This window comes from Leiobunum rupestre, chromosome 5, assembly GCF_980474605.1.
Source record: "Leiobunum rupestre chromosome 5, qqLeiRupe1.1.hap1, whole genome shotgun sequence".
In the NCBI taxonomy this organism is placed as follows: domain Eukaryota; kingdom Metazoa; phylum Arthropoda; class Arachnida; order Opiliones; family Sclerosomatidae; genus Leiobunum; species Leiobunum rupestre.
In genome coordinates, this window is record NC_143388.1 from 51828100 (window position 1) to 51900188 (window position 72089).

Below are 72089 nucleotides of genomic sequence, written 5' to 3' on the forward strand. Positions count from 1 at the left end.
ACTCGAAATTTGTGGATCACTAGTGTAGTACATTGAGAAGATCAATTTCATTGATGTTTATCAATGTTATGCACCAAATACTGTAGACGTTAAAAAACCTTCAGCTTATTACGTTTTTAATGTAAATGGTTTCTCATTTAGTTTACGAATATTTTATTACAATTTCTTCCAGATTTTTACTATTATAATTTGAATATACTTGTATTTTTACCTGGATGAATGCCTGGTTTTGTCCACTGTGATCAAAATAAAAATGAATTGTTGAATTAAAATGTAAGAATTAACCTTTTTCAAACTTCTGGAATAACTTTTACAATTGCTAATTACGCAATAATTTTTTTTTTTCAGTTCAAACTTTGAAAATGACCCTAATAATATTTAGTATTTAGGTATACTTTTCCGATAGAGTTAGGCCTAATAAGCCGACTACCATAACGGCCATTTTATTTCTTACATTTCGTACCTCATAAAAGTTTGTAGCTAAATTTGAACTCTGACTCCTTTTCGATGACCAATAAAAAAAATCAAATTCCAAAGAGTATTAAACTTCCGGGTTACAGAGTTGCTAGTCGTTTTTCTGATTTATCGTTGGTGAAGAAAGGATGTAGTAACAAAAAATGCATGAGCAAGGCTACAAGTGTCATACTTAGCGGTGTTATGTTACTTATGATAGAAGTGATACTTTTGGAATTTTAATAGGCTTTAGATTATTCAGTAATAATTGTAATGGAATAAATAGGAAAGGGTAATGATTTAATTAATTTAAATAGGAAGTTCGCTTTAATGTTTTTGCATATATAGTTTGTGTTAAGGTTTTAAATAGATTATTAATTTAAAAATGCCTAGTCAAAATGGAAATAAAAGTGTAAGCTTTGACGGTAGTGACGACCTAAGAACGCTAGGCCTAACGTCGTCTGCTAATATTGGGCACGTGTTTAGTATTTGGATATAAATATTTCCAATACTTGACACTACAGCGCTACAAGCGGCGCTGTCGTAAACGCACCAAGCGCGCCATTTGGTTTCGGGTCCATCAATTATTCGTTCAAGTTTAAACTAACATTAAATGATCTTAATTCTTAGCGTATTGGGTATAAATATAGCAGTTCTTGTCTTGCCTCTGTTAAAGCAACGTACTTCGCTTCTGCAGTTGAACATGCAATTGATGTGTTTCATTGAGCGCCACGATATGGGAGCTGATCCCAGAGACACGATATACCCGCTATTTGAACGTCTAGTGTCCCTATTCGCCGCCCAGTCACTATCATTGTAGACCACGAGTTGAGGATAGTTAACCTTCCGATAAACCAGTCCATAATTCGAAGTAGAAATAACGTAACGTATTAGCTGTTGCAAGTAGACCTAGTGCGTGTGACCGGGATTACTATTTTATATACTGTGATAACATGATGACCAAATTTCGGCCAATCTGGTTTACGTATGTGGTTTGGTGCATCTTCAGAGTTCCCTCTTGTCGAAAATCTAATTCAACACCCAATAGATTACGAATTGGGCCCAAAAGTTTCAGTTTATATTTCGTAGATCTAATTCTAAAAGCTTCTTGGATCAATTCTTGATTTTTCGCCAATACCACGAGATTATCCACATATACACGGATGAACGATTTATGATATATACAGTTCGTGCCAACAACTTTAGAAAAACCTCATTCTCTAAAACTTCTATCAAGGTTAAGGAACCACTGGCTTCCACCACGGGGGAAAATACGTCTTCATTATCCACGCCTTTAACTTGCCCATAGCCTTGTGCTAATATTCGAGCCTTGTATCTGTTTATCTCGCTATTATGGTCTAGGAACTCCGCCCCCCCCCCCCCCCGCGAAAAACGACTCGGGGCCCTTTCAAAAAGTACCGATTTTAATCATAAACGTTTGGGGGCCCATTAGTTCTCGGGCCCCCCGCGCCGCGCGGTCTGCGGGGGCGCTATTTACGCCACTGTGACTTTAAGGCATATACCCATCTGCAGCCCATAACTTTTCCGGTGGTTTCTTCGTTTAAGTAACAACTTATCGTTCTTCTAAAATGCCAATTTCTACGTCCAGGGCTTACTTCCATTCCTCGTGTTTTGGCGATGTGATAGCATCGTTTTTCATTTATATAGGAAAATACCAGTTGGCCCGGCGAACCTTAGAATATCGAAGTACAGTTATAAAATATAAAGTTCACTAACTGCTAGAAAATTTACAATTTATATACATGGCATACAGCCGCTTAAAATATCGTCGACCCAACTAGAGCATAGCGCCGAACCAATTTTCAACGGCGGCGGCGGGAACGATAATTAGTTCGGCGGCGGCGTGGCGCACCGATTTTCAGAAAATAATCGGCGGCGTTGAAAAAAATTGGCGGCGGCGGCGCATAAGGGGAAAAACTGCGCAACCCCCTCAGAAATAGCGCCAGTCTTTTAATAGACCGCTAGAACATAAATTGTTAAACACATTTAAAAAAATACATGTTTAATAGAATGTATTTTATTAAAAATGAACCACTTGTTTCCAAAACAAAGAAGAGGTAACTTTGGTTACATACTATCAGATGTAACTTATTTAATCATAAGTGTGCCTGAAAGAATTTTTTCATAATGATACCTTGTTGCAAGGATATGACGTTATTGACGTCACTTCGCAGTCAATGACGGTTTTATCGTCATCAAAACTAGTTCTCGCGTAGGGGGAAGGAAGTTAAAACCAGTTTTAGGCGACGTTAGTGCTGTATTTTCTTTGGTGGCTGTCAAAGACTATATAAAGTTACGCGTAGCTTTATATAGTCTTTGGTGGCTGTGAAACAAGGTCTTATTTAAATTTTTAATACAGATATGTTAAACAGAGGCACATTTATGAGTAACTATGTCACATATGATACTATTAAACTAAAACATTTACGCTAGTAATAACAATACTGTACTTATTTACTACCATTTCACTAGTATTATTATCTATACACTCTTTTTAGAAACTTTTGCCCGCCGTCAGCGTTTTCTAGTGAACGAATTATCCCGCTGCTGGAGGACGTGGCGCTTCAAATTGAGCAGGCTAGCGTGTCGATCAACCGATTTCGCTCAACGCACCGTGAAAGATCAGTGCTGAGAGAATTTCACGGTGCTCGGCCTGAGCTTTTTCAGTTTATGAGAGAGAAAATAGTATTGAGCACTAGCTTACTTGATCACTCAAATTAAAAAGGTCTGAGCGTTCATTTCAGAATTCGCTCAAAATTTTTGCCCACCTCTGCATAGAATAGTTATTGCTGAATGCAGCCAATGCAGCTGATACGTTTCTGTACTTATTACAAAATACGAGGCGAGGCAACTCCAAAGCCGTTTTCATTTCTCTCTCTCCTATCCCAGCTATCTGCTACAGAAAATCTTGGTTCACGCGGTGCAGTGGTGCCAGATCTTTTGGAAATTATTAATTATTTTTAATTTTATAACGCTAGTACGGTGCACCCAACAGCCTAGGAATCGTAGCACTACCAAAAGAAAAATCTATGTAGTTTAGATCTCAAAACGTAATTATTATACTTTAATAATGGAAATTAATTCGGCGGCGAAATGAAAATGTTTCGGCGTTATCGGCGGCGTTTGATCGGCGGCGCTATCCTCTAGACCCAACTGCCGCGGAAAATTGAAACAACGCACAAGTGAGCATTGAGTCGGCGTGGCGCGCAAAATCCGTTTAACGGTAATAGTGAGTGTAGGGAGCTGTTGGCTCGTGTGACATGCAGAGCTTGCCACCACCCTCCTACGCGTTGTAACCCGACCACCTGAATTAATGGCTTTTAAAGTCACTTGATGACTCAGGCCTAAGGTGGTGCCTTGGGTATTAGCCTAGCTGATTATTATATTTATTTCTATTATTTCTTTATCTGACTTCGACTCTTATCCGACATGTGCGACCCTTATCCGACCGAAAATCGGATTGCTGGTGCTACTGGGGCGTACTATTTCCAACGAAGATAACAGGCGTCGTAGCTTGGTGAGTATGTCAAATAATCCATGTCGAAAAAACGTTTGGTCATGAAATTCACATTAAAACCATACGAAGTTTCATACTTATTGCTATTATGTTACTTAGGCTGTCACTTATATCTTCAATGTTTAATTATTTATAACTAATTTTCGTGGCCAGTTAAAACAGATCCTAGGAGTTGCGGCGCCTTTAGCAGAGATCCTACAGTAAAAGAGATGAGAAAGTTTGTTATTCCGTAATGCTTGAAACCCGTTTCGCCAAATAATGTTTTAACCCCCTACAGTTATATCAACTCTAGTAACGGCGGGTGATGAAATTACCGCTGCGTAAAGCCACAGCCAACTTAAATTTTTAATTTTTTCCTTTTTGAAAAGCATTTTTGCGCGGTTATTTAGAATTTCGAAACTTGGATATCCTTTGATCATGGAGGAAGACCCTACATCTGAAGAGGTAAATACGATACCTCTAGCACGGCCTGATTGTTTGTAGTGCGCAGGGGCGGCTTAAGGGCCGGGCAACCCGGGCAACTGCCCGGGGCGCCGTTTTGAGAGGGGCGCCAAAATTGAGTTGTGCGCCTTTTTAGTTTACCAAGAATTGGATTTCTTTATAAAAATTTTAATGAAAGCATAACATAATTTGAAAAATCCTTAGCTAATAAGAAATACAAACCGTTTTCCCAACCAAAATGTCCAACATCGTCGATGATTGTTTTTTTGCGACTATTTATTTTAAAATAGTAAATAAACCATAAAACTACGGTGCTTAGTTCTGACGGATAAAGCATTTCCCTGGTATTTTAATTATAAACCAGGGTATATAATATGAAGAAGAAAAAGTGGTTGGGCGATACTACAAGAATAGAAGTGTGTCAGAATTTTTAGCCCGGTGTACCTAGCAACAGGGGCCATACCACCGGAGGCCTATCATCATAGTGCCCTACGCCAGCGTCCCCAAGCCCGGACAGGTGACAAATCCAGCATGGGTAGTAGCGTGGGTCTAGCCATTAAGAATTTGCCTGTACACCGATTACGTAATCATTAATGAGTTCAGATGATTACGATGAGTACAGAATGATTATGATGAGAACATAAGGATTACGATGAGTACACAGGCAACCCAAAACTTTAAAATTGTTACAGATGAGTAATTGAGTACGGGATAATTCCAATGAATAAGCGTGATTACAGATTATTACGCACTTTACAAATGATTACAAGTGATTACAGATGAGTACGCGTTATTTCATAAAGATTACGGTGATTACAGATGAGTACGAAGATTACAAATGAGTACAAAGGATTGCAGAAGAATACGTAATCATTACAGTTAGGGTGTACACCGATTACGGGAAGTCGATAGCCCCTCGGGTAGTAGTACCCTACTACTGATGGTCGGACCTTTGACGCAAGCCACTCAACCCAGCAGAAGGTGCAGCAATGAGCGGACCAATTCTTACTACAGCCGTGCGAGTAAGAGTGGATGCTATAGCAACTCCTTCCGAAACCCTACCTACGTAGGTAAAGAGTCATACCCTTTGTAGAGAGCTCCTAAAGGGGAACGACGGGACACAGCAGTCCACATAACCCGGCACAGCTGACCACGGAGATCGCGGTGTGACTCCAAAAGGCCGGGAAACAGGACCAACGTGCCCTCACACGGAGACCCGCCGCCCCACAGCAGGCTACCCAATCCGCCGAGGCGGCTAGTTTAAACGGACCCTCTCCGTTAGCCTCAGTCGAAGCTCAGTTTCCAGCCAAACCTGGCCAAAGTCGGAGGTGGAGATGGGACCATTTGATCAGAGCTAACATCTCCCAGTGCGCCACCGCCCTTATGGGTTACAAGAGCCGGACCCCGACTCCCCGGTAAAGCCACCAGTTATTGCACACTCCGACCCCTTGAGGGCCTTAATGTTTTTACAGGGGGGGGGGGGGTAGTTTAATTTAGTTACAAAATAACAGGGGCGCCAAAAATCCCCCTTGCCCGGGTGAAAAATATTTCTTGAGCCGGCCCTGGTAGTGCGGCACGGAAATCCGCTAGAGGTGCCAGACGTTACGCCGGGTTCGTATACTTTTAGCGACTCCTTTTTTAGGACAGCCATTACGGAATTTTTATAAAGTTATAGTTATTCTGTTCATCCATAGGTGGCGACACTCTCCTACGCACAAAGGTCAATTGCGCCTCTGTTGCGCGCCTTCTTTTCTAAATAGACATAAACATACAGTCTCGCATTGGAGGCAAAGTTCGCGCCATGTAATCTGAGGAATTACTTTATCTCCTTCGCGGATCGTTACAAATTTAGGGCATTGCACGAGGTACATGCGAGAACTGGTTTTAAAAACGTCGCTCTCCGCGAAAAAGCTAGCAGCTGCTAGGTTCGAAGCTTGGTTTAATTAGACACAGGGATATCCCACTGAAGAAAAAACACGGAAACGATTGGTGGAATCGGCGCCCAAACGGAAATGACTAAGGCGCATGCGCGATAAGTGGATCAAGGGGAGATCTCGTGGGAGATAAAGACAGGGCCGTCTTTAGCTTTCAGGCGCCCCTGGGCTAACTATATTAGGCGCCCTTTTATATATTTTTTATAGTATGTGTAAAAAATTAAGGGCCAGACGGCGCCCCTCCGGGGAGACGCCGCGCCCCTAACGGGTGCGGTGCCCTAGGGCTTAGCCCTACCTAGCCCAATGGTAGAGAGGGGCCTGGATAAAGATATAAACGTAGGCATGGCGATTAGCGATCAAACATTTGAGCTGCTAGGTATTACACAATCAGAACCAAGCAAGATAAGCAAACGAGTTAATGCCAAGAACTTTATTACTAAAATTTGTAGTCTGAGAGTATATTAATTAAGATTTTACCAAATTGCTTAGGTGAAAAAAAGGGGTGTCCTAAGCCTTGGCTCAATATAGGAAGATGATAACGTGGAACCCTGGATTAATAATAGGACTATTATTAATCCAAGGTGGAGATACTCCATTTCGTGCATGCGCAATGGGGACTTCCGTTTATTCGTAGGATTCCTCTGATAGAGGGGTTATAACAATCGTTTCTGCTACATAATGGAGTTTTAAGGTGGAGCGGTATATCCCTGTGTTTAATTAATCCAAGTTCGAAGCCTCCACGCGCACTTATGTACCAAATCTTAATATTTTTGTTGTGGTATAATAATGTAAAATTCTAGGAGACAATTTTTTTCACAATGAACTTTTTGAAGATATGGTTTCTCAATTTACATTGTTGAAAGAAAAATATGAGGAGGATAACAACAGATTCAGCCACTAAGCCTAGGTCTTACTTAGCTAAAAATTCTATATCTTTTAACGCTTTCCACATTATATATATATATATATATATATATATATATATATATATATATATATATCGAGTCGAGCTATTGTTTTCGATGGAAAGTTGTGTGGACAGTGTGGTGTTGTAGTTGTTGTTGTTGGCGTCCACATTTGCAACACCTTCCATATCTTTTAAAGGAGTGGAATGAGAGCAACGACTTTTTCTACAGGCATAATGAATAGGATTTTCTCTATCTGCACAACCAAGTTCAGCGGGTAATCAGTAGTTAGCGATGATTTGTCAACTCCTTTCATACGGCCCCCACTTAAATACTTTTTTTTTAAAATACGCAGTCTTATAATTTTGGATCCGTTTGACTTTTAAAGTTTCAGCTCTGTCAGGTAAACAGGGGGTGCAACAGCCCCGCATTTAAAAACAATTATACGGAAACCGATTCGATCTTGGTACCAGGAGCTACTGTTATCGTTTAACATTCTTATAAGTGATATTTTCCACTTTCTTTAACGGTTTTAGGTGTAAGTACAAAGCGAGAGAAGGGTGCAAGTATCCAGAATGTGGTTTTCGGATTCTTATTTTTCGTAAGGTAAATACAGCATTTCCTAGTTATTTTACGAGATGATAGATTATCTTTTGAATAATTGTTGTAACTTATCTTTATTATTAAAAAAATAGTTTAATGTATTTAGGGCTAGATATTAAGGTTTAGGCTTAGCCTTTGCTATCTGATTCTGTCATACAGTTTTTTTATATCGACTTCAGTGCAAAAACTATTCTAAAAATAATATTCCGCTAGGGACGCTCAACTCATACAGATATCTTTTGCTCGTACGTTAACATATAAACTTCAACGTATGTGTTTGCCGCTATAGCGCGAGATCAAAGTTGGCCGTGCTTAAATACACTAAAGTAACGGGGATTATATGAAGGTTGGCAGTAAAGAAGGAAACGTGAAGACTAATAAGTAAATGGATGAAAGGTAGTTAAAATCCATATTGTTAATAAACAAAATATTTATACTATCTAGTACGCAGGTCGCAGTGCCAATGATATACGAAATAGAAGCAAGGCGCGGCCTAGCAAGTTGGAAAAAAAGAGGCAGGGCGCGCCCGGGCTTTTGAAAAAAGCACCTAGGCGACGCCCTGGCCCGACTACACCACTGCTCATAACATATATATTATAATCATTTGATAATACAGGTATTGAATTGACTTTAGAAGGGGTAATGATTTTCCCATTAAGATAAGGTCGACGTGACGTATGCATTTTTATTGATTTTTACTGTCCATTAACTAGAGTGGGGTTTTTCAGATAAGAAAGTATACTTATCCCATTGAATTAATAACGTTATAATTCCCTTCTATAATAATCAAGCTACCGTCGAACACCTTTATAAAGTAGAGCGAAATAAATAAAATTTATAGCAGATTACCAGATATAGTTACCAGGATCTTTAAACTAATTTAAAGTTAATTGTTTATTTTAAACTATTGCTATTAAATTAACATTAAATCGTAACTGTGAAAAATATTTCAGTAGGTCAGACGAATCACAGTCAAATTCAAAAGGTACGCAGCTTTTTAGATTCCTTTATTTTGAAATTAACGTGATTCTGTTAAATTTCCACTGTGCCAGTAGCGTTGTCTCAATTTCGGTTGGGGGCCCAGTGGGGAGGCGGCACACTTATTGAAAATTTAATAAAAATCAACTGTACATAAAATCATACGTTCCCTGTAACAGGCGTAGGGTGGAAATTGTTCATTTTCAATTTGTTAAAAAATAAAAATATTTTGAAAATACCGTTGCTTACTTAAAATATAATTTTAAATTATGAAGATATTTATTTTTACCTAGGGAAAACGACTAGTTTAATAGCGTTTTCGAAAGGGAGGCAGGTCTTCCATTGACTTTGTTACCCTCTCGCGGAGTGTTCCGAGCTGCCCCAGCTCGAGGGACGAAAATGTGCCCTATATAGGAACTTTAAAAATGTCCGCTAATGAAATGAGAGCCACGTATCTAATAAAATGCGCTCCTTAAAAGTGTTGTGTTCCATTGGGAGGTTCGGTGTCAGATCCTCCGAGGAACGCCGAGCGAGAGTGATGACGTAAGAAGCCAAATCAGAGGATGTTCCGGGCAAGCTCCGAGCGATCCCAGTGGAAAACGTTATAATACGATTTTAAGCTTAACTCCCAATCCCCCCAAGCTCTAGCAGTGAGCTCCTCCCCCATAACAAAATTATATCTCATTGGTGGTTTAAAGGTCACGTGACGAGGGAGAATTCGACTGTGATATAATCATCCACGGTTCATGCCCTTTAAGTATATTTATTTCACCTTTACCGGGAACTCGGGCCCCTTTTAATTGTTTCCGTGAGAGCGTGCACACGCCACCGAGTGTGGATAAAAATAATTTCAACTTTAGTTTTAAACTTGTATTATTTTATGTCGAAATTATTTCTTATTCTAGTTAAATGTTTCATTTCTTGGCAACACTCTTAAATTGGGTTTCATAATTATTATCGCTATATTAAATTCCCATTGACAACTTTTTATTTTAACCACCGCTTACTCCGAAAAAAAGATGTTTGAACCCTTTTTCGACACTGGGGGATGAAATAATCTGAAACTAGGATTTAATACCATTGAAAATCGTATGAGAAAACACGTATGCTCTGACGTCAAAATGATGGAAAAAAAACGGTCCCCTAGATATAGACGGAAATCGGGCGAGATAACCATTCCAAGTTCGATGTATGAATTCCTGGTGGTAACTAGTGTAACATTTAGGAAAATTTGTTTAATCATGAGGCTAATTTTTACTTAAATAAATTAAAATACTTCGGTGTAATATGCTATCTGAGAGCGTGCACACGCCACCGAGTGTGGATAAAAATAATTTCAACTTTAGTTTTAAACTTGTATTATTTTATGTCGAAATTATTTCTTATTCTAGTTAAATGTTTCATTTCTTGGCAACACTCTTAAATTGGGTTTCATAATTATTATCGCTATATTAAATTCCCATTGACAACTTTTTATTTTAACCACCGCTTACTCCGAAAAGTTAAGTGCGACAACCCGGATATTTATTTGGCATGTGGAGGTAAAATTTCTAAAATAAGCTTATGGGGCCCTAGTGTCCTCTTTTACAAAAAAAGTACTTTAAAGAACACTCCGTTTTATTATATAAATAAATATATTCTGGGTTTTATCAATCTCCACTGTTCTATCTGGCTATCATCTCAGTGACTTGTTAAAATTGTTTATACCACCACTCCTAACCTTGAGCTTGAGCTTAATTAGGGCTCTTGACCCTACTCTATCCTCGTCTCGGGGCCCCCTTTTGACAATTAGCAACGGCGTTTCGTACTAGTGGTACAGGAATTCATACAGTAGCCCCGCCAGGATTTTTTCGCGAGTAGGCACTGCGTGATTAAGAGGCCCCCATAAAAAACTCTTTTGTAATTTTCGTTGTTCTTTAACTAGCCAAATTGTATATAATTATTTAAAATTTTTATTATTATTATTAAATCAATAAAATTTTTATTATTATTAAATTAATAAAATTTTTATTATTATTAAATTAATAAAAATGTTATCATTATTAAATTAATAAAAATGTTATTATTATTAAATTAATAAAAATTTTATCATTATTAAATTAATAAAAATGTTATTATTATTAAATTAATAAAAATTTTATCATTATTAAATTAATAAAAATGTTATTATTATTAAATTAATAAAAGTTTTATTATTATTAAATTAATAATTTTTTTATTATTAGTATATTATTTACAAATAAATATTACCAACTTTACTTTTAATCGAAGAATTCCACCCTACGATTACCTCTTTACCCAAATTCATCAACTACTTATTTAGGCTTGTCTCCCCCATTGTTAAGGGGGAAAACTACAGTGGCCATTGTCTAGTTTCGCGCTATTTCAAGCTGACCTGTTTTATTGTTGTGTTTTAACTTATTAAATTAATATTGATGTGTAAACAGCCTCTTGTTTAGTGCTTAAAATAATTTTGACAATTTTAAATTTCAAAGTAATCTAATTATTACGTTTTAATCAGTACCCCCGCCAGGAATTTTTAACACACAGGCCCGGTCTGATTTAAAGACCCCCCTCCCCCTATCTATATATTTTAATTTTGAAATGTCCGATTTTAAATAATTTTCTTTACTATAGTAAAAATTTTAAAATTATGACACTAATATGTTAATTTAAACGTTTTCTTAGGAAAGATAAAATTTTATGCCCTCGCAATTTAATCAAAGAATGATACTATTCGATTAGAGCTTTTAACTCGGAAGAGACTTTGAAAAAATTTGACTGGGAGAGAATCGAAATTGAGAACTACCTGTTTGTTAAGGAGCAGAAAACGAAATGAAGAAACGCGCGTTATCTGGGACAAGTCCGACCACCGAAGGTCTAGGTCCTTTCTCTACAATCAGTGGTCACTGATATCACGTGATTTCGCAAAAGGGACAAAGTGTAAAAAAGAAAAAAACCCTAAGCCCCGGGACGCTCTCTATTCAAAGTAGTGACTGGTACGATGCTTTACGCTTCGACTTCAGCTCCGCGGGGATTTCCGTTGCAACGGCTTAAGTCGTATTAAAGAAATCCAGTTTCTCACTTTATGCCCCCTTTTGTAGAATTCCTAGAAACTAAGCTTATGTTTATTGTGTTGGTTGGAGCTAAGTTATCACTGAGGCGAACAGGTGGTTTTTTTTGCTGCTTTCCTTGCACGACGGACTTCCCCGTCCCGGGCCAGTCTTTTGTCATATACTCTATATCAATGTTAACAGAGTACACTACCAAAAGCAGAAACCACAGAGTTCGCTGCCTTTGGTTGTGTACTCAAGTAATATTGATTTCGAGTATAGGTGGTTCAAAAGAGAACGTTTTGTTAGGGCCATTTAGGACTCTTGGAAATTGGAATTGAATGGGAGTTCTTTTTTTAGGGGACTAGATGACCAATTTTAAAAATAAATAAAATTTAAAAATCACATTTGGAAGCCCCAGAGGCAATTTTTTTAAACTTTTAGAGGCCCCTAAAATAGGCCTACTACTGGCGGGGGCACTGAATTCATACCTCAAACTTGGAATGGTTATCCGGCCGTATTGCCTATAGTAAGATCTCGGGGACCGTTTTCAGTGACGTGTATGGGAAAAAAATCGCCCCCTCCCACGCGTCTCCCCTCTTTAGGAGTTTTTACCCCGCGCAACCTCCCGTTTTTACAACTGTAGTTTTTTGTTGTTCGACTCCCCGGCCATTTCGAAATTTAGGGTTTGAAACCCCACCGTTGATAGCGACGGGTCAGCTCGCTCTCCCGACCTCTCCATGTGGAAGGATTAAGTCCGGCATTGTTATGGCTGTCAAAATTATCAGCAGTTGCAATGCCCTTGAGAACCGCGAAGTCCGAATTACGAGGTGACCGTCGCTATCAATACGGGGATAGCGAAGGGAAAAGCAAAAAGATGTTTGAACCCTTTTTCGACACTGGGGGATGAAATAATCTGAAACTAGGATTTAATACCATTGAAAATCGTATGAGAAAACACGTATGCTCTGACGTCAAAATGATGGAAAAAAACGGTCCCCTAGATATAGACGGAAATCGGGCGAGATAACCATTCCAAGTTCGATGTATGAATTCCTGGTGGTAACTAGTGTAACATTTAGGAAAATTAGTTTAATCATGAGGCTAATTTTTACTTAAATAAATTAAAATACTTCGGTGTAATATGCTATCTTTATAGTAACCATCAAAATCTATTTATTATTTGAAAATGAAAGATATTGGTATAACTTTTGATATTGAATATTGCTATTTGCAGTTCACCAGGAAACCGAAAATCGAAATGGGCACTTCTTATTTCAAATCATTAAAAATAAACTCATTAAGAAATGACAGTTTCTTTTTTGAACAACTTTCAAACAAGCGGAGAGTTCAGTTGTTTTTAATCTTCTTGACTCAATTCTTTCTGTTGTTTTGCATTTTATTTCAAAATCTTTACTTGATTTTAATAATAATCCGATTCGTGAAAAACGGAGGTATTGTTTGGGAAATGCTCTCCAGATTTTTGACGTGCCTCAGTCTGGCTTTGTCCTTCGACTATTCCACTCTCAAGTTCAAGACCATAGTGAAGATTAACGACGAAACCAGAAGAATTTACGACAGCCTGAAACTGGAAAATATAGCCACGAAGAGGTTTCCTAGCGCTACTTTATTATTTACTGTCGGTACCTTGTTTATCGCAATATCCGTAGCCACGGTGGGCCTCTCTTTCTTGACATGGTCGGGTGAAGGTAAACCAATGGAAGACAGGGACATATGGGTGGAGACCATCTGTAAAGTTGGAATATGCGACTTTGATACTTTGAGCGAAGCGGATAGGAATATGTATTTTTACATAGATTTGTTACTCTACACTCTGGCCACGGTCGCATCGGGAGTGTTCCTGAACATGATTTTCAGTTATAATGTCCTGCTTATTATTTGTTTCTCCGAATCGACCTTGGCGAATTTAAACGAGCAGTGCAAAGCGCAAGTGGAAGAGCCGTTGACTCGGGAATGCATACTCAAATATCGAGAGCATTGCCAGGACATTAAACACTTCCTCCGACTTTGCAACCACATATTCTCGGGTATGTTCGTGATCTGGTATGGCGTGTCCTTGATCTGTACTTGCGATTACTTGTCGCGAAGCTTAAAACATCCCGGGAACTATAACGCTTTTCAAGTCGTCAGCTGTTTCTTCATTTACGGACAGTCTTTCTTCAGCGTTATTCTCGTGTCCTACGTGTCCTCCAAACTCCCCAATATTACCAACAAGTCTTTAGTGAAGTTACAGAGTCTGACGCTGAGTAAAAAGAAAGTGTCTCTCGACGTATTCGCCGAATTGAACATTCTGGTTTCACAAATACAGTCGCATCCGACCGGAATCGAGATCGGGGGCTGTTTCCTTATCACGAAAGCCTTTTTCGTTTCTTATCTAGGATCTATTATTACCTTCCTCATGATAACGGTCCAGTTTCAAAAAAATTAAAAGGAATTTAAATCGATTGTACGTTTTATAGTACGCGTTTCGGAAATTATATATTATAAAAACTTATGATCAGTTTCGACACCTATAATTCACTTCCAAAAGTTCTAGTAGTTCGATTGCACGTTTACAAAAAATGCCAACTGTTTCCCGTTTATGAAAAGTCTCTGAAATATTTGGTATAGACTCGCTTGTATGAAAACTTGGTTTTGCTTAACAATATGGGCACCACTATACCATCGCTGAGATAGTGATTTGATAAATATTATCTCTACAGTTGTTCTGTAATTAGGTTTATATTCTTTTCCATTTATATGGTATTAAACGACGGAACTATATTCCAAAGTGTAACATACAATTTAAATGGCCCCTGAGATTTTGATATTTAATTATAATACTTTGGTTGTTTAAAAAATCCGATAAAAATTAAGAAAAAAGTGCAAACATTATTCTTTTGCCATAACTAGATGCAAAACCACCAACATATTTAAATATAATATAGATCATTAATTTCAAAATCAATACAATAATTAATAATATTTTAAACTATTTCAAAGCAAATTAAGGATTTTTTTTATGTAATAAGGTGCAAAAGGGGTTCTCATAAACTGGATGAAATGTAACATACCATATTAATACCGGAACCTAAATTATCAATTTATGTTACAGTCGCAATTCCAATTCTGGTTTTACTCGTTCTGTATTAATAGATGTCTAGAGGAACATGCAAAACAATAAATATGATTAATATGGAGTGCAATTTTATGATTTTAATTGTTTATGGTGCTATTACAATTGAAGGTGCTATTTTGCATAATTTAGGTGGTGGGGGTCTCTCAATTGTAACTTTCAGTACCGAGAGCGTGCACTTCAAACATTTGATTTACCAGAAACCAAACATATTCGTTGGGTATTCGTATTAAACAAACATTTACCTCCAAATACTAGTAATAGCTCGCGGAGAGTTCTCAGTTCTTAGTCTCATAATGATTTATATGGTCATTGTCGTTAGAAACTATCATTAACAAAATTCTCGTTGGGATTCAAGCACAAGTAAATGAACTGAAGTTATCGAAATAGCGGCCAGAATCGGAGGGCGTTTTCCTTTTGACAATTATGAGAAAATCGAGTCAAATAAAAGCTAATTTCCAACCGCGTCTTAAAACAATAACTTTTTTCGGCCTAGAAGCGCGCAAAATTTCAAATTCGAGGTGAAAATGTAAATTCATAAGGAAAACGCCTCCAACATTGAGGGTATAGCAGTCTGATAACTTCAGTTCATTTACTTTTGATTATAGGAAATGTTACTTATGATTATTATGTTACTTATGATATTGATGTCTTAAGAATCATATAATTGCTACTAAAGTAAAATTTAAGTTTATATGTGTATAATCACACTGTCGCAATACAGATTTTACGTTGTTTAAATTGTTAAAAAACACCGTGAAAGCGCAAAAATATTTTAAAAATATCTATGATATGAAACTAAAGTTCGAGGTGAATGTGCAGCCAGAACTTTTAATAACTTCTCGAGACGCGTGGATTCCGCATTTCACGCACATTTCCAACGGCTTCCCCAAAACAAACTGAGAAAGAAACCCTGTAAAGAAATAAGTCTTTTAATTTCATCTTTAATATCTAAATATGCGATTAAATCGTCATATTTACAGCTAACTAGAGAATATGTGATCAGGAATAAATACTAATCGCAAAGATTAATTAAAAATATCAGGAGTTGTTAACTGTAAAAGTGACGGAACGTTATGTGCCGGTATTGCCCTATTTTACAGCCCGCCTTAGTAATCCGTATTGCTTTTGTCTATTCAGTAACTGATAATTTGTATATATATATAGTTATAGCTATGTGTGAAGTAATGTATAATTAACGTCATGCCTAAAAAGATATAACCGGAGAAAACGTTGTTATGCGCCCCTACATTCTTATTGAACGATTTTTGCGACGAAATGCCCTCAATTGTTCCGTCCCTTATAGAAGGTTGGCCCGTTGCCATAAGAGTTTCTCTAAACTGACCTAGGAATATGAATGACCCGTATCCTGAAATGGAAAACTGTATTCCCCCAATACGGGCTCCCCGTCGCACCTACGGCAACTTATCTCGTTGTCAAACTTTCACCTAATCCTATAGCGCCATCTTACGGCAGGCAGTGTTACAAGAATAATTTCGTCTGCTAGACGTTCGAATTAAGAAGAAGTAACGGGGATGAGTTACTTGAAATTAGGCCGAAATGTTTCAAACGATTATCTTTCTCCTTAAGTAAGTTTTTTTGTTATTTATATTATAATTTTTGATATTTTTATTATTGCAATTTATTTTTGAGGTTCTTCGAGACTACGAGACCCTGTTCGCGTATTGGCTATTACTCTATTGCTTTTACCTCCAGTAAATGCATCTCCGGCACCATTTGTATCGACTACTTCATTTTCTGGAAGGAGCTCCACTTCATATTCAAACACTTCGCTTCCTTTAATTAGACAAAAGCAGCTTCATTAGAAATAAAATAATACATTCCATAAGGAAAGTAAATTATATTATATAAACTTGGAAAGTCCAAGTATCCATTGGCCGAGAAAGCTGCTCGAGAAAAGGCTGTATTTAAATACGTCGAATGTAAGTCGAAGCGCGGTTATTAAAATTGATTGACTGACAGCTGTCACTTAGAAAATTTATTTAAGAAATCGCAATTATTTATCACACTGGAGCTCTAGGGGAATTTTTCCTGTTATTCGTGAAACAGGTCTATTTCCTCAAGAAATAGGTCTATAGTTCTTGGTGATCAGGCCTATAATTCTTGGGTAAAACAGGCCTATAGTTCTTTGTGAAACGGGTCTTGAGTTACTTAAAAACAACAACATCCACTTCTTGTACAATAAAAGTTTTTATTTTTAAAAACGACAACTAGTTTCGTTACCCCTTCGGGAACATCATCAGGTCTAGAGTTCTTGGTGAAACAGGTCTATAGTTCTTGGTGAAACAGGTCTATAGTTCTTGGTGAAACAGGTCTATAGTTCTTGGTGAAACAGTCTATAGTTCTCGGTGAAACAGGTCTAGAGTTATCGGTGAAACTGGTCTAGAGTTATCGGTGAAACAGGTCTAGAGTTCTTGGTGAAACAGGTCTATAGTTCTTGGTGAAACAGGTCTAGAGTTCTTGGTGAAACAGGTCTATAGTTCTTGGTGAAACAGGTCTATAGTTCTTGGTGAAACAGGTCTAGAGTTCTTGGTGAAACAGGTCTACAGTTCTTGGTGAAACAGGTCTAGAGTTCGTGGTGAAACAGGTCTATAGTTCTCGGTGAAACAGGTCTAGAGTTCTTGGTGAAACAGGTCTATAGTTCTCGGTGAAACAGGTCTATAGTTCTCGGTGAAACAGGTGTATAATTCTCGGTGAAACAGGTCTATAGTTCTCGGTGAAACAGGTCTAGAGTTCTCGGTGAAACAGGTCTAGAGTTCTCGGTGAAACAGGTCTAGAGTTCTCGGTGAAACAGGTCTATAGTTCTCGGTGAAACAGGTCTATAGTTCTCGGCGAAACAGGTCTATAGTTCTCGGTGAAACAGGTCTATAGTTCTCGGTGAAACAGGTCTATAGTTCTCGGTGAAACAGGTCTATAGTTCTCGGTGAAACAGGTCTATATTTCTTGGTGAAACAGGTCTATAGTTCTTGGTGAAACAGGTCTATAGTTCTCGGTGAAACAAGTCTAGTTCTTCGTGAAACATTTCTAATTCCTCGAATTCAAAAGGTTCAATTAGAGCAAAGACTTAATGTCGACTAGTCTTGTCTAGCACGTCGCGAGCGAAACCTCCGCTCTCCGCTGTAATCCTCTCCCAGAATCATCAGAGCCACAATATTCTTTCTTAGAGTTCCAGGTGTATAGATAATTAGATATATAGTCAACCGCTTTCATACTATAACCCGAATAGGAGATTCGATAAAAAGCGGGAGGTCATTGGTTTATGTTAGTTTTATTGTACCGATTAAGATAAGGGTGCGTCCTATGCTTTTATTTAAGAGACCGTGGGCGAAATCGTGCGAGTCAATTTAATATAAAAGAATTGAACAGGGCGTACAACAAAAATGCCACTTTTATACATTGTATATATTATTACATGTTTGATTATAGAAAGAGCGTGAGTAGTTCTTACCATTGGCTACAATGACTGGATTCTTTCCTTGCGTGATAACTGTGATCCTCGGTCTTTGAGTGTTCTTTTTCCGAAGTGCGTTAATATCCAGGGCAATACTCTTCAGACTTTTCATCTTAATAGTATTTATACAATTACAAATGACTACCATTAATTTTGGTATTAACAAATGTTGATAATATATATTTTACGAAAGAAATATTAAAACAAAAAGTTACTATGTAATGTTTCAAGCGAATAACATTAGCAATATGAGGAAATGAATACTATTCTCACAAGAGATATAATATATAATACTGGTCTTAGTTAGAATTATCTGCACCATTACTCACGAAACCAGTAAAAAGAAATAACATCTATATAACGAGCTAGCGTATGCGAAATGCCTTACGTCAATACAGGATTTGATGAAGAGATACTTAAAACATTCTAAGTAATGAAAGTCATCACAAATAACCTCCACAAATGAAATATTACTCAGTTTTCGCTTTAATTTTGTAGATTATTAATGACATTTTTCGGTGATTTCAGCCAGCGAGTTAAGGCTTAAAATCGTCTCATCGTATACCGAAGTATAGATAAATACATTCAGGGTAGAGATAAGGGAGTGCGTCTACCGATAAGGGGCCCCTGCGGGCGGGGGAAACGGGCCCCTGTAGGGGCCCCCATTTTGCGTACATTTTCGGCGGGTCAAAAGGTTTGATCAAAAGGTTAGATGATTTACGATGTTATACCAACTCATAAAACCTAACCCCCCATTGTAGGTTAGGTTATCTGCCCCTATTCGACAGGAGGTGTGGACAACGATGTTATGCAAACAGCTATAAACCGTTAAATAGTGTGAAACGGGCCCCTGTAGGGGCCCCCATTTTGCGGCAATATTCGGCGGGTCAATAGGTTAGGTCAATAGGTTAGGTCAATAGGTTAGATGATTTACGAGGTTGATTTACGATGTTATAACCCATAAAACCCAGGTGTTAACCCATTATAGGTCAATAGGTTATCTGCCCCTATGGCGGTGACACGATGTTATGCAAACAGCCTACCCGTCATAGTGAATGTCTGGCCCCCCTGTCTTTCGAGTTGGTAATAAATAGTGTTTTCGCCAACAAACACTTTCGGGCCCCTAATGGTACCGTAAAATAGCGGGCGGTCATCGGTAAAAGTGTTTTGGAAAAAAAAGAGCAGAATGTATACAAATTATAAGGTTTTATTTATACATTCAAAGTTACAGTACATTAAGCGGATGAAAACGTTTAAAGATAAAACAATTTAGTTTTAATATATTTATGGTGTGTAGATACCATAGTAAACAAATTGTAAAAGTTAAATACACAAAACATATTTTGGTTGGCCACTGTTTCTTTAAAATCTTCAATAATTTTAAATGCTGTTACGTAATTGGACGCGTAACGGACAACGGTACCATACCTTTCATGTTCATCCGATAGAAATAAATTGTTGGGTGCACATGGTTCTTTATACAATATTTCGTAAATTTTACGATAATTATCGGTTATAACGTAACCCATTAATTCAAAGAGTTTTTGGTTCACTTTAAGGAGTTGAATGTGCGAATTAATGAAATATTTGAGTCTGTCCAATTCTCGAGTTTCCGGCGCTTTGATTACGACCGACGCTTCGGATATCGTACTTTGCAATGTTAATTCTTTTTGGTCAGACATGGCGGCGGTCACTAGCGCGTCTGATAACGGGAACGGTGATCGCAAAGGCAGCCTTTGGGGATCATTTATTTGTTCCCAGTGCCCGTATAAATCGTCCCAGGCGCGCGAAGACATTTCAAAGGCCTGGTGTGTGATTTTATTGCATAGAGCTACAGATATATCTAGTTCAGACGTAAACCCCGTAGTAACGAAAAGCTCGGATGAAAGTGAATACCGAGGGTTAACTTTCCGCTGAGTCGGGTCAAATTTAGACATTTTAGTAGGCGCTGGAACGTTATCTACACAGCTTCGTTTAGACATGATGCTCGAGAAACGGGTTGTAGTGTACTGCCGATGGATGACGGGGATGAATCCCTTATATAGCGATAATAATTTGATGACGTAATCAGGATGACGTAATGGGTTGACTCAATGACTCACGCGATTAGTCAAATTTTGCGGTGTTATGTGTATAGCGACGGCCATATTGGTAAACCAAAGAGATAGAAATTCTACAAGTCCCATTAAAAGTAAAATCAACGCGATTAGTAATGCGTTTTTAGGATTGTTCGCGATAAGGCGAGTAACGGGAGAGGCGGGATCGTCCCTATTCGGTAGGGCTGGTGGAATCATCTGACATGATGCTATGCAAACAGACAGTAGCTATAAACCCGAGTAATTGTCACCCCCTACGGCATCTGTCAAACACTTTTCTCCACGTGCGAGTGGTGTTATGAAATAAATCCAAATAGTTCAATGGGTCGAGCCTTTTGTGTATCTATTCATAACTATTTTCACCGACAAACACTTTCCCCGTGTAGCATTATTTTCAAACACTTTTACGATGCGCAAAGCTATCCGTCTTACGGAATATCGGCCCTAAGGGGTAAAGGGTAGATAGAGGATCTCCCTTGCCCCCCGCGCGTAAAATAGACACAGCGGGTGTCCCCTCTCGCTAACTAAAAGTGTCGTTTTGGTACAAAAGAGCCGAGTGTATTATAAAAACGGTTTATTTTTCTACGACATTCTATGATTTGTAGAGACCATGGCGAATAAATTGAAAAAGTGGCCCCCAACTTTTTACATCAGGCGTGGATTCTTAGCGCTAAAATGGTTATAACAAACGAGTGTTCCCACCAAAAATTTTTTTTTTTGCGCGTAGAATTTTATGGAGGCCCATAAACTAGTAGCGGGAATAGAACCTCTTAACTATTTCAGTTTAAACTACGAGGGATTCTAATAGATTTTTGTTTTTACATCCCAAATTGCCCTACGTATGGGGGGGGGGGGGCAAAGTGTGCACTGGTCCTTTTGGGTTTAAAAACCCAGGGATTTGGTCCCTAAGATATCACAACTCTGTTCTTTTTTTGTATCCAACCAAGTCCACTAGAAATCCATCTCCGCTGTTCTCGGATGAGGACGTACCCCTGTAAGTTTTTATCAATTTTTATATTTTTAGCTTGGTGATCTATTCCAAAATTAACAGATATAAATATTTCTGGGTTCAGTTAATGTGATGATTCGAGTGAAACATTTGCATATGTTAAAGTTATTGGATTGAAGGAAACTTCAGTGTTTTCAGAGTGATAATTAAGGGAAGTTGCCTTACAATATAGTTGAAAATTATCTTTTTAAGTCTGTGTCACCCATTGATTATGTTAGGAAGTGAAAAAATTTCATTTAGCAAGCTTTTCTTAAATTTTGGTATCCACCCTGTATCATTTAAAAGCTCAACCATTGTTTTTATCAAGTTAATTTTAAACATATCTTAAAACAAGCTTCTCTAAGTCTGACTAGCTTTGTAGGGTAATAATAAAACAGCTAAATATTTTTTGGGTTTAATAATTGTGCTTCTTAGTGAAAATTTTGCATATATTACAGTATTAGGTTGGCTAATTATTTTTTTCACCTGCTACCATTCTCAACGGGTGAACATAGAATAACAAAGATAATTTTCCACTATATTTAAAGCCAACTTTCCTTACATTTCACTATGAAAACACTGAAGCTTCTTTCAATGCGATAACTTTATTACACGCAATTTGTTCCACCCCAGAATTACATTTATTGAATCGAAAATAATATGTAACCCCCCTTAGAATTAACCCACACAGGTATTCAGAAGAGATGGTGTTCAATTTAAAAAAATTACGTTTTTTTTTGGATCCACCCCTATATCAGTTATATAAAACCTGAAATTTTTTTTTTTTAATTCTAATTTAAACATCACTTTAAAAACCTTATGCAAGTCAGAATAGTTGTGTAGAGTACTAATAACGTAGATAAATATTTATTGGTTCAGTTATTTGTGGGGAAGCTTGTTTGAAGATAAGTTTAAAATTAATTTGGAAAAAAAACTTGAGCTTTTTAAATATATGATACAGGGTGGATACCAAAATTTAAAAATAAAATTTAATAAAAAGCTTGCTAAATGAAATTTTTTCACTTCCTAACAAATTCAATAGGTGAACACAGACTTAAAAAGATAATTTTCAACTATAGTTAACGGTAACTTCCCTTAAATTTCACCTTGAAAACACTAAAGTTTCATGCAATCCAATAACTTTGACTTTTGAAGATTTTTCACTCAGAACCATCACATTAAATGTGATCCACTCTGTATCATAAATTTAAAAGCTCAAGCAATTTTTTTTTCCAAATTCATTTTTAACTTAGCTTAAAACAAGCTTCCCTAAGTCTGACTAGCTCTGTAGGTTAATAATAAAATAGCTAAATATTTTTTGGATTCAATAATTTTGATTCTGAGTGAAATATTTGCATATATTACAGTATTAGTTGAAAAAATTTCATTTATGTCCATTTTAAATTTTTTTGTTGTATCGCATTATAATATTTTTTGGCTCGTAAAAGAAAAATAATTTTTGTAATATATCATCTTATAAAATTTTTTGTTAAAAAATAAATATTTTTATTATCCTATAGATCAGACTCGTTATTTCTCCTTGCTCGCGTCATCTTTGTTTTTGGATTACGTAATTAATAGTTCATGGGGTCCATAATAACGTAGAAAATGTTTTTGGGTTCAATTGACCTGATGAAAAATTTCCATAGGGCAAAGTTACTGGACTGATGGAAGCTTCAGTGCGAAGTCTTAATTACATGTTCTAAGTTTTTTTTTAAACAAGTTTATTTCTAGAAATGAAAAGGACATGTTTTATCGAGGCAAACTTTTTCCGTGTGAATGGAGAAATGATAATTAAAGAGTTAGCTATTTACGATGCGGAAACGGAGAAGCATAACGTCTGGACCTTTAAACCACCATATCCATATTCCAGTCTTACGGAAGAAGATAAATGGCAGTGTAGATGGTTGTATTGGAACATTTGCGATCTCCGTTGGGACGACGGACGGGAAGACTACAACAGCCTAGGAGCCATCGCAAATTATATAAAAGAACAAGGGTTCACGTTTTTTTTGTAAAGGTTTAGTAAAGGCCAAAGTTTTATCGTATTTCATAGGAGTTAACGTCAAGAACGTCGAGGATTTAGACTGTCCTAAATTATCTACCATTCTTTGTATAAGTGCGCCTAAACATTGTCATTTTCACCGTGACCCTAATAATTGCGCCGTTGTGAAATCTCACAAAATCGCTGTGTGGTACCGAAAAATCGTGTGCAAGAAAATATAAGTCGTTTTAATATTATTTTTGTTTCATCACATTGTTTTTACGTTATGTCTGTTTTCTAAAATTACGTTTCTTAAATAGCGTAACGTATTAAAGTTCAATAAAGAGTTTTTCATTTAATTTTAATTTTAGTGTTTTTATAATATCTTTCTGACTATAGGTGTATTGTTTAACTTCTTTCATTTTTAAAAATGTAATTGCTTGACTTAAATAAAGCGTGAAAATTATTAGTTTCGAAATGATATTTACAAATCTTATCCACTCTAAAGTCTATCTTTCGGGTATTAGTAAGTATTTCATACAAACTAACTTAAGTAAGTATTTTTAGAAGTGAAGAGAAACACATTGTGAAAAACCAAATTAAAAGAGACTTTAAACGGTTTTATTTAACCATCACTTTAAAAACGGTAACTTCCCTTAAATTTCAAACTGAAAACACTAAAGTTTCATGCAATCCAATAACTTTGACTTTTGAAATTTTTCACTCAGAACCATCACATTAAATGTGATCCACTCTGTATCGTAAATTTAAAAGCTCAAGCAAATTTTTTTTTCAAATTCATTTTTAACTTAGCTTAAAACAAGCTTCCCTAAGTCTGACTAGCTCTGTAGGTTAATAATAAAATAGCTAAATATTTTTTGGATTCAATAATTTTGATTCTGAGTGAAATATTTGCATATATTACAGTATTAGTTTGGCTAATTAATTTTTTTTCATCTGCTACCATATTCAATGGGTGAACATAGAATAACAAAGGTAATTTTCCACTATATTTAAAGCCAACTTCCCTTACATTTCACTATGAAAACACTGAAGCTTCTTTCAATGCGATAGCTTAATTACAGGCAATTTTTCCCCAGAAATACAATATTTGAATCGAAAAATTATCCAACTCAGCTTATCAGACTTCGGCAAAGTGGTTTTTAAGTGAGGGTGTTAAATAATAAAATATACTTCAGCTTTTGAATTAAATTTACTATTAATATAACGGTTAATCGACGAACAGGACTATAACTGTTGCGTACAGCAACTATCTAGTAACTCTAACGGTAAAAGTTGGTACTGGAATTTACCTGTTAAAATTTAACAGGAATTTAACAGGAAGCTACAGTAATTTTTCACAGTGTAGCATATGAAAGTATTAATTTTCAAAAAAAAAGTGCATTTAAATTGAAGTGAGTCATATTTTTGGATTCTCCTTGTTCCTCCTTCTTTCATCCCAGCATGTATCCCCTTTTATCATGGTTTCTCTCCAAAAATCTTAAATCAGTAGGTCTCGCTCCTATTTATCACCCACCGCCCAAATTGTCAGCTTTATTATGTAATAACAAAGAACCAACTGCCCTCCTCGACAAGGCCATCATTTATAAAATCTCCTGTGATTGTGGTGATTATTACATGGGGGGCAATGCCGTCGCCCATTTCATCAAAGGCTTAAAGAGCCCCAAAAAATATAAACAACCCGTACAATAATTCTCCCCCCTTAGCGAACACCTTCGTGTTTTTGGGGCCATAATGCTAGGTGGGACTCAATAGACATACTAGCTCGACCCAAAATTATATAAAAATCATTTCAATGTACGCGAATCCATCGAAATTTAAAAAAATAAATCTGCGCAATGTTTAAACCGTGACGATGGTCCCTTTAACTTATACACGTTTTCTCCACTTTTTAAATGTTTTTATGGGCCTCACCCTCTCACACAGACAACAAACCAATTCCTCCTCTCGCAGAATCCACCCATTCAGACCATAGTAGCCTCGAGCGCGAACGAAGATATCGAGCCCATATAACACTTCGACGGGGGTCGACTCGCCTTTGAGAAAAAACGCTCGCGGCTAAAGAACAGTGGCATCCACTATATGTATGCATAAATATTTTTTCGTCCCAAAGTTTTACCATCGTACTGTCAGACTTGTAAAAATCCCATGAAGAAGGAGGAACAGTTCCTCCGAAACGTTCGATTTTTTAAATAAATATATTGTGAATTTTAAAAACGGTTAAAGTCTCTTTTCACTAAGTATTTTTAAATATTTGAATATCGGAATTGTATTTCGTTGCGTTAAAAGTAGAGTTTAGATGTATAGTCGTTTTAAGTAATACTCGTGATATAGGGTCAAGTGCCAAGCATATTTAAGTACTACAATGATATTAAAATAAAGTTTAAAAATATTTCCATTCTACGTTACTTTAACAACGAATATTCTATGACGTCAAAACACTCAAATCCATGTTTCAAATTCAAATTAACCGCGCAAAACACTTAAATCTATGTTTTCATTTGATTTTTAAATTAACTGCGACGCGCCCCCAGACCGCGTCCCCCCGAGAAATCCGCGCCCCAGACCGCGCCCCCCAGGGGAAATCAGCGCACGCGCACCGCCTTGAAGTTACGTTAACTGTGTGAGTTGAAACATCTGTATAGCTTGTTGAGATAGCTATATGTGTTCAGCATGTCTTATGGGAAACCAAAGTCATTTTAAAATTTGTTTCAGCTTCATTTTTAAATATATATAATTAAACAAAATAAAAGAAAGAAATAAAATATATAAAAAACATATGTTGAAATTATGGTCGTTGTCGGAATTCGCGAACATATAGGGTCTTCTATCTAAGTCGATACCACCTTTGAGGTCGGGGATGGTTAACTTTTATTCACTAGATAAAGCTCTCAAAATTATTCGTAAAAAGTTTTGATCAAGTAATTAAATTTCTGTATTATCCGATTACGCGCACCGCTCAGGTTATGACTTTTTACGCGTTCTATCTGTTTGTATTTGGATTTTTTAGCCATTTCTATCAGGGTTGAAAAGGAACGAGTGAGCTCGAAAAAGCCTCCCCAATATTCTTTTTAATAAAAGTGTATTTTAAACCATGAAGTATCTGTCTCTATAGTATATTACTTACTATTTACTAGTTTATATTAACCATGGTTAAATTTTGCGTTTAGTCATTACTTATTATTATCATTAAACTACGTTAGTCATAACTTACTATAATCGTTTAGCTTCGTTAGTCATTACATATTATTATCTTAAACCTCCACGAGAGCTTTAACAATTTAACGGTATACGTTTTCGACAACACGACAAGTTCGCATTAACTTACGATGGACGACGTTACCTTTTTTGGTATGAACGAATCTTTTCTCTGTCACTCAGGAAAAATAAATTCCGTTTTAATACTTTATTGAAACAGGTCTGCTCGTAACTTCAAACAACGGGATACTAAAATATTCAGTGGATTAATTAGCGATACAATCTAACTAATCTGAAGTTTCAAGTAATGAAAGTGCAATATGTGTAGGTACAAATGTTTTTATGACGGTTAGATTTATTTATTTATTTAGTTATTTATTTAAGAGACATAACTACGAAGCCGGAACGACTTACATGTAGTCATCACGATATGTGCTTTAGCTGATTGATTGAATGATTAGCGCGATATTTTGCAGAGATGTTAATGTAACTGCAAGGCGTTAACCGACGCATTGTTAAATACCCTGTTTATATACATTATACAGAGATGCTAATATATTAATGGTAAGTTGCGAAAATCACAGTGCGCGTAAAACTCAGACAGTATATAGTGACTAGTAAAACATAGTGAACAAGTTGGCCTGAACACAATATACGAAGCCCTCCCCACCTCGCCGTAGCCATGGGGCGGCGCGCGTGCGCTGATTTCCCCTGGGGGGCGCGGTCTGGGGCGCGGATTTCTCGGGGGGACGCGGTCTGGGGGCGCGTCGCGGTTAATTTAAAAATCAAATGAAAACATAGATTTAAGTGTTTTTCGCGGTTAATTTGAATTTGAAACATGGATTTGAGTGTTTTGACGTCATAGAATATTCGTTGTTAAAGTAACGTAGAATGGAAATATTTTTAAACTTTATTTTAATATCATTGTAGTACTTAAATATGCTTGGCACTTGACCCTATATCACGAGTATTACTTAAAACGACTATACATCTAAACTCTACTTTTAACGCAACGAAATACAATTCCGATATTCAAATATTTAAAAATACTTAGTGAAAAGAGACTTTAACCGTTTTTAAAATTCACAATATATTTTTTTAAAAAATCGAACTTTCGGAGGAACTGTTCCTCCTTCTTCATGGGATTTTTACAAGTCTGACAGTACGATGGTAAAACTTTGGGACGAAAAAATATTTATGCATACATATAGTGGATGCCACTGTTCTTTAGCCGCGAGCGTTTTTTCTCAAAGGCGAGTCGACCCCCGTCGAAGTGTTATATGGGCTCGATATCTTCGTTCGCGCTCGAGGCTACTATGGTCTGAATGGGTGGATTCTGCGAGAGGAGGAATTGGTTTGTTGTCTGTGTGAGAGGGTGAGGCCCATAAAAACATTTAAAAAGTGGAGAAAACGTGTATAAGTTAAAGGGACCATCGTCACGGTTTAAACATTGCGCAGATTTATTTTTTTAAATTTCGATGGATTCGCGTACATTGAAATGATTTTTATATAATTTTGGGTCGAGCTAGTATGTCTATTGAGTCCCACCTAGCATTATGGCCCCAAAAACACGAAGGTGTTCGCTAAGGGGGGAGAATTATTGTACGGGTTGTTTATATTTTTTGGGGCTCTTTAAGCCTTTGATGAAATGGGTGACGTCATTGCCCCCCATGTAATAATCACCACAATCACAGGAGATTTTATAAATGATGGCCTTGTCGAGGAGGGCAGTTGGTTCTTTGTTATTACATAATAAAGCTGACAATTTGGGCGGTGGGTGATAAATAGGAGCGAGACCTACGGATTTAAGATTTTTGGAGAGAAACCATGATAAAAGGGGATACATGCTGGGATGAAAGAAGGAGGAACAAGGAGAATCCAAAAATATGACTCACTTCAATTTAAATGCACTTTTTTTGAAAATTAATACTTTCATATGCTACACTGTGAAAAATTACTGTAGCTTCCTGTTAAATTCCTGTTAAATTTTAACAGGTAAATTCCAGTACCAACTTTTACCGTTAGAGTTACTAGATAGTTGCTGTACGCAACAGTTATAGTCCTGTTCGTCGATTAACCGTTATATTAATAGTAAATTTAATTCAAAAGCTGAAGTATATTTTATTATTTAACACCCTCACTTAAAAACCACTTTGCCGAAGTCTGATAAGCTGAGTTGGATAATTTTTCGATTCAAATATTGTATTTCTGGGGAAAAATTGCCTGTAATTAAGCTATCGCATTGAAAGAAGCTTCAGTGTTTTCATAGTGAAATGTAAGGAAAGTTGGCTTTAAATATAGTGGAAAATTATCTTTGTTATTCTATGTTCACCCGTTGAGAATGGTAGCAGGTGAAAAACATAATTAGCCAACCTAATACTGTAATATATGCAAAATTTTCACTAAGAAGCACAATTATTAAACCCAAAAAATATTTAGCTGTTTTATTATTACCCTACAAAGCTAGTCAGACTTAGAGAAGCTTGTTTTAAGATATGTTTAAAATTAACTTGATAAAAACAATGGTTGAGCTTTTAAATGATACAGGGTGGATACCAAAATTTAAGAGAAGCTTGCTAAATGAAATTTTTTCACTTCCTAACATAATCAATGGGTGGACACAGACTTAAAAAGATAATTTTCAACTATATTGTAAGGCAACTTCCCTTAATTATCACTCTGAAAACACTGAAGTTTCCTTCAATCCAATAACTTTAACATATCCAAATGTTTCACTCGAATCATCACATTAACTGAACCCAGAAATATTTATATCTGTTAATAGTACTCTACACAGCTATTCAGACGTGCTAAGTTTTTAAAGTGATTGTTAAATTAGAATAAAAAAATATTATGTAAATGATATAGGGTAGATACAAAAAAAAATATTATTTAAAAGCTGAAGTAATTTTCTTTTAAATTGAACACTACAAATGTAGTTTTCGCATTTTAACTTTAAATATAGACTGTTTTACCATCTCGAGTATCTTGCATATTGAAATTGGTACGCATACAGGGTTACCATTTAATTTTGGAATAGATCGCAAGCTAAAAATATAAAAATTGATAAAAACTTACAGGGGTACGTCCTCATCCGAGAACAGCAGAGATGGATTTCTAGTGGACTTGGTTGGATACAAAAAAAGAACAGAGTTGTGATATCTTAGGGACCAAATCCCTGGGTTTTTATACCCAAAAGGACCAGTGCACACTTTGCCCCCCCCCATACGTAGGGCAATTTGGGATGTAAAAACCAAAATCTATTAGAATCCCTCGTAGTTTAAACTGAAATAGTTAAGAGGTTCTATTCCCGCTACTCTCTTTGGTTTACCAATATGGCCGTCGCTATACACATAACACCGCAAAATTTGACTAATCGCGTGAGTCATTGAGTCAACCCATTACGTCATCCTGATTACGTCATCAAATTATTATCGCTATATAAGGGATTCATCCCCGTCATCCATCGGCAGTACACTACAACCCGTTTCTCGAGCATCATGTCTAAACGAAGCTGTGTAGATAACGTTCCAGCGCCTACTAAAATGTCTAAATTTGACCCGACTCAGCGGAAAGTTAACCCTCGGTATTCACTTTCATCCGAGCTTTTCGTTACTACGGGGTTTACGTCTGAACTAGATATATCTGTAGCTCTATGCAATAAAATCACACACCAGGCCTTTGAAATGTCTTCGCGCGCCTGGGACGATTTATACGGGCACTGGGAACAAATAAATGATCCCCAAAGGCTGCCTTTGCGATCACCGTTCCCGTTATCAGACGCGCTAGTGACCGCCGCCATGTCTGACCAAAAAGAATTAACATTGCAAAGTACGATATCCGAAGCGTCGGTCGTAATCAAAGCGCCGGAAACTCGAGAATTGGACAGACTCAAATATTTCATTAATTCGCACATTCAACTCCTTAAAGTGAACCAAAAACTCTTTGAATTAATGGGTTACGTTATAACCGATAATTATCGTAAAATTTACGAAATATTGTATAAAGAACCATGTGCACCCAACAATTTATTTCTATCGGATGAACATGAAAGGTATGATACCGTTGTCCGCTACGCGTCCAATTACGTAACAGCACTTAAAATTATTGAAGATTTTAAAGAAACAGTGGCCAACCAAAATATGTTTTGTGTATTTAACTTTTACAATTTGTTTACTATGGTATCTACACACCATAAATATATTAAAACTAAATTGTTTTATCTTTAAACGTTTTCATCCGCTTAATGTACTGTAACTTTGAATGTATAAATAAAACCTTATAATTTGTATACATTCTGCTCTTTTTTTTCCAAACACTTTTACCGATGACCGCCCGCTATTTTACGGTACCCTTAGGGGCCCGAAAGTGTTTGTCGGCGAAAACACTATTTATTACCAACTCGAAAGACAGGGGGGCCAGACATTCACTATGACGGGTAGGCTGTTTGCATAACATCGTGTCACCGCCATAGGGGCAGATAACCTATTGACCTATAATGGGTTAACACCTGGGTTTTATGGGTTATAACATCGTAAATCAACCTCGTAAATCATCTAACCTATTGACCTAACCTATTGACCCGCCGAATATTGCCGCAAAATGGGGGCCCCTATTTAACGGTTTATAGCTGTTTACATAACATCGTTGTCCACACCTCCTGTCGAATAGGGGCAGATAACCTAACCTACAATGGGGGTTAGGTTTTATGAGTTGGTATAACATCGTAAATCATCTAACCTTTTGATCTAACCTTTTGACCCGCCGAAAATTTACGCAAAATGGGGCCCCCTACAGGGGCCCGTTTCCCCCGCCCGCAGGGGCCCCTTATCGGTAGACGCACTCCCTTATCTCTCAGGGTTAATTTTAAATATAACAAACCCGTAAATGCATCTGAGAAGTTGAGGGACTTGTTAAGTATGTTTAGAGGGCAATTGTATTCTGCTAGCTTTTAAGGGAGTATGAAGTGCTTTGAAAATTGGAGGTGGTTTTTGCGGAGCGCTATAGTTACATTTCGAATTCTCATTTCACACTCACAAGGAGAGTACCCGAGGTGTTTATTGCCGATTTCGTTCAAAATCAGGCGTGATGTAGACCTATATGAGATATGAAATTTCCCAAAAGAAGACGTTGCACTACCCATTCGATTTGCCATGGCAACCGAAAATGTTTTTGTCCACTTAAAACCACAAAAATATCCATTTAAAAAAACATGGGATTTTCTTGGTTTTAGCTACGATTTTTTTTAATTTGAAAATCCCACGATATGGGTAATTTGGACCAAATTTAGGTAAATTTCATCAAGTTTGAGTAAATTGGAAATTTTTGGAATTAAAATTTTAAGAATGTTTTAGATATTCTAAAACTTATTTCGCATAAGGTCACCTTAATTAACCATTATGTTCAGTGTCCGTGAGCTCATTACAAAACTAGATCATAGAAGAGTTCAATGCATTTAAACTTACATTTAAATCGTGCTCTTTGGCAAATGTTTCCGTTTCCTAAAGAAATAGAATTAGGTATACTTTATAAAGACGAATAAATGAATGCAACAGCATATTTATTTTATTGTCATTACATAATTTATATATGTAAATAGTTCATTTGATTTTCAAATTACTCTATAGATTTATATAAACTTTTGTGTTGGTTATTTAATATATATATACTGAAAGTTAACTTACCTGCGACCGTTAAGTTAAAGAATACAAAACTAAAGACTTACAACGTCCTCAAAACAATAAGTGAACTAGAAAATATTGGTACAGGTTGTTATACATCACAAAATCCGAAATATTACTTTGGTGGCCACGCGCCTAGATCGTGACTTTCTTTAGCGTCTGTTTCGAACAGGTTAAGTTAATTGAAACACTATCGACGGTTCGGAAAATGATAAAGGTAAACGTCCAAACCACCCTAGGGGTCTGTCGCCTTTCAAATATAGCTCAAGACCATATTACTGTTTATATTCTATAAGTATGTTGGTGGTGCAAAATGATTACTGAGGGCTTTTAACCGGGTGATGTTATCGTAGGAACTGTCATACTTGTGTAACAGTATTATACACTTATGTACTAATTAAAGTTTACTCAGTGGTGGATTTACCATAAGGCTGAAAAGGCTTAAGCCTAGGGCGGCAGATTTTAGGGGCGGCAAATTTGGGGACCGAATTTTTTTAGCCGTCTCACAGAAATCAAAAAGTTTTCTGTGAGACGGTTTTCTGATGTCTTGCAACTAAAGACTTTTCCCTTTTCAATTTCATTGTACATTCAACGTACCGCAAATTTCTATAAGTTCTATAAGCTCTATGCTAAAACACCCAGTTCCCGGCCCACAACCAGTAATCGGCTTCTGCGTCTCTGCCTGTACTTTGTATGAGTGAGAAGAGAGCAAAATTGCGGCAAATATATTTTAAACTCCCCCCCCACTCATACAAGTCCGACTACTGGTCAGGGGTGGCGGAATAGGGTACGCAACTGCGTACGGGTGCAAGGGTTTTTTGGGGCGCAAAAAATTCTAGGACTATTAGGTAAGCAAATTTTTTTAGTTGGCGAAGTGGCAGCGTTGGGAAGTTGTTTTAATTTAATTTAAAAAATAGAACAATTATCCTGCAAAATGTATCTGATACAAGTTAAAAAATTAAGTTACGGAGTAAAATATAAATAATAAATAAATTAAATAATAAATATAAATGGATCTGTATTAGTATTATCGAAGATTCTAAATACGAATTTTGTTTTCCTGAGTCAGGCGGCTATTAACTTCGAAGTTTTAGCCGTTAGTGTGTAGTTTTTAGATTAACGGACTCCGAACTCAAACGGACACAGATTATACGGACACTGTGTATATCACTCATTTGACACTGACGTTTAAAGTTTTTACCTCTCCGAGGGGACAAAGTCCCCTAGGAGGGGTTATACAACGACCGTGTCTGTCTGTGGGTGTGTCTGTCTGTCAGGACTGCGAACGCGTTCGCATTTTCGGTGCAAAGTGTAATCACTGCGTACGCAGTTTCTCAAAGGGTTGGCAAAACCACCGTGTGACGGTGAGCGTTAACGGATGCATTTGCGGTTTGGTTTGGATGGTGTTTTTTCGCTCACCGTCGTGACGGTTCGGTGTATTACGGTTTTTGTAATGTTTATGCGTAGGTTGTGAGTGTTGAATTTGTTGTGTTTGTGTTCTGATGGATGTGCATGTTGAGTCTGTTGTGTTTATATGGGCGTTTTCTCTCCAACTTCTTCTAAATGACTTTGGGACGGACCGAGTGCTGAGTGTAATGCTACCTCTCAACGTCCAATGGCAGGGTTTCCACCAGTTGTACACGGTATTCGTCTTAGTATCAATTTGCGATCGCATAGGGCGGGATTTGAACCCGAGACCTCCTGATTGACAGGCGGACGTTCTACCACAGAACCACCGACATTTGTTACGCCTTATTGAAAATTAGACCTTCAGCTTTATCGGAAGCGTATTTAATAGAGTACGAAATTTTGGTTTAATTGAAATAGAATTGAAATTGAAATTATTGCATCGAAGAAATTCTAATTTAGCGTTTCTCTATTGATTAAAAACAAATGCGCCACCCAGGTTTCGAACCCAGACCATTCGGCTTGGCAGTCGAGCGCTCTACCACAGAACCACCGATAGCTGCTTAGATTCACTGAAATTAAGACAGGCATCGTAAGCATAATAGGTAATAAAGTCTTTTTTTATTAATGAATTTATGAAGGCCTAATCTGGTATTTTTTAAAGGTTAAATCTTGTTTTAGCGCAGTCAGCCGAGATTAGAGGGTTAAAGGGTAGACCCTGTGGGTGGTCCACTTTCTTAACGACCTATATATAGTTCTGTTAATTCAAAGGAGATAATTTAACGTTAATTGCTTTAAAAGCTGGCGGTTAGTCAAGTGGCTCTCTGTGCTTTGTTGATGGTAAGGTTTTTGCTTCTTGTAAATACATTTGGTGTGGATATTTGGATATCTACGATTTCTAACGCAGTCAATGATTTCTTGGGTGTGCGAGTCATTATATGATATTGGAAATTGGACGGCATTGGTCTTTTTCATGTGGTATGCGTCACAACGTCAACAGGAAGTGAACGAGTCGTCCACTACCAGATATCTACGGTATCTTCATCAAGGGCGAGTGTTGAAATAAAATGAGCGTTAAAGATGCGGCAAGTATTTCGTAAGCGAGTAATTCCAAAAAGCCTCTGTAGATATTTCATTAAAATTTGCTTCGTATTATATTTAACTGATAAACTTGTTCTGTAAAAGGGTTTAATTCAATTGTGCATTGTTATAGTACGTCTAACTTACTGTTGTAACTACTTAACTTATGATATTCTGAATAAATTAAAATTGGTCGTTTCGTCTCAATTATTTTAATTATAATTAAAATTTTATACCGGGCGGGATAGAAATGGGTTAATATTTTTAACAAATAACTCTAAATTGCGGAGATATATCTTTAAGGGTTATCTCGAGAAATTAATACCACTAGGGACAATTCTTCCGAGGAGAGGTATATTTTGGCTTGCCAACTTGTTATTTTCTGTATTTTTTAATACGGCATTAATTTTACATAGCATTGATATATATAGGTATTTGTTATTGTTAACCAAGTTTATTCACTATTCATATCGAATTAAACTTCGAAATCGAAAATTTTACATAACCGAAACGCCCGAAAGTAAAACTAAACTAAAGTATATTTTTAACACCTTTGTAGTTATTATCTCTATTCTTTACCGAAAATTCAAACACGTGTAAACAATTTTATTCTCTTAAAAATTAAAAAAGCTTAATCAGTATCACATGTGCACTTTAGGTATTGTACGAAACTTTCATAGCTTCATTCAATTTGTTATTTTTTTAAATGATTGTAAGCAGGGTTCGAAATAAAAAACCCATACAAAAAAAACCCGCGAGTTCTTTTGAGCTCGACCCAATTAAAATATAATAAAACCCCAAAAATACTCAATAAAACCCGATGCATCCGGGTTTTATTAAAAAAAAAATCAGGGTGTTTTAAAACCCGGAAAATTGCGGAGTTTAACGGTAATAGTAAGTGTAGGGAGCTGACGGTAAGCTCGCGTAGCATGAAGGGCCACTCGTAAATAAGGCAATAAAAGTCGTTTGCGACTTGGGGCCTGTGGTGGTGCCTAAGGTATTAGTCTAGTTAATTATTAAAAAAAATAGATACCCAAAAACTATTTCCTGCGCACTTTCAACCAAGTTGTTGAATTGTAAAAAAAAATGGGAACTAACATTTGTAAAGGTAAGGGCGGCAAAATGTGAACAGCCTACTTTTGGGAAATGTGTAAATCCGCCACTGAGTTTACTTCTAAATTAAAAAAAAAACACATTACCACTTCGTTTCCGAAAAGGATGTCGATGTACGGTAATACTTGATCTTGCTCTTTCTTGTAGAAAGTGCTCAGGTAAGGGGCGCTGAGGTTCATGGCGAATACTTTGTTGCAACACGCGGAGTGTCTCGCCACGGACATTATGGACTCCATGCTCACGGTTAGAAAGAAGCCCTGCGTTGATTTTGAACTATGATTTAGTTAAATGTATGGTACAACCGAACAAGTATGAATCGTAAAGTCATGTACAGTGAACGCTTTAACAGTCATGGCTACTAAAAATAAAATTCTTTAAAAGAGGAACGATATTTCATGACCAAATTTTCTTCATTAAAACTTGTTCTGAACATTTAAAATATAGCGAGCTTTCGAATCGCAGCTCTTCAGTTGTTGTTTTGAATTCGCCTGAAGAAGAACTACTGTTCGAAATTTCGCTATATTTTAAATGTTTTAAACAATTTTAGGATTTATTAAAAGCTGACGTGTAAAGATACCTATTCATTAAATTCAAAACCATTGATTTATGCTAAATCATCTATTTTTTACAAAACAAAATAGTTCAGAGCTGCCTATCTAAGTTTTTCGAAAATAATGTAAGTGAAATATAACACCGGCACATCAAAGTAAAATACACGATATTTCCATCTTTTTTGAAGAAATCTGTCGTTAGGAGAAAAGAAACAAACATCCAAAAAAATTTGAGCCTGGTGATATTTATGTCGTATCCTTTTATTATTAGGTATACAGGGTGTTAACTAAAAAACGATACAAAGCCAATAACTCCAAATGTATTATAGAAAGGAATTTGAAACTTTCAGGACACATAACACCTGCAGGGGGTCAATTTCCATGACCTTGAACCATGTCTTCAAGGTCATTTAAAATTTATCTCGAGAACCATGAAAGATACAAAGTTGGTTTCAATTATAAAAGTGTTCCCCTTCACATTTTAGGTGTAAATAACTTTGATCCTTCCTTATTTGACCAAAAAAAAGTCGAAAGAATTTATACAAAAACATGAAGGTCGTGATGAAAATAACGCTACTAAAGATCAGGTTGAAGGGCTAATAACTCGAAAAATACACGGGCTAAAGTATAAAAATTTACTAGACATACTCTTCTGCTTGGGCGTCTTTAAAATTTGCAAACTCAGATGACATTTAATTCATGGTTCAAGGTCATTCAAAGTTTATCTCGAGAACCAATGGGATTAGATAAATGGTTCCAATTTGAAAGATTTTCATCATGGTGTTTTGCATCGGGTTAACGACAATTAGACTTAAAATTTCAATTTACACTTTTTTAAATTGGTATTATTTCTCTAAATCCATTGGTACTCGAGGGTCATTCCACGACAAATCGACCAAATTTTTTGAAATTTTCCACTCTACCTTCTTAGATTTGGATAACAATTTGCCTAAAGGGTTATTCTGGTCGAGAAATCCGATTTTCAAATTTTTTTTAATGTGCGATAAGCGGTTTTTGAGATATTCGCTATAGAACTTTACCAAAAAGGGCCAAAAAGGCCTGGACACCGAAAACTTGGAAATTGATATCTCCGTCAATAAAAGTCCGATTGTAATGGGATAAAGCTTATTGTAAAGCATTTTGCTTATACAAACCAGCATAAAATTTTAAAAATTCTATATTGATTTTCTTAGTCTCAAAAAACAGTTTAAATTGTATGACCTTTGACCTTTACCTGTTACCCCAATTTTAGTGAAATATAAATATTTTTTTTCGAATTCCCCGTTTATGATTTAGTCGGATAGATCAAAATCCCAAAGTAGTATTTTTAGTTCTTTAGAAATAAATTATTTTGTACAACCCCTCGTGCAGTTTTAGAGATATGGAACTTGGTATACATATCTTGTTAGTCCAGTCGATTTAAATTAAACAAGTTGGCAAGCCAAAATATACCTCTCCTCGGAAGAATTGTCCCTAGTGGTATTAATTTCTCGAGATAACCCTTAAAGATATATCTCCGCAATTTAGAGTTATTTGTTAAAAATATTAACCCATTTCTATCCCGCCCGGTATAAAATTTTAATTATAATTAAAATAATTGAGACGAAACGACCAATTTTAATTTATTCAGAATATCATAAGTTAAGTAGTTACAACAGTAAGTTAGACGTACTATAACAATGCACAATTGAATTAAACCCTTTTACAGAACAAGTTTATCAGTTAAATATAATACGAAGCAAATTTTAATGAAATATCTACAGAGGCTTTTTGGAATTACTCGCTTACGAAATACTTGCCGCATCTTTAACGCTCATTTTATTTCAACACTCGCCCTTGATGAAGATACCGTAGATATCTGGTAGTGGACGACTCGTTCCTGGTTCTGTGGTAGAGCGCTCGACTGCCAAGCCGAATGGTCTGGGTTCGAAACCTGGGTGGCGCATTTGTTTTTAATCAATAGAGAAACGCTAAATTAGAATTTCTTCGATTCAATAATTTCAATTTCAATTCTATTTCAATTAAACCAAAATTTCGTACTCTATTAAATACGCTTCCGATAAAGCTGAAGGTCTAATTTTCAATAAGGCGTAACAAGTGTCGGTGGTTCTGTGGTAGAACGTCCGCCTGTCAATCAGGAGGTCTCGGGTTCAAATCCCGCCCGATGCGATCGCAAATTGATACTAAGACGAATACCGTGTACAACTGGTGGAAACCCTGCCATTGGACGTTGAGAGGTAGCATTACACTCAGCACTCGGTCCGTCCCAAAGTCATTAAGAAGAAGTTGGAGAGAAAACGCCCATATAAACACAACAGACTCAGCATGCACATCCATCAGAACACAAACACAACAAATTCAACACTCACAACCTACGCATGAACATTACAAAAACCGTAATACACCAAACCGTCACGACGGTGAGCGAAAAAACACCATCCAAACCAAACCGCAAATGCATCCGTTAACGCTCACCGTCACACGGTGGTTTTGCCAACCCTTTGAGAAACTGCGTACGCAGTGATTACACTTTGCACCGAAAATGCGAACGCGTTCGCAGTCCTGACAGACAGACACACCCACAGACCCACCCACAGACAGACACGGTCGTTGTATAACCCCTCCTAGGGGACTTTGTCCCCTCGGAGAGGTAAAAAGGGGTGTAACTAAAAAAAATTTCAAAAGAATTTTTCTCTTTTGCAATGTGTTCCTAAAATCGGTCTGAACAGCCCCTGAAAAATTTTCATGAATCCCACCTTGGGAAAGTGGTCAAAAGTGGTCACAGGTGGTCAAGGTAGATTTTATTTGGAAAATACGGTCGGGGAAAATTAAAAAAGTTATCCTGACTTCATGCTTTGAGATAAAAGGCTGAAATTTGGTGAATATACTTCACAGCTATAGGGGATAATTATAGGTTAAAGCTTTTCACCGCCGCCATCTTGGATTCAATATGGCGGACGCAAGTTCGGTGTAAATCTCGGAATATCTTATCAAAAAACCTTATAACATATGCAAATACTCTTGATATTGTATATTATCTATATTTCCGGTTTATCACGGGCTTGAACGGTAATAATATTTTCCCGCCATTCGTAAAATACAATATGGCGGCCGTTTCACCCTACAAGAGTGAGAATCACAATTGTTACTGGGACGATTTAGTTTGGACTTATTCTAAAGGAACAGGGTTTATCTGTTTCTGTATCTATTTACGGTACGGGGCTATACAAATCTATTAGTCCATGTTTGGTGGTACATCAACTGATACTTTGACGGTCATTACATAGCCTTTTTTTTCAAAAGTTGCATCTAAGAGTTCACTTGTGAAACCCGAGAGTATTCCCCTAACTATTTGTATTTGTATGGAAATAAAACGTCAAAAATCTGAACCATAGTGACCGGGGATGGATATTAGAGGGTGATCCGATAACGATGGACTTAACACCAGCTATAATTTGCTTACTAAATTTAGTACGCTGCAAATGTACCAAGAGGTGCTCCGATAAGAGTTGTCGATGCAAAAGCCAAAGCCTTAATTGTTCGTCGGCCTGCGGACCTTGCCAATTAGCTATTTGCGAAAACTCATTGAAACCGGATATTGAACTCTGATACCGAAAATATTTAAGTTTTAAAATTTTTAAAATAAATTATTTAGGTTAATTTCGTGTTTCTTTTTTTAAATAGTGTTTATTTTGACGGGAACGCTCCGAGAATGTAGTTTCCTATAGAATAAGCCAAAACTCGGCATAAATCGTCCAAGTAACAATTGTGATTCTCTCTCTTGTAGGTTGAAACGGCTGCCAAGTTCCATGTCTCTAAAACTGCACGAGGGGTTGTACAAAATAATTTATTTCTAAAGAACTAAAAATACTACTTTGGGATTTTGATCTATCCGACTAAATCATAAACGGGGAATTCGAAAAAAAATATTTATATTTCACTAAAATTGGGGTAACAGGTAAAGGTCAAAGGTCATACAATTTAAACTGTTTTTTGAGACTAAGAAAATCAATATAGAATTTTTAAAATTTTATGCTGGTTTGTATAAGAAAAATGCTTTACAATAAGCTTTATCCCATTAAAATCAGACTTTTATTGACGGAGATATCAATTTCCAAGTTTTTGGTGTTGAGGCCTTTTTGGCCTTTTTTGCTAAAGTTCTATAGCGAATATCTCAAAACCCGCTTATCGCACATTAAAAATAATTTGTAAATCGGCTTTTACGACCAAAATAACCCTTAAGGCAAATTTTTATCCAAATCTAAAAAGGTAGGGTGGATACCTTTGGACGATTTGTCATGGAATGACCCTCGAGATAAACTTTGAATGACCTTGAAGCATGAGTTGAATGTCATCCGAATTTCCAAATTCTAAAGACTTCCTACTAGATTATTATGTCTAGCAAATTTTTATTCTTAAGAAAATGTAAATTTTAAGTAATTTTCCCTTCAAACCCGGTCTCTAGTAACATTATTTTCATCACAATCTTCTGTATTTTGTTTTAAATTCCTCGACTTGTAATTGGTCAAATAAGGTATGTTCAAAGCTATTTACACTTAAAATGTGACAGGGAACACTTTTCTATTTGAAAACCACTTTGTATCTTTAATTGTTCTCGAGATAAATTATAAATGAACGTAAAGACATGGTTCAAAGTCATGGAAATGTCCGTTTTCAAGTGACACGTGTTATGTGTCCTGAAAGTTTCAAATCCCTAGCTGATATACATTTGGAGTTATTGGCCTATAGTATCGTTTTTTTAGTTAACACCCTGTATTTAAAATCTAAGCGATGACTTGGTTTATGTTTAATTCATAAAATCTTGTGCTCACATGGTCTTTAAACCAAGTAAAATTATACTTACGGCAATGTAAAAGACTTGGGCATCTTGAACCGCTTTCATATTTTCACATTTGTCTAGGTGGCTTTTAGAATACTGTTTACTCGCGCCTAAATAAGCGCAGAGCGACCTGCCAATTTAAAAAATCTCGCAATAATAAAATATATTTGATTACATTATTCAACTTGTGAGTTCGTAACACAGTGCGTTTTTTCTGTACCTGTGAAGTCCTTTTTTCGTAATGATGACGGCGCAAGTGCCCGTTGGCACAGTGTCGAGAATTTGGAAACGGGCGTCCACACCCGCCTCCGCCGTTTTGCTTTCCAGAATCTTTCCGAAATCGTCATTTCCAATAGCACCGACATAAACGCAAGCCTTATTCTGCTTCAAAATACACTGGGGGCGGGGGGCGGGGGGGGGGGAGGAATACGTGAATAAGTAATATATTTTTATTTTTAAATTATATGCGTAAATTTCTAGGGATAGATACAGATTTATTAAACCATGAATATTATTACTTTGGATTTTGTGGCGCTCTTTCATGCGGTGTTGTTTCAATGTTATCTCATTTCTGAAATTTGCACCATCTTGGAAAATGGAGGACAAAATAAAAAATATGGGTAACTCTGGTTCCATTTTCCCGATGGTGAGGAAATAACGGTTTAAATGTAAGAAATTACAAATTTCTTCTTCTAAATGAAACGAGTGGGAGATGAGATGCAGATCGCTAATCTACAAATGGGTCTTTATTATAACTATTTCATTTTTATGCAGCCCAAGCTATAGATTTCAATTAAATAAGATTTATTTAAATAAATAAATAAATAATAATCAGCTAGTCTAATACCCAAGGCACCACCTTAGGCCTAAGTCATCATGCGACTTTTGAAGCCCTTAATTCAGGTGGCCGGGTTACAATGCGTAGGAGGGTGGTGGCAAGCCCTACATGCTACGATACAGTGATTTTAATCGAGCAACAAAATTACAAACACGCCAAGGCTGACTGTGTATACGTACCGACTTCCACTTTCTAAGACTCAAAAAGGTAAAACGCAATGCATTCTTCCTATCTAAACGATTACAGAACCATTACCACGCGTCCCTATATAGTAATGTAGAATTTTTAAGAACCAAAATTTGAGAATTCCATTGCGTTCTCTTTTGATAGGCTTGAGACACAACAATAAAATAAAAAAAAACCCGCGGTTAATCAACCAGTTTTGCTTTTGGAAATACCAAATATTTTCTACCACCTTATTTGGGTATTGGACTATTTGATTAAGAAAATAGAATATTCACGTACATTTTCATTCAATCCAATTATTATCTATGCAATGGCTTTATTTGGTATACTATCCCATTATTTGTTATTCGGTGACAGTATTTGGTATTCGATTTCATTATTGGTTATTCGATGACATTATTTGGTATTCAATCCCATTATTTGTTATTCGATGACATTATTTGGTATTCAATCCCATTATTTGTTATTCGATGGCATTATTTGATACTCGATCTCATTATTTGTTATTCGATTGATCCTATTTATTGTTATTCGATCCTATTAATCGTTATTCGATGGCATTATTTGGTATTTTATCACATTATTTGTTATTCGATGGAACTATTTGGTATTCCATCCCATTTTTGGTTGTTCGATCGCATTGTATCATATTCGATCCCAACATTTCATATAAACAATTATTATGCACACCCTACCAACTTCTGGTACGCTATACCAAAAAGAAACAAAGAAAATGAAGACGTGTTATGAGGATCCTTATGCATTTTAAACCTTATCTCGTGTCAGTTGGATAATTAGAGCCAGTGTTACGTGTAATTATTATTTTTAGCCGCCATTTTCTAACATGTTCGAAATTCCACCAGTGGAAGAATGTGTGAACCCACACCATACCATAAAATCCATTCAGTGTATGTTAATTTCGTTCCATATAAAAATATGTTTATATTCTATTACAAATTAAAACTAATCCATAAGAGTAGCATTTATTTTTACCTGAGCCACTCTGATTGTATTCAAAGTCGATCCTCCGGCGATATAATCGACTGGGAAGTTGTCAACCAAATCATTGTACCTGAAGAATAAATACGAAATTTAGGATCTACATGTAATTTCAATTTATCCACGAGCGTGTCGAGCTCTACATCTCTGATTTGCCTTTCATTTATATTAATTAGGGATGTCCCAATGTGCGATCGTTTGTTAATAATAACCTCCACCTTCAGAATTTATCTCGAAAATTTACTTCACTCTTATAATAAAAACTAATGGTGATATCGACCCTCATTATGGCTATCTTTTATATTGGTTATTTGGACACCCCGATCTAAATCGAAAAATTGTTAAGTGTAAATAAATTGTTTTGGTAAAGTTTAATTAAAAATGAAATTAATGTATATGAAAGTGTACACGAAAACTTTGACATTTAACTACAAATGCGTTTAAAATTATCAAAAAGTCTGTAAATAAAGCTTAAATTAAGTAGTAAGTGATATTAGTTAGTTTTTCTTGTACGAGAGTAATATTTTTTCGATAAATAAGAACTCGTGAGGATGTCATTTGTGTTTGGACTGTAGTACAACACATAAGCTGAATAGCCTACGTGTTGTATCTTTTCTCATCGTGTACCCTGCTGCACCAAAATAATACTAAAGGGAAGCCAATGTTTTCTACAGACGTTCCAACAGTTATTTGGTAAGCGATTTACATAATAAAATTTCGGGTCTTTAAATTTTTGACTATTTTGACGTTCCCTTGTCATTTGGAAAGATCACCTCTCCCTTATTTACACGAAAAATACCTTTGACCCCCAAAATTCAACACCTAATTACACACACCCTTCCCACGTAACATAATTTGTAAGTGACCCATATCACATTAAAGGAAGTATTTCCTACAATTGTATCCAGCGCCAGTTACGCTAGCTTCTGTTCTGTAAGATAAATCTTAAATAAACTGGAGCTCTCCAAAATAACAAACCGGCTAAGCCTTTACGTTACTTTATTTTACAAAACCACCAACTCGTATTTTAAGCAATAATGAACTAGTTTCATATTCTTAATAGGGGCTTAGAGGTTCTTAAAAAAATCCGTCACAATACTCAATGATCGAAACACCTAATTACGTGAAATAGTATGACATACATAGCAGCATGCTGTTCATCTCCCAGAATCTGATCATTTGGCTTCAGATTGTACCTGAAATAAGAAAGCGATTTGAAACCATAGAATCAATGATAATTAATATTATCCATCGAAACATGATCGACATTTCAGTTTTTCAAATAAAAAAATAAAAGACTCAATAATCGGTTTGTGGTAGTGGATGAAAACTCGGAACAACTCCTTCGGTGTTGAGTTTGCAAGTTCTCTCAACACTCGCTAAAGGGGTTTTCCCCCAAGCTATTCGGTTCCCCCTTTCATAACAACTATAGATTCTAACGGTAGTTTAGTTAGTGTAGGGAGCTGTTGGTTTGCGTGGCACCAAGGCTTGCCACTACCCTCCAGTATAACATGGCAAACTATTTAAAACCTACGTCTGCAGTGATAAAAGTGTGTTTTTTTAAATTTGTAAAAAATTCATTTTCCGCCATTTTTATTTTATATTACTAATTAATGAAACATATTTTGGAAAAATCAGTGGAACCTAAGAAGGTAGATGTTGTTAGAGAGAAAAATTAGCGGTATGGAAAAATGTTTACTCATCTCGATATAAACATATTTATATACTTCTGATATTAATGACTAATTGTAGTAACGGTTCCCAATTTCATTAGCTAAGAATTATGTCATCTGGCTCCTTTTCTATAAAATTTGAGAATTAACATTAACGCACAGTTTTGTAATTTGTTTAATTTAAGTTGATTCAGGTTTGATTAAGTTAGTTTGAGGCTAAGTTAAATAAGCTTACTGGATACATACTAAAGACGTATTTTCTAGAAACATTATTTTGGTTTGAGAAAGGGTAACGCTTAATATTCATGTAATATCATATGCAACTTAATATCAATAAGTGTGTCAAATTGTCAATTAGGAAAAATTATAATCGAACTTATTTTCAGAGCTAACGGCCAATTTAGGGTTAGTTCTTAGCACAGAGCACCCTAGTGTGTAAACGAAATATACTACTGCGAAGGACGATATCATATTACTCAATTCGAGTGCAAGTTCAAGTCGCAGCTTGTTGAGAATGTCAGTATTAAAAAAAAGGTTCGGCCAGGAAATTAGCATTAAAACCATAGGAAGTGTAAATACTTATTGTTAATTTGTTACTTATGAAAAATTAACTCTAAAAACACTCACTTCTTAAGAAAGTCACCGCTAGTAGTGGCGGAAATGTCCAATAATGGGCTTCCCATTCCAAATAGAATTCCTTCTCTAATGCCAAAAGAATTTATTAAACCAATTTCAAAAAATACCTTTTTCAAATTATTACTTCATGGACGTCATTTCAAATTAATTCTTTATGTAACGTCTTATTAAGAACACAAGTCGGTACCAAATAACTGTTTAATTATTGTGCTGGATTATGTAACTTATCTTTGAAATAAACGAGATAAATTATGTCAGAGAAAATAAAGCAATTTGGAGCACTCATTCGATATTATTCTCTTGTCAAGGTTTCAAGCACTTGTATCTCTTCTAACATATTTCTTGAGCAATAAAAGTTTACGCACCCAAACGATAGCTTCAATCTTTATAAACACTTCGCTTATCAGTCAAAAGTTAACTGTTTTGTGGGATATATCTCTTTTATGGTATTACATTTTTCGGTTTATCACGTCTTTCGGAAGTTCCGATGATTTAAAGGGGAGATATTCCCGCAACAAGTGAACTGTACACTTTGCACAACGCCTGGCTCGTAACACACCGTTTCTAATTAGGACGAGATGTTGTTTATTCACAGTCAGACTGGTCGTCAAGCGGAATTATGCTTTAAGTGAATCTAAAATAATTAGATGATTAAACGCCTCGGCCTTGAAAACCACTTTTAAAGGAACTTCGTTTTCAAACCGTCGAATGCTGCGTTTACTTAGCACTCAACAGCCACCCCTCTACCACCTGAACTATCGACGTTTGGTTATTAAGATGTAAAAATTTCATTTAATAAATATAATGTAAAATATGAAAAGAAATAGTCGTAGACGATTTTGTTAGCCTACAAACAATTCACCGTTCAACCAACTGAGCTATCCATATTGCAATTATTTATTTAATTTTTATTATTTGAGAAAGTATAGTAGCTCAACGAGCTATAATATTCTCAACACACATACGCACTTCTGTAAAATGGACTCATCAAGATCCCCCAATACGACATACTAATATACTACTGCGGCCCTTTAATTAAATCAGGTGGCAGAATTTACTTTAAATAATTAACCTCAAAGAAATGTTTTTTAAAAACGGTTAAAATAAATGGTTGCCGAGTTCCTTTATAAAACTTAAATTAAAACTAGTTCAACTAAAACTCAACCAGACAAATTAACAAATTTTTATTTCTACTAATTAAATTATGTGAACAATTTTTAAAAGCTAAAATCCTCTCTTCATACCTATTTAATTCTTTCTAATTTTTTTTATGAAACACCAGGTCACTATTAAACCTCTCTCATTACCCGCTATAAAAATATAAAAATTACATGTTAAGCTTAAAGGGAGTAGAACCTCCAACGCGTTCTTTATGGAAGACCCCATCAATTTCCTTTATTCCCTTCACAATCAGCGTTTATCAGCGCCACAGGTGTGAAAAGTCATGGGAGGCAGCGGACAATATTGGAACCCTCGGAGGGTGACAGAAATACCAGAGGTTATATTCCCTTTAACCGTAACAAACTTTTTGCTTTTCTCATTCCAAAATAACTCTCACCTTTTTAATATCTAAAGAAACCAGATAACCTAATATTCACATAGCATCTCACTACTAAACACTTATTCAATTAATTTTGTCACAATTAACACTTAAGCATCTAATTCATTCTAACTCGGGAAACTAAAATAAATTTAAAATAATTATCTACCATGAGACCAAAGGTACAAAAATATCTCCTTTTAACTAAATTTTTAAACACCCTCACAGTTACTACCTACCTAACTAATTAAAAAAATTCCAATAAAACAATAAAAACAATAAACTTTTTTAACTAAAATTTATCTTATAATATAAATAACAAAATATTTATTAGAGTACTTTGATACACAAAGAATTATTTCATGTAAATAAATCGCTTTAAGCTCTACTGTAACCTCTAGATATAAGTTCCCTTACATCTACTTTGTTACGACTTATCTAATATTAAAATTAGAGTGACGGACGATATGTACATATTCTAGAGCCCTATTTAGCTTATCTTATTTATAAAAATTTACTAATAAATCCTTTTTCATGCAAAGATTCAATTTCAAATTCAAGCCTTTACTAAAGTAACACATCTCTACCTAAGCATAAACCGAGGCATAAACTACACCTTTTTTGAAGTACCTAAACTTATCAATTTAAACTTGAAAACTTTTGCTTTATTTAACTAAGTAATCTAACAATAACGGTATATTAACTCAATAACTAAATTAACAAAGGTAAGATTTATCGTAGGGCATCGATTACAGGACAAGTTCCTCTAGGGGGATAAAACACCCACAAATTCTTTAATTTTATCAATATTTCTTAAAGAAATTTAAATTCGTATAAAAGGGTATCTAATCCTAGTCTTAATCCTAATTCAACAAACCATAAAATTTATAAAAGACTAATATTTCACTAACTAATCCAAAATGTTTAAAACAAATTAAATTCAAAATGCTCATAAACAAACTGTATATAAACCTCACGTATAACCGCAGTGGCTGGTACGCATTTAACTGGCTAATTAACTTTAATCTATCTATAAAAAATTAAATATACATAAATAATATTTCTACCCCAATATTTATCAAAAAACGTATAAGACCTCAAAATAACTATAAAAGATTTTAACGGAAATTAATCTAATCTACTAACCTAAACAAAAGAATAAATCTAAAAAATATATAACTGAATAACTTAACAATAATATATACATATTAAAAGAAAAAAGTAAAATTAAGTTTAATAATAATTTTTAGTCTGATTTGGGCGTCATCCTTTTAATCATTAATAAAGATAATATCGGAAGCTCAGCAGCAGCTATCAAATATTTCTTTGTCCAGGGGGGTAACCTCTTTTATACTCATCATCAGAACAATACAAATAGATATTAATTTTTAATCTTCACTTCTTACGATCCTAAATTTAATAGCTAAAATAGGAGCTACCAACCCTTTTAGAAAGCGTAAATTGACTTAGTACATACTTCATCTTAACATGACAAAAATTAACCCCTTTACTACTAGTTATTTTAACAATAACAAACGTAAATCTTTAATTTTATATTGTATTATCATTACTTTTTGGGACCTTAGGCGGTGGGTTTAATCAAACAGCCACAACAATTACGTTAGCAATTTTATCAAACCTTTTAAATAAACATATTATTAATTCCCTAAACAAAACAATACTTATAAATAAAGGTTCAAGACTACCTCTATTTTTATAAATACTAAGGTCGTAAGACTGGGAGGGATATCCCCTATAATTGGCTTCTTTCCAAAATTGTTAGTCCTATCCTTATTAATTACCAACAACCTCCTAAATTTACAATTTGAAACAAATTTTTCAGTCCAGAAATTCAGAAAATTAGTCAATATGGTCCAGACGGTTTCAAATTGTAAATTTGGTCCAGACGGTTTGAAAATTAAAGAAACCATTCGAAAATAAAGTAAAATTTTCGGGTCCAGAAATTCAGCACTTCAGCAAATTAGTCAATTTGGTACAGATGGTTTCAAATTGTAAATTTTGTCCAGACGGTTTCAAATTGTAAATTTTGTCCAGACGGTTTGAAAATTAAAGAAACCATTCGAAAATAAAGTAAAATTTTCGGGACCAGATATTCAGCACTTCAGAAAATTAGTCAATTTTGTCCAAATGGTTTCAAACTTAAAGAATCTATTCGAAAATAAAGTAAAATTTTCGGGTCCAGAAATTCAGCACTTCAGCCAATTAGTCAATTTTGTCCAGACGGTTTGAAAATAAAGTAAAATTTTCGGGTCCAGAAATTCAGCACATCAGCAAATTAGTCAATTTTGTCCAGACGGTTTGAAAGTTAAAAAAATTCCGAAAACAAATAAAGCAAAATTTTAGTGTCCAGAAATTCAGCACTTCAGCAAATTAGTCAATTTGGTCCAGACGGTTTGAAAATTAAAGAAACTATCCGAAAATAAAGTAAAATTTTTCGGTCGAGAAATTCAGCACTTCAGCAAAATAGTCAATTTTGTCCAGACGGTTTATAAGATACATGTAGTAGCTTCTATGTATGAGGAATCCTTCGAAATTCAGCGGTCCAGACGTCCAGAAATTCAGCAAATTAGACAATCCCTCCTAATTTTTGGTCCTCTCATTATTCTAAGCTATTAAAGCTTTAAATTGAAAAACTAAAGTAGAGGTTATTTAAAAGTGTAAAATACTGTCCGTCGAGACGGACTTGAACTTGAAATTGAAATCCTTTCACATTCAAAAGGGGAAAGCACTCGTCCCTTTACACTGAAATGGGGTGAACATTTGAACCTTCTCACTCAAAAAGGAAAAGTAATATGTTTTTTTTTCAAAAATGATTGTTTCGTTTATCAAACCTTTCCTCATATTCCTCATTTTCCACGAGAATGTAACATAAAAAATTAAAATCAATTCAATTCACGAATGTTAAAAATTTTTGGTACACGCAATACTCCCGATGTACTAAGTTTATAAAAATTTTATTTTTAAAATTTTTCAATCCCCCGGGACATTATGTTGATAAACCACCTATGACAACCTTAAAGTTATTTTTTTGATTAGGGTGTTTTCCAAACCATCCTATACATTGTCAACAATATCTCGAACACTTTGTACATAATAATTAGCGCACTTACCATTAGCACAAAGAAAAATTCATTACTACGATATCTCAATAACCCTTTCCATTATTAACAATATTTCATATATTAAATATTTGTACGTTAGCTTAATTATGGTTTAAGAGTGAGTCTTAAGAAGAACATTTAAAAAACTAAGAATGTATTAACATTCAATTGGTACGATGTCTGTGTGGTCCCGCGATTGAGCTTCAAACCTCATTTAAAAAAAAATTTATTTTATACACATAAATCTAGTTCGAAATTGACTAGTGATAACTAAAAATGCCATTTTCCAACAAATCTAACGTCATTTAAGAAATGTATACGTAGATTCCAAAGAAAAATCACAGAAATTGGTATTTGAATAAGTTGTGGGACCCTGATCGCCAAATTTATCTTGCAGTATCGAAAGTCTGTAACGGTCCGTATTTTGGTGAATCACTGATCATATTTAATCGAATGGTTGAACATTTTTGGAAAATGTGGCGGGGTGGTTACTTACTATGTGGAAATAGTACCCCCTCCTTTGTAAAACGGATAACAAAAGAAAAAAACCTCTATATGAATTCTTTGGCAAACGTTTTGTCCTACCTGAGCCAACGACCTTCTGTCTGGCGATTTAAAAAATACTAACAAAACGGAACGAACGGATGAATAGTAGAATAGTCAAAGTATTAAGTTTAGGCTTAAGTATACCTCTTCCATTGCTTTTACATTAATTTTCGTTATATTTTTAATATACTTTAATTTTCAGAAACGCAAAATGATTGGATACACGTCCATACCTTGAAATATTTCCACCAAAACTGCAGTGTCAACACCTATGGCATATAGACCAGTTATTCAGGTTAGGCAGTCCATGTTAGGTGGTTTCTTTTCACCTGACAAGTCTTTTAACTTTTCAACCTAAAACGATTTATTCGCTTGTTCGAGGTATTAGGGATACTCATTACCTCTCCGAGGGGACAAAGTCCCCTAGGAGGGGTTATACAATCACCGTGTCTGTCTGTGGGTCTGTCTGTCAGGCCTGCGAACGCGTTCGCATTTTCGGGGCAAAGGGTAATCATTGCGTACGCAGTTTCTCGATGGGTTGGCAAAACAACCGTGTGACGGTGAGCGTTAACGGATTGATTTGCGGTTGGGCTCGATTTCGTCAACGCTCACCGTCGCGACAGTTGTAATTGTATATTTCGATATTGTAATGTTTATGTGTAGGTTGTTAATGTTGAGTTCGTGTTATGACGGTTGTGAGAGTTGAGTCTGTGGTGTTTGTATGGGCGTTTTCTCTACAACTTCTTCTTAATGACTTTGGGACGGAACGAGTGCTGAGTGTTATGCAACCTATCAACGTCCAATGGCAGGATTTCCACCAATTATACACGGTATTCGTCTTAGTATCAATTTGAGATTTTTTGGCGCCGGCCGGGAATCGAACTCGGGTCTGCCTCGAGCAAGAGATGTACTCCAACCACTCAGCCACCAACGCTTGTTAATTTACGGTGTTTTTCTAAAAAACAGCTTTGGCGAATGTCCTTTACAAAGTTATAACGTTAGGTACTATAATTTATTCATCATTTATCATTTTAAATATTTATAAATTAAATTAATCTTATATTTAATTAAATATTTATAAATTAAATTAATCTTATATTTAATTAAATATTTATAAATTATATTAATCTTATATTTAATTAAATATTTATAAATTATATTAATCTTATATTTAATTAAATATTTATAAATTATATTAATCTTATATTTAATTAAATATTTATAAATTATATTAATCTTATATTTAATTAAATATTTATAAATTATATTAATCTTAAATTTAATTGAATATTTATAAATTATATTAATCTTAAATTTAATTAAATATTTATAAATTATATTAATCTTAAATTTAATTAAATATTTATAAATTATATTAATCTTATATTTAATTAAATATTTATAAATTATATTAATCTTATATTTAATTAAATATTTATAAATTATATTAATCTTATATTTAATTAAATATTTATAAATTATATTAATCTTATATTTAATTAAATATTTTTAAATTATATTAATCTTATATTTAATTAAATATTTTAGTATTTTAATGTAAAATTTGATCGTGATCAGGAATTGAACTCGGGTCGCATTGTAACAATGCGGATAGTTCACCGCCGAGCCATTGACTTCCTTAGGACGGGTTTTTTTTACTAAATGAATTAATACAATATTTGTATATATTGTTTATTGAACTTTGTTTGTTTATTCTTTGGTACGGGTTTTGGTTTTGTTTTAAATTTTGTTAAATTCTTAACAAAATTTCGATAAAACACAAAAAGTAGTTCATTGTTACCTTGTAAAGGATAATTTTTCAAAACTCCAGCGGAAACTATATCAAAGTAATAATATAGCGCCACCGTGTGGAGAACTATCAATCAAACCGGTTAAAAAATATAATATCTTCAATTTTTCGAACTTTAGTCAAATCTCGACGGGTCAAAGAAAAACACAAAATAATTGTAAATAAGGCCGTTGCCGTCAATATAGAAGATTTAGTCTTTCTTAGTTCTTGGCTGTCAGACGAACTACTACAGGACGGGGTCCTGGTGTCGGTCAAAAGTTATGAGGTAACTTTCCGGTTTTAATTAGTATGTTCGGTCTTCGGTCAAGAAAAAGAGTTAAATTGTGTTTAAGACTGAAAGTGTCAAAGTAATTGTGAACTAACTCAAGTCAGCTGTAAGATAAAATTGATTGTTATTATTATTTGAATTGGAATAACCTAATAATACCCTTGAAATTATCAACTCAACCTGTGAGGCTAATTAAGTAGATTGGAAGTAATTAGTAGCGAACAGCTCTCAGCTGTTAATTAAGACAGAGTTTATAGTTAGGTAGTTTGAATTAAGTTAAAATTACTCAGTATCATTTATTTACTTAAGTGTAAGTGTGTTTTGGTTTATTTTTCAATCACGATGAACTAAGACAAATCTAGTCTTAGACACTTGAGTACCAGTTCTGTACAATTACGTAGAAGGGATATATATTGTTTTGTTATTGATGAAAGTTAAATCTAGAACGTTCCATAGACTGTTCTGAATAAAAATAAAAACTTCTAATTTTGCATAATTCTGGTTGCCATTTTATTTTCTAATCACTCACCCACAACATTACAGTTCTGGCAATCTCGAATAAAATAAATTTTCGATATAACGGCGACGGGAAATTATTCTCGTAAATTTATCGCGCGGCCTTAGGGAAAATTCTTTAACAAAATTTCGATAAACTATCGTTTAATTAAAATCGCCCCGATTCCGTTAAAATTATAAACCAAAAAGCGAACGGTCGTTATAATACCCTCTGTAGATATTTCTTTCATTAAAATTTGCTTTGTATTATATTCAACTGATAAACTTGTACTGTAAAAAGGGTTTAATTCAATTGTACATTGTTATAGTACGTCTAACTCACTGTTGTAACTACTTAACTTATGATATTCTGAATAAATTAAAATTGGTCGTTTCGTCTCAATTATTTTAATTATAATTAAAATTTTATACCGGGCGGGATAGAACTGGGATAACATTTTTAACAAATAACTCTAAATTGCGGAGATATATCTTTAAGGGTTATCTCGAGAAATTAATACCACTATAGACAATTCTTACGAGGAGAGGTGTATTTTGGCTTGCCAACTTGTTTTACTCGTCCTTAAAGGCACACTATCAAGGTACTTGGCCCCGAAACCAGCTTTTTTTACAAAAAGCTAGTTCTAGGGAGTAAATTTTTTACAACTGTAGAGTGGCGCCACCGCAGAAAAATCCAATCCCCCACTCTTCCACCCCTCCAGAGTTATTCCCAAATACTACGAACTGACCGGGGGTCGGTCTGTAGTAAGAACGGCATCCCCACTCCACTAATCCTCACAATAAGGAATTCCCTTAGAAGAACTCGAGTTTTTTTGGAGGACTCTAGCCGAATATGTCATTTACGTATCTCCAGACAAAATCAATTGCAAACAGTCGATGTTATAATAATTACAGGGCCCCCACTCAAATTTTCAATATTTTTATAGGAAAAATAGGATTATATTTCTAAAAATAAAGGACTTTATAGAACTATTTTTACAAAATTATAGGATTTTATAGGAGCTATTTCATTTACTAATTTTATGGATTTAAAAACCAAATCTATATTTAGATAAATAAATCTTTGATTTTCACTTAAAATAGAAACTATTTAACCATTTTACGAGGGTCAGCTCACTCCAATGATTATTAGGACCCCCTCGTATGATTAAATCATGATTAGATTAGATTAAAATTAAATCTGTAGCTGAGGCTGTACAAAGAATAAATATGATTAAATCATAATTAAAAATTTAATCATTATTAGGACACCCTGTAACAAATTGATCCGCAACTCGCCATATTATCGCCAAAATATACTAGTAGCTAACCATGTCAACAATAACAAAAGTATAGACTAGAATGACTTGGTATAGGAATTTATCCTGTAGCTAAATCTAGCAATTTAACTGAGTGGCGGGATTTGAAATGTGCAAAATATCAAAATTATAGGATTTTATAGCACTTTTTAGGGATTTTGCTAAAAATATAGGTTGTTATAGGACATTTTTGAAAATATAGGATTTTATAGGAATTGTAGGACCTCTGGGGTCCCTGTAACTAAATTAGTTTTAATAAATCCATTGAAAATGAAAAGTAGCACTTTCTAAATGAATATATAATATACACATACACGTAAAATATATTATTTATTTTTTATACTTATAGTTGTGCAATAAATTAAATATACAGCAGAAGTTACTTACGAATTTATTTCAAAGAAATATCAGATCCTGCAATATGATTATTTAAATTTACTTTATATTATTATGATACTACTTTTTCGTTACTAATAGAAGTACGAAGGAAGTATATCAATGTAATTATAATTTACTATTATATAATCATTTTTAATTTCGTTTCATTTGTACACTCTTAAAAATGAAGAGTTAAAAAAATTGGGTTGTCTCACTGCAACCCAAATTTGGGTGAATAACAACCCAACATTAGTTAATTTTTTTAAATTTGTTAATTTTTTATGGGTTGTTTTATTAAACCAAAATTAGGTTAAAAATTTGGCTTGAAATCCATATAGAATCTTTTCAAATCTCATTTGGTTTCAAAATTTTAAACAATGGTTAGCTTATTCCTACCGATTCTCATATTTGTTGAAAAGTACATATTTTGTTACTTTAATAATTAAAAATAAAATGTATTGTAAATACAAAAAAACGGACATATAGAAATTTTCAGTATGTACTCTCTCGGGGGAATCGTTATTATTTGTGAATTTCTGAAAAATCGTGAAATGTTTAACGGATTTAGAAATGTTAGTTTTTGAACGCTACAGATAGACGAAAAGTTTCAATAAGCAAGTTATAGAGCATACTCGAAAACCTTAAATGGAATTGGTCTGGTGGAAATCGGACATTTCGTTACTGAAATAATTGGTCATGAAAAACAAACACACTGGTACTATACCACGTAGCGTTCAAAACCTAACACTTCTAAAGTCGTGAAAAATTTCATGATATTTCTGAAATTTACAAAACATAACGATCTCCCCGAGAGCGTACATACTGAATATTTCAAATTTCTAGAAAGTATAGATTTTGAGAAAAATTCCTGGGCTATCAAATGATGACACCCTGTATACGAAAAATTAAATGTCCCTCTTAGATATGAAGGTTTTTTCATGGAGAAACTGTAGGAGTAAAAGTTAAATGGAGGACACACATGCGCTGGATTATTATTTATCAAGGCAAAAACTGTATTGAGTTTTCGACCCGCGGGACTATGTCTAACCAGAGAGAATTTAGATTATCTCTGGTCTAACTAACTTCAACGAAACTAATTTTCTTATATATATCGTATCGTAAAAAACGTAAAAAGTTATCAATCGTTAAAAAAATTTATTTTTAATTTTAATAATTGATAACTTTGTAGGTTTTTTACGAAACTATATATATAAGAAAATTGGTTTCATTGAGTTTAGTTTAACAAAGACCTGCGGGTTGAAAGCTCAAGACAGTAATTATCTTGAGGAATAATAATCCACGTGTGGCCTCCGTTGAAATTTTTTTCCTGCAATTTCTCCATGGATCCTTTAAATGATTCATATCTAAGAGGGACATTAATTTGGTCTTATATAGGCACACGAAAATTTTCAGGTCTAAATTTACCTACCTAGATGCACGGCAAATCACGCGATTAAAATTCAACCCAAGGCGGCATAGATTTCAACCCAAGGCGGGGTAGATTTCCACCCAAGGTGGGGTAGATTTCAACCCAAAATCAAGTTGAATTTTTAACCTTTAATGGGTTGAGTCTAAACAACCCAAATTTTGCGCTGGGTAAATACGGACCCAGGCTTGGGCTGAATTTTAACCCATTTTGGATTGAAAACAACCCAACCTTTTTAAGAGTGTATTACACAATTTAATTAAAACGGCCTGTGTGAGATGTTTAGTAATTATTTCTGTAAACTTTACTTGGCGCGTTGAACTTTAACTATTTTGAGACAGGATTGCACGGAAAAACGTGCAACAAACCGACCCTGTATTTCACAACAAATTCGCCACCTGCACCTGGCGGTGCTATGTAGATTGCGTGCTAGTTAGCACTCTTTCCAAAAGTAATTAGTTCATCCCTTTATAAAATTATAGCATTGCAATACGTGTACGTAACTAATGTTAGATTACACGGTATATAATTTCAGTGGAAAACAAGGAAAGTCTTAGGACTTGGCAGCATGACGTCACGCCGTAACTTTGGCCATGGCCGCCATGCTGGTATACTTTTTTTTGCCAGTTGGAAAAAGCATGGGTGACGTACTATCTACGTCTGAGTACGTCATGCTGTCAAGTCCCTATATTGCAAATTTTTCATTGGTGATTTCTAATTGATCTCTTTCATTAGTCCATCGATTATACGCTTCTAGAACCAAATTAACTCTATATTCCTTCCGCTGCATTTTGAGTCGTGCAGTTCGCGACTACACGAATGTAACAGTGAGACAGACCATTTCGAAGAAGGGCTCTGAAGTAAATAGGATCCAATTCGAATGAAAAGGTTTTGCAGTTGGCATTATTCAGTGTAAAAGAATGCACGACCCTAACGTTGGAAAGTTTTCCATTCCGCAAAAAAAACATTATTTATATTTTCGCGGTTACTTATAAGTTCTAACATTACGAACTATATTCAAGTATCCATTGATTATTTTTAAATTAATATTTATTAATATTAAGTTTTATTTTTATATGCAATTGAAGTGTTCATAAATTAAGATTTATATTTGTGATTTTTCGAAATACGACTAATTAAGAAAATATTTTTAACATTAAAATATTAGAATAAATAATCATTAGCTAGTCCTGTTCACAACTACACGTTTTTACCTCTCCGAGGAGGGGTTATACAACCACCGTGTCTGTCTGTGGGTCTGTGGGTCTGTGGGTCTGTCAGGCCTGCGAACGCGTTCGCATTTTCGGTGCAAAGTGTAATCACTGCGTACGCAGTTTCTCAAAGGGTTGGCAAAACCACCGTGTGACGGTGAGCGTTAACGGATGCATTTGCGGTGCGGTTTGGATGGTGTTTTTTCGCTCACCGTCGTGACGGTTTGGTGTATTACGTTTTTGTAATGTTTACGCGTAGGTTGTGAGTGTTGAATTTGTTGTGTTTGTGTTCTGATGGTTGTGCATGTTGGGTCTGTGGTGCTTATATGGGCGTTTTCTCTCCAACTTCTTCTTAATGACTTTGGGACGGACCGAGTGCTGAGTGTAATGCTAACTCTCAACGTCCAATGGCAGGGTTTCCACCAGTTGTACACGGTATTCGTCTTAGTATCAATTTGCGATCGCGTCGGGCGGGATTTGAACCCGAGACCTCCTGATTGACAGGCGGACGTTCTACCACAGAACCACCGACACTTGTTACGCCTTATTGAAAATTAGACCTTCAGCTTTATCGGAAGCGTATTTAATAGAGTACGAAATTTTGGTTTAATTGAAATAGAATTGAAATTGAAATTATTGCATCGAAGAAATTCTAATTTAGCGTTTCTCTATTGATTATAAACAAATGCGCCACCCAGGTTTCGAACCCAGACCATTCGGCTTGGCAGTCGAGCGCTCTACCACAGAACCACCGATAGCTGCTTAGATTCCCTGAAATTAAGACAGGCATCGTAAGCATAATAGGTAATAAAGCCTTTTTTATTAATGAATTTATGAAGGCCTAATCTGGTTTTTTTTAAAGGTTAAATCTTGTTTTAGCGCAGACAGCCGAGATTAGAGGGTTAAAGGGTAGACCCTGTGGGTGGTCCATTTTGTTAGTTTTTTTTGTTATTTATTTACGGGTATTCTTAACGACCTATATATAGTTGTGTTAATTCAAAGGAGATAATTTAACGTTAATTGCTTTAAGAGCTGGCGGTTAGTCAAGTGGCTCTCCGTGCTTTGTTGATGGTAAGGTTTTTGCTTCTTGTAAATATATTTGGTGTGGATATTTGGATATCTACGATTTCTAACGCAGTCAATGATTTCTTGGGTGTGCGAGTCATTAAATTATATTGGAAATTGGACGGCATTGGTCTTTTTCATGCGGTATGTGTCACAACGTCAACTGGAAGTTGAAATAAAATGAGCGTTAAAGATGCGGCAAGTATTTCGTAAGCGAGAAAAATACAAATACCATCTGTAGATGTTTCTTTCATTAAAATTTGCTTAGTATTATATTCAACTGATAAACATGTACTGTAAAAAGGGTTAAATTCAATTGTGCATTGTTTTAGTGAATCTAACTCTCTGTTGTAACTACTTCATTTATAATATTCTGAATAAATTAAACTCGATTGTTTCGTCTCAATTATTTAAATTAAAATTAAAATTTTATACCGGGCAGGGTTTGAACCGAGAATACGTTTTTCGTAAATAACTCTGAATTGCGGAGATATCTTTGGGGATCGTATCGAGAAATTAATACCACTAGGGACCATACTTCCGAGTGAGCTGCTACAACTCAAACTGAGGGATCTGGTCTTCTAATCCTGGCGTGTGGAACAGTTCGGTTAGTGATAGTCATCTTACTCTCAACAAACGTCGTGGCATTAAGGGATAGTTAACAAGACTTGAAGGAATCGTCACCGGTCACGCAACTCAACCACTCACGGACACCGCAGTAAAACTATACCAAGGCAAAGCGGAGAGAGTTGTATATGAGTTGGAAATGCTTCAAACGTCTATTATATTAGCCAGTACTGCAATAGATTTTGACACAAATGAAACTGAGTTCAACGAACTGATCGGAAGGGTCCAGACACTTATCATATTTTTTAAATATCTTTTGGCTCAGCGAAAAACTGCAATACCGGAAGTTGTCATTTCGTGGAGAAGCAGCCCTTCTGATTCAATCAATTTTGGTCACCGATGCCAATTACAACGAAGCCTGGGCTATTTTTTTAAACCGCTACAACAAGCCCAGATAAGTAATTGATGCGCACATTAAAAGACTGTTTCATCAGCCAGTGATCCAGGACGAATCAGCAACAGCCATTCGTTTACTGATTGACACCACTACTGAATGTGTTAGATCCTTACGAGTCCTGAACGAACCAGTAGATTACTGGGGCGCAACTCTTCTCCATGTAGTTAAGGAAAAATTGGATTCCGAATCGAGGAAGCAATGGGAACTATCACTCACCAGTACCAATAGACTGACATTCAAAGAGCTAACCAAGTTTTTAGAACAACGAGGCCGTGCATGCTTCAACTGAAGCCGGATTTCAGCTTCGAAAATGGGCTTCTAACGACCCTGAACTTCTTTCAGCACTACCTGCACAGTTGTGCGAAATCCATGGTCCACTAACGCTTGATAACACAGAATGCTTCAAAACACTAGGTCTTCTAAGGACACCGGCAACAGATGCATTCTCGTTCTCAGTCACGGTAAATACAGACAAACAAATTATAACTAAACGAGTCATTCTTTCTGAAGAAGCTCAGATCTTTGATCCGATGGGACTCTTAGCCCCGATAATCATCAAAACGAAACTCTTACTTTAAGATTTATGGAAACTCAAGTTGGATTGGGACGATCATCTTCGTGATGCTGTTAACCAAAATTGGAAGGCGTTTCAGATAGACCTGAAGAATATCAAACGATTAAACATTCAGCGTCACATCTCGCAACAGCGAGCTCAAGAATTTAGTCTCCAAGGTTTCTGCGATGCGTCAAAGAAGGCCTACGCTGTGTCAGTATACTTACGGACCAGAAATCAGGATGGTAAAGTACAAACGCATTTGACCGCAGCAAAAACCAAGGTAGCACCGCTGAAAAAGTGTTATTACCGAAGCTCGAACGTTGTGATGCCGTGCTTCTCATTCGTCTAGTCAAGACAATCCATGACGCACTTAAGAAAACCACCTTAGAAACTCACTGTTGGACAGACTCGATGACGGTCTTGGGATGGCTTGCTTCACCACCACAACGTTGGAAGACGTTTATCGCTAACCGAGTATCAGAGATCCAAGGTTCGGTCACTGGAGTACAATGGGAAATGTTAAAGGTGAACACATCCCAGCTAACTGCGCCTCTATGGGTATGTCCGCCGTTGAACTCCACAATTATTAATTATGGTGGAATGGGCCGTCTTGGCTCAATCAGGCTACGGAACCCCACCATCAAGTCATTCCAGACGAAACTGAAGTGTGCCTACTCGAAGCTCGACCTATCCCTGCACTTTCTACGCTGGGTAAGGTAGATACGTCCTTATTTGATAATTACTCATCATTGTCCGTGTTTCGCCGAGTTACGGCGTACATCGATTCCTGAAAAACACTCGAACGTACAAAACTAACAGGATGACTGGTCCGTTATCTGCAACAAAATCGAGTTCAGTGAAGAAATAAGATGTCTTTAGACATCTTCACCAATTCCGTCAAAAAGTAAATTACTGTAATTAAATGCATTTCTTGATCCAGATGAATTACTTCGAGTTGGAGGTCGCATTCGAAAAGCAAAAATGAATACCAATCGACTCCATTCGATGATCTTACCAAGAAGAAACAAATTAACAGATCTGATACTTGTTCATGAACATTTAAGGCACTTACATGCCGGATCGCAGCTGCTTATATCAGTCATTCAGAGACACTTCTGGGTATTCGGCATTCGAGATGCGGTCAGAGTTCATATTCGACGTTGCGTGCCATGTGTCCGACAGAAAGCGACCACCTTCCAGCAACAAATGGCAGATTAACCAGCAGCACGCGTCAACCCAGCCAGAGCTTTCTTACGAAGCGGTGTGAACTACGCCGGACCATTTTCCTCAAGATCATGAAAATTCGTGGACAGAGGACTTTCAAGGCATATGTAGCTTTATTCGTTTGCTTTGTAACCCCAGTGATTCACCTTGAAATTGTCAGCGACATGACTGCAGATGCCTTCCTAGCTGCCTTGAGACGATTCATAGCTCTAAGAGGAAAGAGCTCCGACATCTATAGCGACTGTGGGCCCAACTTCCACGGTGCAAATCGAGAACTTAAGGAATTTCTTAAGTTCAAGACAACACAGAGTATAGTCGCAGTGTAACTTCACGGTGGACATCGAATGAAGGTATTCGCTGGCAATCCACCCAGCGCGCCAACCTTTTGAGGTCTCTGGGAGGCTGGAGTACGATCAATGAAGTTCTTTCTAAGGCAAATCGTGGGACGTTCGAAGAGATGAATACCTTACTATGCCAAGTCGAAGCGTGCCTGAATTCTAGACCCTTGTCAGCATTATCAACTGATCCCGACAGCCTTGTGGCTTTAACACCCGGACATTTCCTGATTGGTGACGCCTTGACTGCAATCCCAGAACCTGAAATAACGACTAACAAAACAAACCGTCTTACACGATGGCAGTTGGGACCACAAATCCGTCAGTACTTTTGGCATAGATAGAACAATGAATACCTCACCCGATTACAACAACGCCCTAAATGTCATTCAGTTAATCGAAACTTACAAATGGAAGCTGGGCAGAATATAGGAGATACATCCTGGCGCAGACGGTTGTGTAGAAGTGGTCATCGTCAAGACAACTGACCGTGTGCTGCAGTGACCCATCAATAAATTATGCTTACTACCAATGGAATAATGTTTAGTCCTCTGAATAGTTAAAATGAGATTTTAGGGACACCGGGATGTTCGCAACTACACGTTTTTATTATTTGTCATGTGTTTTCTAATCGCAGAGTAAGATGATTGTTATTTTATTTTTTTATATTCCGATTTTCTCTATAAATATCATGGCCTTTCAATTTATGGGCAGTATTGTTTAATATCCGAGGTAGACATGATTAATCAATAAATTACTGTTCTGCCACTTCCTGGGCTGGTATGCGCAACAAGCCCCGCTTAATAATCAAGACAATATTCTGGTTCATTGTCACACAGATAAATTAAAAGTAATCTAAGGTGTAAGTTACCAGCTAAATTCAAATATAATTTTAATTAAGTATTTAATTAATGTTTAGTTGTGGAATAGAGCTTAGAATATAATTTATATTTATTTTGTTACACATTTTAATTTTAACATAGAAAACAGGAGGAAAAAACCTCTAAACCCCCTGAAGTTCTTTCCAAGAACGATCCAAGCCGTTTACATGTATTTCTTAGATCGTTCTAAGTGCGCTGGGCTACCTCGTTTTATCGTTTTTGCCAATCACGATTCAACTATCGTTCCAACTTGTTTACATGCTGCTAGATCGTTCATGCGAAGAACGTTCTACTTAAGATCGTTCTATCCGCCTGCATGTAAACGTAAGGTTACTAAACAATTCCTTGACAGGCGAACCATTTTTACCGCGCGATAGGGAGCCATATTGGTGTCTAGCGAGCTTTGTGAACAGAGGGGATTAAAATGAGGGGTTGGATTTTCTTCATTTACTTTTTCCCAAAGAAAAGCATGAATAGGTATATCTTAAAGATTTGTACAGGCTAACACTGCAAGTCAAAAATCCCGCTTAGGAGAAAGGTTAGTTAGTTCTAGTGCGTCGCATCACGACGGTGGTGCCAACTGGATTCAAAAAAAGAAGCTCAACATCGACTTTAAAAAAAATGCCCTGGACAGTGTGCCTTTAAAAGCGGAAGTAAAGAGATTTAACCGAAAAATCGTCTGCTTATCTTAAATTTATCTGTCAAAATGGCCGCATACAGCCATTTTATAAAACTTTTTACCTCAACTTGAACTATTCGCCACTAAAGACTGACCCAAATGCCGTCATAAGGTTACTCATGTTACTCTATCCCGATATCCCAGAGCAGGTGAAAAGAAACCATCTGTAAAAGTGAGAAAGTCTATTATTCAATTCTACTTTGAAAAGTATTTTCAAGCTTAATAGGTTGCCAGTGCATTCTTAATCTAAAGTTCAGAGTAGTGGGTGGCTTTAATTTTTAATGGTAAAACCCTACAAAGGTTTGGAACTGACGTTGAACACTAGATGGAGGTTTCTTACATTTACTACGAGAGTCTTCCTTACCAAATTCATTTCTTGTTATATCCTGAATAATGAAATGGTATTTTTGAATAAATTGTGATTCAATTGAATTAGTTTCCAGCTCTGTTCACGGCGAAATAGTGTGCGCATGTTTGGTTTCAAATTTCTTTAACGACATTTCTTTGTGTACATTTCACTTCTTCAGCGATATCTATAATTTAAAAATTAATAGAAATCATATTCAGATCTAGAAAAAAAATCACTCCACTGTGAAACTGTGATAATTTAGAACTAGCCTATTTTCAACTTTAGCACAAATTAGAAGACTAATTAAAAGTAGAAATTGAAACATATACCAATAAAAGGTTTTAAATTAAATTAAAGGAATTTTTATATTTTAATATAATTAAACGTTTGTATATAAATTTAAATATAACTAAGCGTTTGTATATAAATTTAAATATAATTAAGCGTTTGTATATAAATTTAAATATAATTAAACGTTTGTATATAAACTGAAATATAATTAAGCGTTTGTATATAAATTTTAATATAATTAAAAGTTTGTATATAAATTTAAATATAATTAAACGTTCGATTATAAATTTAATTATAATAAAACGTTTGTATATAAATGTAACGTGTGGGAAGGCTCCGAGCCGTTTACGACCAATAATGAGCTTAACTTGTGCTGAGCTAGAATGTAAAAAGTTGGAAGTCCCGATAGCTCTTAGCGAGGCTCTTAGGCAGGCAAATAGTTTTCACCAAAAGCTATATATTCGCTCTGCAAAGAGTATATATAGTTTGTAGTTTTAGCCTAGAGCCGCTACCACCAGTTAGAAGTTGTGTGCCCATAAAATTTAACAGCCAATAGAAATAGGTTCAGTCTATTAACTGAAGGGGTTGAGATTTTTTTTATTTGAAGTCATAGTCTTGTATTTTGCTCCCGGTCTCAAGGTCGTATCTATTCAATTGAACTCGTCTCGGGCTCGTATGATTCATATAGCTTCGTATAGGTCTTTATTGGAGCTTATTTTTCACCTTTTATCAGGACTCGGACTCAGTCTCGTCTCAAAAATATTAGGGTTTCGTCTCAACACTCAAATTGTAGAAAATCTTTCTCAGTCTCAGCTCGAGCTCAATATATTTTACATATTTTTACAGTACTCATTTAAGGATCGCGATTAAATTTAATATGAAAAGGGACTCGTCTCCGGCTCAAAAATTACTGAAATTTAATTTGAGATTAGATATCAAACTCACATATCGGCTCAATTTTGATCCGAGACTGTGCAGTTATGGCCACGGGCCGTTGATATACATGCGCCTTGATGAAGCCCTACAAATATTGAGTGATGGTAAGTTTGGTGACCTTGGAGGTCATCTCACGGGACCAATCTATCGCCGAAGGAACTTGGTGTTTAGATAATCTGCAACTGCACAAGCTTGATGTAATTGGGCACCGTCATGTTTGAACCAAATTCATCTGTAGTTTCCAACAGAATGTCGTCCAACGGGTCAACGTTTTCGTTCTGCAGGAAAAAACGACCAATAATCCTTTACACGAACAGACCAGCCCATACGTTAAGTTGACTTGGTAATAATGAGGGATTCCCCAGTGAGAATTTCCGTCACTCCACATGTGGTTGTTTTTAATGCTATAGAAAAGGAACTGTTGTCGGAGACTAAAAGCTGATTGAGAAAACCGGGGTTTTAATCAGCCATGATACTAAGCCAGATGCAAAAATCAAATCGACGTTTAATATCTCCATCATCTAGAGTTTGAGTGTCGCTCGGAACGGATGGAAGTGGTGACAGCGAAGAATCCTCCAAACATGGTCCCTTTTTAAACCCAGGTCCTCTATGCTTGTCTTATGCTTGATTGAGGGTATGCAACAAAGTACATTATCGATGTTGTGATGGCCTTGTCCGCTGAATCTAGGATTGACATTTCCATTTGTTGTCAAAGTACCAAATAGCTCGGAGAATGGCATTATAACTTGGTCTTCTGTAAGGATATCGATTTGGAATTTACTAGGTTACTCTTGTAGCGTTACGAGTCTCTTGGCAGAAAATTATGGCGACCATTTAAATGATCTTGGTGAGTATTAACAGGTTTTCTTTACTGGAATATGATACTGATGACAGTTGATTTCATACGACACTAATAAAATGTTTTTTTGCTAATGAGCTACAAATTAGACACGCAGGAAGTAAATTTACAACATTTTTTAAAATGACTATTAGACACTCGTTATTTTTCATGGTCTCATATCTTTGCGGAAAATCGCTTTTATTTACCGGAACCTACTTATTTGTTTTCAAAATTAACATTTATTGAATATTTTTACAACCATAAAATTAATCAGTGAACTAAAAATCGGCTCTTTCTGAAACCTAGAGTACGGTTTGTAGTTCCCAAAAACAAAACAATTCTGTCTTAATTTAAACGCCTTTAAAATAATTTACAAAATATCAGAAAACGCCTTAGTCTGTGTATGAAAGGTTTTACAATACGAACCAGCTGCAATTTAAAGTATAGGGTTTTCTGGAGCGGCATGTAAATGCATTGGATCAATATTATACTTAATGAAGCGGACATGTGGAGAGTTTCCGACACGCAAAACCAGAGAACGATTTCAAAGTGAGCCGCTCAGCTTCGGTAGTCAAACAGTAATATTGGTTTGAAATCCAAAATTCCTTTTTTGAAGTAGAATCAGAAGTATATCTTGTATCTCTTATGAGAGACGTATCAATCTGCTGAACGATGTATGTCTGAAACATATACCTTCGCAGTTTCCCGCTGATTTTTCCAAAACAGTTTCGGAAGAACAAATATTGTAGGTCAAAATACATCGCGCTGTGACTTTCTGGAATAAATTTTTACAATATTTCACATTTAGTTAAATTGTGAGCCAGTTTGGAAGACAGCAATTTTGAAAGTCAAAGTGGCATTTTCAAGGTCGCGACTGCTCTATTTATAGAAGTTACTATCTAATATACGATTTTAATAAATTACTATTTCCGAGGTCGTCATTACCATTTTAATAGTCGATTTCTCAATTTCCACGGTCAATATCACCATTTTGACTGACAATATTACAATTTTTGAGGTCGATATCTGCATTTCCAAGATCGAGGTTAATAGTAGTTATATTTAAATGAAAGATATTTATATATTTTCGATACCACAATTTTGAAGGTCGAGAGCGCAAATTTGTAAAGTTTTCCCATTTCGCAATTCTGGCTTGAAATGTTTCCTTTTTATAGCGTACATCAGGGGTGCCCACTCAAGCGATATTTAGTAAATACCAATCTGGAAATTCATAATGACTAGTTTTTAAATGGGATATTCTGTGAGCCCTGGTGTAGATGGATACTTTTCTCGTAAGAGCAAATTTATGGATTTTTGGTTTTATTCTGATAGCGTGCTATTTCTAATGATACGAGGTTTAAATAATAGAGACTGATAAATTTGACAACGATTATCGTTGCCAAACAAAGCGCTTAGATTCTGAACAGCTGTTCATCGGTTTGTCAGAGTCCAACTAGAAAACCTATTGACACAATAAAAAAAGCTAAGCCCAATTTTCTTAACCAATACTCTTACAAAACCAAGTTGAATAGAGAGACAATTTCCCAACTGACTAACGCTTTTTGGTTGATTAACTTTTGAAATGAAATCGTTGTTATATTGACTCGTCTTAATTATTTTTTAACTATTTTTATTTTTTATTTAAATGTTGTAAATACCCGCCAAAGATATTAAAAAGTATCGCTACATCTGATTAAAAATGTATATTTCATATGAATCTTTATTTAGAAAGATAATTTCAGTCGAAGTCCACTTTTCAAAAGCTTAACATATATTTATATTTCTTCTAACTAGCGTGGTTGCCTTATGGAGAAACTTCCGGATTACAACAACGAGAAACAGAAGTATCTCAACAACAGTCTAAAATTTGAATACACAGAATTTCTGGGGCCCAATTGCGGCGCTACGATGGGTTCGAAGAGAAAACGAAGGGCCAAGACGAACTTCACGTTTAGTCTCAGATTGTTGTTTTTCGGCACTGTGGGGGCAATTTGTTTCTATCAACTCTTTCTGTTTCTTCAAATGTACTTTACCTTTCCAACGAGCGTCTACCTGAGCATCGAAGAGAAGACCAAAGCTGTCATTCCTGGGATCACTCTTTGTGATGCAACCACGTAAGAAAAATTGCTTCATTGATATCATATAGAGCAGGGGTAAATGTCTATTCCGACCTTGCAAATACTGATATCACCCAAAGTGGAAAATTTTAGGACCTACGATGTTTAACGATACACGTATATATCATGTAATACTAGAGATACATGTAATGGTATTCGCTTGAAATATTTACCTTCGAACGTTTCCAAATGCCTTACGGAAGAACAAAACGTGTGGGTGAAAGAAAAGTCTCTAAAACTATCTGGTGGGAAAATATATGTGCCGTTATTCTATGAATACACCCATGAAGAGGCGTGGTTAGGCATGGCCCAGGTGTCATGTTACTAAATATATATTTACGCTGTGTTACTTATTGCGAATTCTATAGAATTTATTTGGTACTTCTATGTACACTCTGTTTGAAAAGTCTTCGACAGGTGAAATTTTTGCCCTCTTTTTAATTCTGCTAGAAAACTATAATAGATAGCTCGATGAAACCAATTGCAACTTTTATTTATGTTCCAATATCTTTCGTTATTTTTCGGTTTCGTCCGCCAAAAATTAATAGTTTGGCGGGAACCCTCAAAACTCATTTTTGACACCTTTTTAAATATTGGTTCTACGGCACTGACTCGCCCGTTTTTGAATTCACAGTGGTCGGTTCATATTTAGAAAGTGGAAAAATTATCCCTCTACAACCAACGGTTAAGAAGTTATCGCGTTTCCAAACTTTCGTCGAAACTAGGAAACACCTAAAATGCATCAAGCGATTATAAATAACGCAACTTCGACGAAAATTTGGAAACGCGATAACTTCTCAGCCGTTGGTTGTAGAGGGATAATGTTTCCACTTTCTAAATATGAACCGACCACTGTGAATTCAAAAACGGGCGAGTCAGTGCCGTAGAACCAATATTTAAAAAGGTGTCAAAAATGAGTTTTGAAGGTTCCCGCCAAACTATTAATTTTTGGCGGACGAAACCGATAAACAACGAAAGATATTGGAAAATAAATAATAGTTGCAATTGGTTTCATCGATCTATCTATTATAGTTTTCTAGCAGAATTAAAAAGAGGGCAAAAATTTCAGCTGTCGAAGACTTTTCAAACAGAGTGTACGCTTTGGCTAGCTATCATCTTCTTTTCTCTTAGTGAGCCCTGATCTACCTTAATTTTAATATTTAAGAGATTAGAGTCATTAGACATTCTATTTTTCTGTTTTTTTTTTATAAAAACAACTACTCACTTAAGCCACGGTCACAAGGACGTGATAAATAAGTTCAATAATGCATTGAATACTGATGGAGCCCTAGAAAACCACAGGCTGTCCACAGCTATTAGTCAGGATGACATGGTTATGTATTGATCAAGTAGGATACATGACGACGAAGAAGTCCAGATGAATAGATTTTATCCATTTTTGGCTTGGCCACGACACTCACAATCGCTTAATAGGCAAAATTGAATTTAAAGCGACTTTACCATCGGTTGATGTTAGAATGTTAGGGCAAATGACATTTTCGAATACGCTTCTAAAGGTCACGTTTTCAAAAAACTGCGGTCCAACCATGGTTTTAAAATTTGATGTTATGCGCAGAATGTTTTGTCGTTTACAAAATATCTTCGTAGTTGGGCCAACAGCAATTTTACATTTTAGTTTTAAACGATATTTGTCGTTTACAAATAAATATTATTGATATATGAAATATATCCTGGCCGACTTTCATAAAGCGTGGGTACAGTAAGGGTGAGCGAACATATTGCGAGTCTTAATAATTGAATAGTTCTCTAGCCAATAAATATTCCCTGAACATTTCCGAACTATAGATTAATATTTCTTGAGAAAATTCCCTAGCCGATCGGCCTGATAAACCCTGTATTTTACTACGTCAATCGGACTCGTCGGAGAAATACTCCAAATTAAAACACTGAGCCGTGAGTACACTTCATTTGGGAAGTGGAACAGGATTGTAGTGCCAGAAATTAACACGGCTTGTATGCGGCCTCCTTGAGTGACAAACGGGGCCTACAAAACTTTAAGTAAGTGACTCAAAACATTTTAATAAGGGGTTTCAAACTGAGAATTAAGGATCCATAAGCTAGCGAAACTCCTAAAATTTTAGATTTCTAACCGCTTACTTAGATTAAAAATTTAAAACTAATTATTTTTCTATCTTTTTCTGTTATTTGCTTGCAGCAGAGCTCTTGCCAGCCAATTAGTTGTCCTTTTTTATTTTGAGTAAAGCCGAACACACGATGACAGATAGTTATAAAATAACAGCTTTGAATATATCGTACGCTTTGAATTTATTTTCAGTTTCTAAAGATCTGCTTTGGAAGAAATGTTAAAGGTATGTGTGGTGTTCAGAACTCAACACCAGTTATCCAAGAATATGCTTTGAATATTGGGCTATTTAGTTATAAGCAACAAAACGTAACAACCCGTAGACTACATCAGCCTGTTTCTTTACCATTGGCTTTATAAATTCGCGAATCTATTGCTAGGCCTAATTTTCAAAGTGTTTTGCTTAATTAAGATTAGGTTTTGGTAAGCTGATGTTAGGTTAAATGAAGCTAATACAGATTATTTCCAAAATGTGTACCACAAATAGCCGTCTTTGTTCTATGGCCGGGACACAAGGAGTAAAAAATGTCGAATGAACGTGTGTGCAAATTCGCCTCCGAACGGAGAGAGTATGGGCCCTTAATAAATAATAAAAAATGTCGCTGAAGGGTAGAGTTATAACTTCCTTCATCCAATTGTTACCCTTTTCTTCGTATCCGATATTAATTTTATTTATCGAAATATCGCAATCAACGAAATTATCAACAGGACCTCATAAAATTGCTACCTTAAGTAGTTCTTGTTGTAACCTTAGCAAGACCAGATAAGTAAATTTGTATTTGTTTTAAGGGGAAGCATTGTGAAATTTTAAAAAAGGCGACTTGTTTGCGCCTGTTTATCTAGAGTTCTATAGCTCTAATTGTTAAGCACTCTTCGGTTTTGTAATAACGAGGTTTTGTTCTAAAAAACCTGCGAACAAAATTTTTATATAGTTAATAGTTATTAAGATAATGGTACTTAAATATGGCTGAAATGCCCATACACGCTCACACAAAACACCGTTTATCTCGTAAATGGTTAAATCGTTCTTCACGCGGTTTCTTGTATCGTTTTTAGAAACGTTAAAACTAAAAAGTGTGCGAAGGAAATTGTATTTCATCGTTTAGTTAATTTTTATTTCACCTTGAAAAAGTACCTAAAATGATAAGTATTTAGGTAAACTATTTAAATACTTTAAAAATAGATATCACTCTCAAATTTATGGTACAATTTGACAAACATGTTTTCTCTCAAATGTAAAAAGAAATAATCAGCTATCTTAAATATACATTAAAATAATGAGCATTAAACTTCAATAATAATGCTGATACATATCAACTTTGCGCCTGTTATTCTAGAAAACCGTTCACAGTATGGCTTTGTGAAAGATTTTAAGTTGCTCTGGAAGTTTCGTTTTAAAATTTGTGCGAAGCGAATTTTAATCGAGGGCTTATTTAATTTTTTATATGGTTACAAAATTCGGCAATATTTAACATATCTCGTCATCATTTTTAATATACTTCGGTACAACGAAAATCTTTTAGATTCATACGCTTCGTAAGTTTAACCTTATTTAATCGAATGCAAAACAAAAATTTAAAAAATATATTATATTTTGGTAACTAAACTAATTTTTTAAATTACTCGAATTTGGTACGTTTTCCTTTACTACCATCTGGTCGCTACCTTGTGGTAGTTTCCCAAACTAAAGATTAATAAAGAAAAAAATATGTGTAGATGGCAGGTTGAAGGTTTCCGAAGGGGGATTTTTATTTCACGTAGTGAGTGG

At 35.6% G+C, this 72089-nt stretch overlaps 2 protein-coding genes across 2 annotated transcripts; one reads left to right on the forward strand and one right to left on the reverse strand.

The window, feature by feature from the left end:
- Positions 1-15724: 15724 nt before the first annotated feature.
- LOC149945258 (adenosine kinase-like) lies at positions 15725-46028 on the reverse strand. Its single transcript, XM_090174855.1, has 11 exons — positions 45929-46028; positions 45796-45870; positions 44638-44691; positions 43490-43568; positions 41693-41868; positions 41497-41602; positions 36168-36338; positions 32266-32301; positions 18511-18625; positions 16752-16838; positions 15725-15954 (listed from the first exon to the last, which is right to left on the reverse strand). The coding sequence occupies exons 1-11, from the start codon at positions 45940-45942 to the stop codon at positions 15827-15829; spliced, it is 1041 nt and encodes a 346-aa protein (XP_090030981.1). The 5' UTR covers positions 45943-46028; the 3' UTR covers positions 15725-15826.
- A 14377-nt stretch (positions 46029-60405) lies between these two features.
- LOC149945259 (uncharacterized) lies at positions 60406-62467 on the forward strand. Its single transcript, XM_090176467.1, has 6 exons — positions 60406-60469; positions 60588-60774; positions 60834-61122; positions 61188-61280; positions 61629-62097; positions 62139-62467. Exons 1-6 carry the CDS (start codon positions 60406-60408, stop codon positions 62465-62467), a joined length of 1431 nt encoding a protein of 476 aa, XP_090032593.1.
- Positions 62468-72089: the final 9622 nt, after the last annotated feature.

Coding starts and splice junctions, on each gene's coding strand:
- LOC149945258 (XM_090174855.1), bottom strand. Junction 44,692..45,795: donor AGCGGTGACTTTCTTAAGAA/GTGAGTGTTTTT, acceptor TTCTTATTTCAG/GTACAATCTGAAGCCAAATG. Junction 36,339..41,496: donor CCCAAGTCTTTTACATTGCC/GTAAGTATAATT, acceptor AAATCAACGCAG/GGCTTCTTTCTAACCGTGAG.
- LOC149945259 (XM_090176467.1), top strand. CDS start 60,406: ATGCTTCAAAACACTAGGTCTTCTAAGGACACCGGCAACAGATGCATT. Junction 60,470..60,587: donor CATTCTCGTTCTCAGTCACG/GTAAATACAGAC, acceptor TCTTACTTTAAG/ATTTATGGAAACTCAAGTTG. Junction 61,123..61,187: donor AGCTAACTGCGCCTCTATGG/GTATGTCCGCCG, acceptor TGGCTCAATCAG/GCTACGGAACCCCACCATCA.